Genomic DNA, 72,089 nt, shown 5'->3' with positions numbered 1-72,089 from the left:
CTGAAAGAGTATGATGTCACCTTAATGTATATGTTACTGTTCAAATTTCAAGTAAAACGCAAATCTGTACAAAGGTCCATACAAGCCAAAATACATATAATGTATAAGAACCAAAAAGACACCAGTCCAATGTGAGCAAAAAACCCAAAGCACAGTCAAGCAAAAAATCCCAAAAGAGATGAGGAATCCAAGATATAGGCAGACAAACAAATCAGCAACTTGAATGAATTCAGTAGACGTTGTAAAATCCAAACTTTTTTAATAACAAAAGAGCACTTTCGCAGTCAGACCCACTGCTTCTTCAGACCACGACCATAACACTCATTTAATACTTTATTATGGGCCCTACGGATCTCATGCTCCTTATATCCCCTAAACTTAAAAGCTACTTTAAGCTGTTCCATCTCACACTTAACATCACTATCCTCACAAGTTAAGCATGATTCACACATAGCCTGACCAGTCAAAATATTAGGAAACACATGCTGGGGATGCATAATATCCCTATGCAAATAAGATGGAACATAACATTCCTTTCTATAAAGCTTCGTGCTGAAGACATTACCCTTCCAATAGATAACTATATTGAGATAATTAATTGAGCAAGAGGAGCGATTTGTGGTAAACTGAAGAAACCCACTGCTTAAACTGTCTATGTCCAAAAATTGTCTTAACTCCAACTCATCACCATGCCATGCAACAAAAAGATCATCTACAAACTGACAGTAAAGCCATACATGGTTACCATAGGATGCTGTCATAAACTGTTGCTCCCAATAGACCATGACTAAGTTTGCATACGAGTTGGTGCAGCTCCTCCCCATCGCCACACCAGAAACTTGCCAGTAACATTGTTCATTAAAGAAAAAGATGTCACTCTCAACTACCATTTCTAATAGCATGCATAGTAAGTCAACATGTCTTGATGAAAATTTATTAGAATTAAGGAGCACTTCTTTGACCATGGTAATATCCTCCTGATTAGGGATACATGTGAACAAGGACACAATGTCCAAAGTTACCAAAAAATCAATACCATTCATGTCAATATTATGCATGAAACCATATAAGTAATGCAGGAAATGCTCAGTGTCCCTTAAGACAACTGGAGAATATTCAAGCACCATTCTAAGTTGGGAATCCAAATAGATGGACTCTGGCTCAGTGAGCCAGCCACCACTTGCTACTATTGGTCTAAAACTAGGAAAGTCCGGATTTTTATGAATTTTGGGCAGGCCATGTAGCTGGGGAATGACAGGATGTTTTACTATAAAATAATCATACAAGGATTTGGTAATCAACCCCATACATAAACATTCATTCAAGGTATTCAGGATATCATCCTTAATCTGCATTACAACATTGGCATCTACTGCTTTATAAACCTCATCGTCAGCCAATATAGAACTCATGGTGTCTAAATAAAATGTAGAATACATTACAACTACCAGCCCACCCTTGTCTGTAGGATGGATAACTAGATTACCATTAGATGTCAGGCCATTAAGGGCCTTTTGTTCCATTCTAGTTAAGTTAGACTGATGAACATTCAAATTCTGTTTTCCAAAATTGTCATATATTTCTTTTTCACACAAGTGTAAAAAAACCTCAACACAGTGTGGTAAATTAGGCACAAAGCAACTAGGTTTCTTAAAATAAATACTAAAAGAAGTCAAATGGTCATTAAACATCCATTTGAGTGCAATGTTTCATGTAAACAGCCTTAGTTCAGTAAGGCAGCTACTAATGTCAAGTCTACCTGATGCTATAAAGCCCAGTCCCTTAGTCAGTAACAAATAATCAGTGGGGGAAAGAACATAACTTGAAATGTTCCACACTAACTTGTGTCGTTCAACCCCTGCATCTTTTTCAATGTCCATACCTGTCCTGCGCCCGGAAGATCTTTGCACTTCATTCCACCCCATTGGTGGTACTGCTCGAAGGAGGCCATTCCCTGAGTGCGAAATGGCAAGGGCAGTGTTGGAAAAACCTTCTCTTGGGCATAGGGAGCAATTTTCCATCAAACCACAGCTTCATTAGATTGTGCTGATGGCTTATTCACAACCCCATCTGCCGAGGTCAAGTCCTGTGGAGGTGTAGAATAAACCGAATTTGCTGAACCCAGAGACTGTACATTTCCTGATGTGCTGGGATAGGTCACTATCTCCACTGCTAAATGCTGATTCGCTATATTGCTGGAAGCATTCATTGGATTGGACTGTCCATTTTCAGGACCATCTCGGGTTTTGGGCCATGAAAAAACATTCCGGTTCTTAAAATCAGACAAATCCCTAGCAAGTTTCTTCTTTTTCTGTGAAAGTAACTTTTGTTCATAACTAGAAATTTTGTCTGTGAGCTCATTTAGAAAAACATCAGTATACTCTTCGCCAGCTGCTGCATACAGCTCATTCTGCTGCCATTTTATCTTCTCACAGAGCTCATTTTCACAAGGTTTAAAATAATCAATCAACAGATTTATGTATGCTTTGCTAGTTTCCAAACTGATCCACTGCCAATGAGCCAACAGATCGGGGTAGGTGTTGCCATATGTAGGCATATTTAACACCCTATAACCCTTCGGTACTATCGCCAAATTAAATCAAGCCTCAAAATGATGGCACTGACACTGTAGGTGTTTGAAATGCTAGAAGTCATTCTTTATGTCCCGTTTCAGCTCACTTTCAGCTCACGTACCTTTGAATCAAATTGTTGAACCAGTGCAGCTCCAGCATTAATATCACACAAATCTGCCACCAGCAAAGGATTAGACTGCCCATTAAACAAGTGTTTAAACAACTGTTCAAACCTTTCTCAACGGAACTCAATATGTTCTTTTCCACATAAGATGTTAAAAATGCTTCACCTTCTGCCATGCTCACTAAATGAAAGATACTAAAAAGGCAGCAATCCAATGTGAGCAAAAAACCCAAAGCACAGTCAAGAAAAAAATCCCAAAAGAGGTGAGGAACCCAAGATATAAGCAGAAAAACAAAGTCAGCAACTTGAATGAATTCAGTAGACGTAAAATCCAAACTTCTCTGAAGAAGCAGTGGGTCTCACTGCGAAAGTGCTCACACTCTTGTTATTAAAGAAGTTTGGATTTTACATCTACTGAATTCATTCAAGTTGCTGACTTTGTTTGTCTGCTTATATCTTGGATTCCTCACCTGTGTTGGGATTGTTTTACTTGATAATGTATAAGAATATAAGTAATTCTTAAGACATGCTAAGTGTGGAATCATGGAATATAAGAGGCCTGCAAAACCCAAGAAAGAAAAATCTGGTTATGCACTTAATTTATCAAGCCAATTCAGGGGAATCTTTCTTATAAGAAACCCATATGACAAAAGAACAATGGGAAATAGATAAAAATAAAAAGTAGATACGACAAATCATAGCAGCAGAGGAGAGCACATCATCCAAAGGAACCGCAATAACAATAACAAAAAAAACATTTAAAGGTAAAATACTAAAGCATAATGTGGACCCAAAGAGAAGATAGTGCTACTTTACATGTACACATCCACAATATAAAAAATACTATTATTTCTAAATTTATATGGTCCATGCAAGACCCAATATGCTTTGTATATGAAATATATAACCTACTAATGAAATCTCCTAAACACCTGCTCATAATAGGAGGGGATTGGAATATGACTATTAACCCTGATAAAGATAGAACAAATAAAAACAACATACAATTATCCCAAGTCACCAACATATTATCCGAACTAATAGACAATTTTAACCTAATAGATTTTTTTGAAATGCATATATCAGACAAACTAGTCAGTAAATATATTTACTTTTCACCATGCCATAAATAGTGGTTCAGAATAGATATATTCCTAATCTGTCAAATCATAGCCAATAATGAGAAATTATATACAAATCCGAGCCCAGATCCACCTCTGAGCACTCACAAATTGGTATTACAATAAAAGAAGCAAAATACAAACACTCCACACATACCATATCTAGCTGGTCACTAAATCCTAACCTAATCAGGAAAAAAGAACTTGCACAAGAAATTATAAATACCCTCAATCACCTAAACAATACTATTACAACAACCAAAATACCCTACAATGTTCAATGGGAAGCAACCAAATCTGTAATTAGAGGAATATTAATACAAAACGCATCACTGTATAAAAAGCTAAACAAAGGAAAATAAGTAATATAGAATATAAACTAAAAGAACTAGAGCTAGAACTACAAAAAGAAACAGTCCATTGATCTAGAGAAACAAGTGATAAACTTGCAAAAACAACTGTATGAGCTACAAACACAATACTATTCTATCGTGGAAATAAAACTACTACACAAATATGTGGAGTGAGCTCAAGCCCCATCAAAAATGCAAGCAAGAATCATTATTGCTATAAGTGCCCCCACCAAAATAAAGGAAATAATCCACAAGAATAAAACCCTAAACTCAGACAATGACATTATAAAGGGTATTGAAGACATTTATCAAAGCCTGTATGGTCCACAAATACAAACCCAGGAATCGACATATAAAAAATTTACTAAGGATTTAAAATTTCCACTACTAAATGAACAACAAACCAATAAACTAAAAAAACCTTTAACAGTAGAAGAAATTATAGTAGCTATAGATAAGCTGAAAATGGAAGGCACCAGGATCAGATGGCATTGTGGCAGAATTTTATAAGGATTTTAATCAACAAATCACATCTATACTATTAAGAGTGTATATTTATATAATAGAGTTTGGGATCACTGACCTTTATGTAAATAATTCAAAGACTATTTTTATTGCAAACTCAGATGTCACAAACCCTAATTATTATAGACCTATAGCTCTTATGAACATAGATATAAAAATACTATCAACAACATTAACAAACAGAATTAAGAAAATACTACCTTATATAATATCTTCAGAGCAATTGGGCTTTATGAGCTACAGACAGGTGTGGGATAATACTCTCACAATACACTCCTTAATCCATTTCATAGCTAAGGATAGATGCCCAAGATATGCAATGGCAGTAGACACATCCGAAGCCTTTGATAGAGTGAATCTAAGCTTCCTATTTAAATTACTACAACAGTTTAATATACCACAGGGATATATTAATATGGTTAAGACTCTATATAGAAATGCAACCATGACACTTTTCATAAATAAAAGACAATCTAGACCAATTAAAATCATAAATGGGACTAGACAAGTATACCCACTATCCCCCTATTTGTTTAACATATACATTGGAGCAATACTTTTACAAATAACTCAGAGAACATACCACCACCTCATGCAAATTTCCAAAATCCATATAAAATACACAGCATTTGCTGATAATCTAAATATATATTTTGACCTACCAAACACTGATTTAGGAAAAAATCCTAGACTTTATAGAGAAGTTCTCCAGAGTATTAAACCATGAATTACATACAAATAAATCTATTATCTTCCCAATAAATTCCCTCAATCACAAAGAATTTTACTTTCTGAAGACAAAAATTAAAGTAAACTACTCCCTAAAATACCTGGGCATATTTTTTATTCACTTTCAATTGGACACATTAAATAATCTAAACAAAACATGGGCAAATGTGGTAAATGACATAAATAGATGGAAAAACATTTAAACCATCCTTCCTGTCTAAAGCAGCAATAGTAAAAATGAATATTCTTCCAAAAATTCTATACCAACTAAAGGCCACTATTAATAAAATACCATATACATTTTTTAAGAAAAAGAAAACTCAGCTAACAAAGTTCATCTGGTTTCCTAAAAGTACTACAATAAGCTATTGCAGATTATCACTACCTAAAGAAAAAGGGGGGCTTGGATTACCAGACTTCCATCTATATTATGAGATCATAAGTGCTAGTCATATTACCCAAATATCAAATTATGATCCAACAAACAAAGAATGGCACCCACTGTGGATAAAAAATTATCACCAATACCTACTCTCAACAAGCATAAATCCAAAAACCATTCCCTTTATGAATCATAAAACCCTTAAACCATTAAAAATTCACCTACTAATTAAAAATAAAATTTAAATCTTCCAGAAACTATTAACTTCTCTACAACTCAAAGACACTCTCACATTCCTACAACCAATCCACCTTAACCCAAACATAAAGCTAGCTAATTCTATGTTCAATCTAGATAATAATCCTATAATAAAAAAAACTGCACAATTTGGGATTTCTACCAACTAAAACATTTTTTGATGGACAACATTAGGTTTACTTTAAAAGTAAGTAAGAAATATAATATAATAATTAGGCAAATGCTACTCATAGTGAACTCAATAACCTCCAACTTTAAAATAAGTGATCAGGACATCTCCTTTGCACAACAAATCCTAAAAATGTTAATACTCAAGTCCAAAATGTTATCCAACACTTAGAAACTAATAATAAAAATCAAGTACCAGAACACACTTCTATACGTAAAATACTGGGAAGAAAAGAACAACATTACAACAAAACAAAAAATAACAGCTATAGAACACACCTTGAAATTGACTCCCTTTAAAAAATTAATATACACCCAAATTATGATTTATAATAATGCCTATCGTACACCTGCCCTACTAAATAAAATGAATCCCGCTCACTTACCATACTGTCCATTTTGCCCCACAATAGTAGCAAACCCACTGCATGTTTTTTGGAGCTGCAAAAATGTTTATAAGTTGTGGTGCTCATTAAGATCCAAGCTGGAAAAAAAAGGCTACACAAAGACATCTCTGTCATGGGAAAAAGTAATACTTCATATAATACCAGATAGTCTCACGTTTATAGAAAAACACATCACAATAACACTATGTGGCCTGCTGCAATTTTACATAGCAAAACAAATGGCTGGACAGGTCAAATATTTCATGGGAAGACTTCAAGAACTTAGCCACGGAATACATACCAGCAAGCAAATTAATTACACATATACTACCAGAAATATTGAAAAAACTAATGGATATTTTAACAGAAAGGTAAACTGTAAACAATGAAAGAAACAGGCCTCAGAATGTAATACGAAGGACCATATAATAACTACCCCCCCTTTAGAAGATTTACAAGCTATATCATGTAAAATGCCAAAATGGAGTAATTTGAAACTAACAATAAATCCACAAACAGCATGAAAACAATGAAACGGTACCAAAGCAAAGCAAACACATGCTGTGAAGTAACAGAGTCCAAAAAGGAATGGTGCAACAACTGGATATAAAAAAAACTCGATTTTATTACTTAGCAAAGTTAAGAACTATACTCATTTAGCGCTTTCATCCACATCAAGGTAGACTTCATCAGAATTCAGCAATCATTCAATTACTCACTTATATACTTCATTTTTGGTGCCTTAAAACCCAATTAAATAATTAAAATATTATATTCGATTTAAAGTGAACTAGCACATTATTTACATAGACATCCCAACAGTTAGCTCAAAGCTAACGCTTAAATGTTCTACTAATTTATTTCCTACTTTTAAAAAACATACATTAACAACCTCTGACTACATGAACTACATTATTGTAACATTTTTTGAAACTAATAAAATACGTTATATAAAATATATAATATGTTAAGTGCAAATGTGCAAAGAAGGAAGCATTATACAAAAATATACCAATATTTGCAAGCAATCTAATTGTTCCATGTACATACATCTAAATTCATATTTAAAAAAAGAGTATGTACTGGAAAAAACACTTATTCAAACATAACACACCCTTATTATTGCAAATGCAATATGGGTTTAATAGTAATGGATTCATTTAATCCAGGCTCACTTGCTGCATCTGTCAAAATTTGCCATTTAATTTCTTTTTGTCCTAAAAGTGCCTTGCAATTACCCCCATGTGGTCCAAGCCTAACCTGCACTAAAATAGCAAATTAAAAAAATTTAAAAATTCTCATTTCATTCAGAAGTCTCCATTTTAAAAAAGGAGGTTACACATTTAATCAAACTGTTTACTCAGGCAGAAGCTAAGGGACAATGTACGCAACTGACGCAAAAGGCGTTGAATATGTCAGGAGGAAGTCACTCAGACATGGATTTGCCTAATGGCCAGGGGGTAGGCTTAGGAGTGCCTGCAACCCTGGATACTGTCGTTTTGCAGGGGAGAGCTGATTCTGGCAACAGAGGTAGGCTAACGGATAAGGACTTCACGTTTGATTTTTCACTGTACAATTTGGAGGAAGATTTTTATCGGACAGGGGCAAGACCCAAACGCCCTATGAACATTAAAACTTACTCTACAGCAGTAACAAACACCAATGTAATGGACAAAGGTACTGTAAATCATAGTTTGAGTGCTAGAGTTAATGCCAAATGTAAAACAAGTGTCCTACAACTGGATATTTTTTTTCAGAAAGACTTTCAATTCAATTCTCTGAGGGGAGTTTGCATAATATTTAGAAGGAACTTTAAAATATATGATTTATTTTTTTGGTAAAAAACTAAATGCTATTAAAGGCATTAAACTGGACAATGCTTATCTAAATAAATGTATTTCTTGGAATGTTGTTCCTATGAGATTGCGTTTTTTTAAGGCACCTGTGGGGGTTGTTTTAGATGAACAATCATGTTTAGAGTTTACTTCGCCTTTTAATCAATTTGGTTTTGACTACATGAAACTACTTATTAAAAAGAATGATGAAAGATTATGTAAATTAATGGAAGAAGTAGAAAAGTGGAATAACATTATTGTTAATGATCTGCTGTTCTCACAATGGGAGAAATTGTATATGAAACAGTACAGTTTAGCTGACAAGAAGGCACAAGCTATTTATTCAAAAAAGTGTAAAAAAATAAGGAGGGATGTAGAGCATTATAAGAATAATGTTGTATACCCCTGGACGGGGGAGAAGGGTAAAAAAGTAAAAGAAAACGTACGATATGACACCAATAGGACCCAAATGTTTAATTTTGAAGCATTTCACAAGGGAAATAGTCCACATTTTCAGAACAGATGGAAACAGCACAACATCCAAACTGGAGAACGGATTGGAAGTGAAAAAAAACCAGGCACAATTTGACACAGGGACAATATGGGGATACGAAATGGGGAAAGAAAAAGAGACAGTGGTAGGTTGTGATACCCATATAGATGAGACATCTGAAATCATTATTTCAGTGGGTATAGTTAATAGTATGGATAATTTTAAGATTTACAATCACACAAATTTAGTAGTGGAGAAAGATCATTTTAACTTGCTGTATAAGGGTATGAAATATATCCCCAAAACTAGATTCAATTTAGTTGACTCTACAACAGAGATCAAGTTGTATCTTAGAAAATTAAATTTAGCAATAATGTTTCATAACAAATCTCAGCCATTGGTCAAAGGAGGGCTGAAGAAAAGAAGTACCTATGTACCACCCACCCACCCCAGTATAGCTCTTTACGAAAGATCGGTTACTAGGGAAGTGTACAAATTACAAAATGATATAAAATACACAAAAATGCACAGTAATTTGTCAGAAAAGGAACAATGTATTTTGGAACCGCTTAAAAATCACCATGACATAAGGGTTATGAAACCTGACAAGGGTGGAGGGGTGGTTATATATGACATTTTAGATTATATTACTCAAATGTATGGAATATTACAAGAATCTGGTAATTATGAAACAGTGTCTATTAACAAAATAAATATTAGATACAAACGGATTGATTTGTATTTGGAAGAATTCCTTTTGGACAATCGTATTACCACTGATACATATAATTTCTTAAAGGTTGAATACCCTATTTTAGCCACAATAGTTGGAATACCGAAAGTCCATAAGAATATTAAAAAGCCCCCCTTTTGCCCCATTGTTTCAGGAAGCCACTCCAAAACTTTTCCATTAGGCGTAGCCATAAATAAATGGCTAAAACATATTTATGGTAAAATAATACATTTGATAAAGGACTCATGGGTCTTTTTGGGTAGCCTTACTCCCAGCATATGAAAAGAGGGACTTACATTCATTACCATAGACTTCATTGACTTGTTTTCGTGTATACCCAAAACACAGGGGTTGGAAGGATTTGTAATAGCATAAGAAAATATTCTAATTTGGAATGGGATAATGTCTGTCTAATTATGGAACGTATGGTGATAGTACTTGATCACAATTACATCTTTTTTGAAGGTGAAAACTTCCAACAGACCAGAGGGGTGGCCAGCCTGTGCCCCCATGTTCACTAATTTTGTTATGTTGGAATGGGAGGCCAGTTTAGTGATTACTATAAATACATTCAACATTATTCTAGGTTTTTGGACAATATTTTATCTTATGGGAAGGTCCACAAAATATTATAAAAGAGTTTATGGTCTATATAAACAGCACTAGTACTTACTTAAAATTTACATATTCTAGAAGTACAGATGGTATAGCATATTTGGATATGTTTATTTCTAACACTTCCAATGGATTTAAATCTTGTATTTATAGGAAAAAACACTTTTTCCAACAGTTATTTAGAATATTAAAGTAATCATCCAAGAAAAATGATGAAAAACATTTTTAAAGGGCAGTGTATAAGGGCTGCCAGAATGACATCTACGTATAATGATATGATTGAAGAAATTGAATTTATTAGGTCCCTATTTCGTTCCAGAGGGTACCCTGGTAACATCTTAGATGATGTAAAGGATTATGTTATAAGGGAATGGGGGGAAAATGTCCTCCCATTCTCGGGAGAGAATTAACTGAGAATATAGACATTGAGTTAAGCAGTACTGAGGCACATTACAATAGGGCCTGCATATTGGAATATCCCCCCTATGTGAATAACATAAAACAAATTTTATGTAAAAATTGGAACATATTAATGGCGGATAAGGAAATTAGGAAAATAATAGGGGATACACCAGCATTTGTCTATAAAATGGGTGGTAACATCAAGAGAAATTTAGAGAGGGGTTATACAATAAGAGTAATGAATGAACAGAACAAACATACCAGGTGATGTGGTAGCTGTGGGCAGTGTCATGCCATTTTAGAGGATGAGGGTATAGTCCAGAAAAATGTTTACATAACCAGGATAACCTTTAGGCAAGGGAATTGTAACTCCATGTATATTATATATATGGCTAAATGCATGACCTGCCCCAGCTACTATATAGGTAAAACAGAGAGGTAATTTAAGAAAATAATTTATGATCACACATATAGTATTAAAAGGAAGGACAGTAATAATGCCCTTTATAGACATGTGGACAAATAAGGAGACACTCATTTTTTTAATTTACTATTTTAGAGCAGGTTAGATTTGGACCACGTGGGAGTAATTACAAAGTACTTTTAGGACAAAAAGAAATTAAATGGCAAATTTTGACAGATGTGGCAAGTGAGCCTGGATTAAATGAATCCATTACTATTAAACCCATATTGCAGTTGCAATAATAAGGTTGTGTTATGTTTGAATACTTGTTTTTTCTATTACATATTCTTTTTTTAAATAGGAATTTAGATGTATGTACATGGAACAGTTAGATTGCTTGCAAATATTGGTATATTTTTGTATAATGCTTCCTTCTTTGCACATTTGCACATTTGCACTTAACATAATATATAGTTTATATAATGTATTTTATTAGTTTCTAATGTAGTAATGTAGTTCATGTAGTCAGAGGTTGTTAATGTGTGTTTTTTAAAAGTAGGAAGTAAGTTAGTAGAACATTTAAGCATTAGCTTTGAGCTAACTGTTGGGATGTCTATGTAAACAATGTTGCTAGTTCACTTTAAATTGAATATAATATTTTAATTATTTAATTGTGTTTTAAGGTGCTAAAAATGAAGTATATAAGTGAATAATTGAATGACTGTTGTGTTCTGATGAAGTCTACATTGATGTGGATGAAAGCGCTAAATGGGTATAATTCTTAACTTTGTTAAGTAATAAAATTGTGTTTTTTTTATATCCAGTTGTTGCACCATTCCTTTTTGGACTCTGTTACTTCACAGTGTGTGTTTGCTTTGCTTTGGTACTAATTTGAAACTAAGGTGACAGCATAATGTAAATAGTGTATCTAGTTAAAACGTATTAATATACATGTGCAAATGTAGTAGTAGTTGGTCAGCCTAAATAATGGATATACAATTACAAGGTTTGTACTGTTTTAAAAATAGTAAATCAAGTTACAGTTAGAACTACCAAGTAATGAATATTCAAAGAGATGTATCCTTTCTAGATAACATACTGTTAGTCTTATTTTTTATTTATTTTATTTCCAGTTTGATGACCGGGGAGGTCCACTGGGCTCAAGGAGCCCGTTTTCAGTGGAGGGCCGGGGAGAAAAACTCCAATAATACATAGTACAAGTCCATAATATGAAGTACAATACACAGTAGAAATAGAAACAATAACTTTTGTTTTGATCAATTGTTAACATTGTTGAACACATTCTTATGACCTGTATTGTTTTAAATCAAGTGAAAACAATAAAAGTATATCTGAAAAAAAAGAACAATCCGAAAAAATATTTGCAATGGCTGTTACATTAAACAAACCTTAAGAAAGATATATGTGTGCTAGTTAATATAACTCTTATAAAATTTGTAAATCAATATTTTTATAACAGTACACATATTGTTGAGGAGAACCTTCTCAGAATTATTTTTAAGTTGTACACCATGTTGTCATTTAAGTCATTTTATTGGCATAGGAAATTTTGCTCTAGTAATAGAAGAATATGTTGAGCCTATTCGAATGCAGTGTTACTAAAAGGTAGTAAGGTAACTCAAGTCAAGTCTATTAATACTAAGTCTGCTAGTAGTAATAATTGTTCATTTTGTCTGAACGAAAAAGATTTCCATACCCTATGTGCAATGCTCACTAAATCTTGTAGCTATATCATCAGTCTTCAGAAATTTTTAGTACAGCCCCAACTTGTACGCCATTAGGGCTAGTAGTTTCATTTATAATCTAGTTCACTTCACAATTAGGAGAACATTGGAATATAAACCAGGAGGAGTACAGCAACACACTGCACCAATCTTAAATGCTGCTTTTATTCTGCTTTTTGAGTGTTTTCATTATGTTATCTGTGTTTAATGTTCATAGTAAGATAATTTTTTTTCTGTTTTGCATAGAATTTCTATTACTCCCTCTCTGTTTTTTAATTATGTTTTAACTTTATACACCATTCAGTAGTTAGCTTCTTACCTACTGTAAATTAGACCTCTACTCAATAATTGTGACTATGCTTTAATGGATACTGCTTTAACACCATGACCTTAGTTTTAATTTGGGTTGTAGTACCTTTAGGTGATGAAGTGTGTATTGCTAAATTATAATTCATAATACATAAGAATTTAGATTCATCTCTAGAATCACCAAAGTGGATCATCTGCGCAGCTGTACTATATATTATTGAAACATTCTGGGGAGTGGTGTATACTAATTAGCTCTGTGCTTTCTTGTACAAGTGGCTGTGGTAAAGCATTTGCACAGATGGGTAATTCAAAGATCCACTCAGCTACATAAATCACCGCTGTCAGCCAAGTTCGTTAATTCAGCCAAAGGTTGGTATTCACCTATTACTTTCAATGCGTGAGATTGCGTTAGAGGTAAGTACTAAGAAATTTATCAGACATGTAATGGTGTGGCACGTGTGCAGATGTGTATGTCTGCAAGTGTGAATATATGTAGAGAGATGAATGGCCGTAGATGAGTATGTCTGAGTGTGTGTTTACTTGGGCGGTCACAGTAGGGGGGCTAGTTATGAGATAATTAGGATAGGTGTGTGTGTGTGTGTGTGTGTGTGTGTGTGTGTGTGTGTGTGTGTGTGTGTGTGTGCGTGCGCGTGTGCACACATGTATAGGTATGGTTGAATGGATGATTGTATCCATGTCTATAATTGGGTGAGGGGGAGGGCGGATCTATGGTAAGTCACTGTGTGGTTATGAATGTGCAAATGTGTCTGGATTTGGGGACCTGCCATTCTTCTATACTCCCCTAGACTAATGAACAAAGCCTGCAATATTGGGGTGGAACACTAAACACCAAGAAATTTGAAATATTACCCTAAGTCATTTCAAAAGGTAATAAAAAATGTTTGGCAGCACAAAATACATATGAGAAAAAGTAGATACCAGGGACACTCCTTAATGTTTCCTTGGACACTTACAAAAACTGGTAGAACAACAGGTTTTGCAGCATGAAGGATGTAACATGTACGAAAAGAACACTAGACTCTCCTTGACATTACCTTACATCATTTATAAAGTTAAATGAACAATATGTTTGGAAGGAATAAAAAAGACTTGACTCCTATACCCTTGGCAGAGAAAGCATTTCATTATCAAGTAAGAGATTTAATTCTTTTCACCAACTAATGACTTGTACTGTGATGTATTTTAGGACATTAAGATGATTTTTCAGAAAATACATCAGAGTGTGTGTGTGTGTGTGTGTGTGTGTGTGTGTGTGTGTGTGTGTGTGTGTGTGTGTGTGTGTGTGTGTGTGTGTGTGCGTGTGTGTGTCTTGGAATGAGTGCATGTGTATGAGAATTTAAGAGAGGGGTTACTGTGCATGGGCCACCAGAAGATATGACCACAGGAAAGTTCTGATTAACACTAGTGATAATACCACTTTATGCACAGACATGCAAATTAGCTGATAATGAGGTCTTTCCATATTGCATCTAATGTGTCTTTGAATTCTATTTCCCTCAATCAAGGCTAGCCACCTGGTGGTGTAAACCTTGACTCTAGATGACTGCGACTGTTGAAGAGACACCCCAACCCCATGTGCAAAAATGTGAAAAAGGGGTTATGGATGGATGGAAATAGTCTCTTTTGGACAAAGCGCTTAATCTTATAGGTGTTTTTTTTTTCTGCATTACTTTTGAAACAGTTATCAACTACTTTAACAATTCACCCCTTACAACTCAACATGACTGCAGTCAGAGACAAAGTTTATTTTACAATTATTCCCTCTAGTTTGAAATGTAAACAAACAAATTTAAAGTAAATCAAGGGATGAAAGATAAAAGTTCTTATAACTGTTCCATTTGACTGACTTCTGTTAACATAAAAAATAAATCAGACTTCAGAAACTGAGAACACAAGATATTTTGACTTAATCTAGTTACAGATCTGATCTTCATTGAACAGCTCAGGTACACAATGTATAATCAACCAGAGATTTGCCATTATATTTGTAGGTAATAAAGCTTCCATATAAGTACTCTGCCCACTTTTTGCAGAACCTTTTTAGCAAAAATAATCAGTGTACTTTCTGAGATATTTTAAAAACATGAAAGCAATAAAATACAAATAGAAAAGCAGTTATTTTAATCATTCTCAGGGACATATGATTAAAATAACACTTGTATCAGAAAATGCATACAAAACTGCATTCTAACTAACTCAGAAGCATCATTTTGTTTTATCAGTGGTTATGTTATATTAATATGGAATGTAGTGCATGTGATTCTCTTTGTCACATTGTAGAATTTACTCATTATGTTCATAGAAATGTTAAGCATCCATTTTACAATTACAAGGGACATGCATAGTATAGACTATAGATATCATTGCCAGGAGTAGGGCTGGTAATGCATCACACCTCTTAACTATCCAGATTTTCATAGAATATCCAAGTTTTTTTGCCTCATATTTTTGGTCTGTTTTTGTCTGACAAATCATTAAGGACTGAAGTCAGAAAATAATGACAGACATTTGAGTTGCAGGTTTCAATAACCATCAGAAAATGTATGCTAATGCAAAATCTGTTACTCTATTAACTTTTTAAGTTTGTAAGAGCAATATTTAAAACATGTTCCTATTTTTCTGCCTTTGTCACTCTATTATTTATGGTTTTGCCCAGATTTCGTGCTCTAAGAGGTTGTAAGGTATGTAATGCATCAGCTCTGGGAAGAGAGCCTAACGCTACTAATGCTTTGAGTTTGTTCAAGCATTTGTAACATGCATACACCCATGTGTTCTTTTATTGTTTACTTAGCTCAAAAGGGCTAAATGATCCACTGCCCTTATCACTTAGTCATCAGGAAATGTGTCTTAGAATGCTGATTTTCTGACCAGACACTGTGTGGCATTCATAAGAAATAAAATAGCACAGTTTAACTCATTAATTCTCATTTCATATTTTCCTGATTGTAGGTAGATACATAAGAGAAACAGAGAGAGAGAGAGAGAGAGAGAGAGAGAGATGCATAGATAGAAAGATAGAGAGGTAGATATATTATATAGATAAATAGACAGATAGAGATAGATTAATACATAAATAGTGGCTATGTGCTAAAGACATTTAGTATAGCTTAATATTTGAATATAACAAAGGCAACATGTCAGATTTTTAACTAAAAAATGAAATTCCAAGAGGAAAGGTTCATATACCATATAATTCCTAAGTAATAAAAAACAAAGTATGGTAAGTTTACTTCACTGATTTGTTCACAAAGTTCTCATGTTTCATCACTAGACTCATGCTAAACTAATGACTTGCAGTGAATTTATACATGTTTTAAAAAGTTTTTTTTTTTGCAAGAGAAAAGTCCCACTCCAACCCTCAATGTGTAAGCTTTGTGCTATGTATTTAAAGTATAAATGTACTGCATTTGAAGTCACATAAACTTAGTAAAAGTGTATTTGCACAATCTTTAAGTACTTGAGTGTGTCTCACTGTAACACGCAGACAAGCATTCAGCTGGAAATCCATAAGTTGCCAGGAGCTGAAAACTGCATAAATGAAAGATAATCAGTATCATCATCATCATCATCTTCTTTCAGCTGTTCCCGTTAGGTGTCGCCACAGCGGATCACCTGTTTCCATTTCTTCCTGTCCTCTGCATCTTGCTCTGTCACACCAACCACCTGCATGTCCTCTCTCACCACATCCATAAACCTTATCTTAGGCCTTCCTCTTTTCCTGTTACCTGGCAGCTTCATCCTTAGCACCTTTTTCCCAATATACTCCACATTCCTTCTCAGCACATGCCCAAACCAACGTAATCGTGCCTCTCTGGCTTTGTCTCCATACCTTCCAACCTGGGCTGCCCCTCTAATATACTTATTCCTAATCCTGTCCACCCTCATCACACCCAGTGCAAATCTTAACATCTTTAACTCTGCCACATCCAGCTCAAACTCCTGCCTTTTTGGCAATGCCACTGTCTCCAACCCATATAACATAGCTGGTTTCACTACCCTCTTGTAGACCTTCCCTTTCACTCTTACAGGTACTCGTCAGTCACAAATCACTCCTGACACTGTTCTCCACCCACTCCATCCTGCCTGTACTCTCTTCTTCACCTCTCTTCCACACTCACCATTATCAGTATACACTGCACAATATCTAGAAGGTTACAATAGTGCTAAGTCTTCGTAGAATAAAACATGCAAATGGGATGGGGTGGCTACAAAAAATAAGAAGCAGGGCAGCATAGGAAATCAAATTCAATGACCCTTTCAAATACCTTGCGAGGCTAACCTTGCAGCGCAAGAATTACCATGTATCAGCAGTATTAATGGAAATTTAAAATGAACAATGGTTGTTCACATCTATATACACAACTTAAATTTAGCATTACCCACTGTAATAAGTCTGATTAAAACATTTAAAAGCACTCTGGTAGCAAGTCTATGCTCAGCAATTGAGACATAAAAATATTAAAATACTTCCATGCAATAAGCATTTTCCAAATTTATCTGTAAAATTTAAATTATAAAACTTGTGTAAGCTAAATTATAAGGCCTGTTCTTGACTTCTTCAGACCCCTGTGATCGCTGAAAAAATTCCACTTTGTTTAAAAGTTATGGCATGCATGGACTTGTGGTGTCTGTAAACTTATACTGAGTTCTACTCCCTGATGTTGAATTCACAACTTGCTATTTTCCATGACATATCACTCATTTTTCCAGTTTCTAAGGCTGCACCACCAGTGAGTCTTTGTTTTTGCAATTTGTCCTTTCTCCTTAATGGTTAAAATCTTTGCCTCCCATGCACAAGGTACAAGGTTCGATCCTGACCTCCGACCAATGCCTGTTTGGAGTTTGCATGTTCTCCTTGTGTCTTCATGGCATTTCTCCCATGTCCGAAAAGCATGCTGAGTGTTTCCATCTCAAACTCACAAATGAATGGATCAGTGGGGAGCAGCAGAGACTCAACATGGTGCCCTATGGGAGGAAAAGTTGTACAGAGCAACTGCTTTGGGCATCTACTGTGGTGCACAGTATCCTCAAGATAGGAGAGCACAGATCACAGACTGCACACCGTGGCAGGGGTAGCCACTCGACGATATAAAATATGGCTCTAGGTGATTTGGTCATGTTGACTAATGTTGCCAAAAATGGGCATGAGTAGTGGGTTGAGGACTCGGAATACTCTGACCCATGGCAGGGACCTTGCTAACAATGGGAGGAATATATGTGCCCCTATCTGCCAGTGTGTGACCACCATAAAGCCCAGCAGCCCTGGCTCAATAAGCTACTGGCTGGCTAGTGTCTAGTTGCCCAGCCTGGGTTATCTGTGATAGCTCTGTTGAGCGAAAGCTGGAGGTAAAACCAACCAACCTGCCAAACATGAACTGATAATTGATACGCTTCATGTAGGTTCACTGACAGGATGCAGCTTGGAAGTGGATGACATGATGATACAGAGGAGGCTGGACATCCTATGAGATGGAAGGGCAGCAAAGCCACTTGGCTTGGGATCCAGACTCTACTACTCAGTTGGGGGATAGGCTAGAAATGGTGTAGGAATTGTGGTGAGAGAGACTTCAGAAGGCAGTGAGGGACATCATCAGAATTAATGACAGACTTGTGGCAATCAGACTCCAGTGTAATGATAGGACAGTATTCATAATCTCAGCCGATGGCCCACAGAAGGGCTGTGATAGTGAGGAAAAGAGTGCATTCAGACAGCAGTTGTAGGACCTACTAGTTAAAGCAGGGCAACATGAAATGGTGTTGATAATGGATGACTTGAATGTACATATCAGGACAGACAGAGCTGAATATGAGGACTGTCCTGGTCCACATAAAGAAGGAGAAGCCATTCTAGACTTCTATCTGGCAAATGGCTTGATAGCATCCAACACATGGTTCAGAAAGAGAGACAGTCACAACATCGCTTACAAGAGTAGCCAACATACAACTCAGGTAGACTTCCTCCAAGTAAGGAAAAGGCACTAGGGTAGAATCCATGATTGCAAAGTCATCCCCAGTGAAACAGTCAGCCCACAGCATAAACCACTAGTTGCCACAATCAGCTGAAAGCAGCGGTCAGAGAAGGCTTTAAGGTCAACACATGGAAGGTGACTGGAGAGAAAGTACAGCAGTTCAAAGAATTACACAGGGCTCTAGCACCCCAAGAAGAGGAGGAACTAGGTGGAGTTGAAGAAGAGTGACAGCGCCAAAAAACAGCATGTGTTAGGACTACAGAAAAGATATGTGGCCAAGTATGGAAATAAGGTGCATAAGGAAAGCTGGTGGTGGAATGCAGAAGTCCAGGAAGTCATCAAAAGAAAGAAAGAAGGAGTGCAGGAAGAAATGGGAGACAGAAAAGACTGACCAGGCTAGGAAGGACTACAGGGAGATAGAAAAGACTGACTAGGCTAGGAAGGACTACTGGTTGGCTAATAAAGAAGTTAAGAAAGAAGTTGCAATAGAAAAGAATAGGGCACTGGAGGCACTCTACCAACATCTGGAAAGTGACTCAGTAAGGAGCACAAAAAAACTATATTAGGTTGCAAGGCAAAGACAGAAGGATAAAGAAGATAGTCAGACACCCTTTCTAAGGGATGCCAGCAACAATATGCTCACAGTCCACAGGACATCAAGGCAGGTGGAAGGAGTATTTCCATCAGCTTCTGAATGAAGAAAACCCCACAGAAGCTGTACTGCCCCAGAAACAGCCTACGATGAGAGAAGAAAAGGAGCCCACCTTAGAAGAAGTAAGAACAGCACTAAGGGAAGTGAAGTCAGGGAAAGCAGCAGACTCAGATAAGGTCACAGCAGATATGATAAAGAAGCAGTGTGAGATAGGGGATAAATGGCTTCTGAGGGTACTAATAGCAGTGTGCAGAGAAAGGTACAGTATATCCCAGATGATTGGAGAATAATCATACTTGCGCCAGTGTAGAAGAACAAAGGGGATATCAACAACTGTGGGCAGTACAGAGGCATCAAACTCCTACCACATTGCAGGAAAGTTCTAGAGAGGGTGACTGATAAATAGATATGCAGAGTAGTAGAATGTAAGATGGGAGATGAGCAGTTCAGATTCAGCTCAGGATGCAGCACAATTGACCCAATGTTTGCATTCAGACAGATACTTGAGAAGAAGCTAGAGGTGAGGAGACAGTCCAACTGGGCATTCCTAGACTTGGAGAAAGCATATGATAAGGTCCCAAGAAAGTTTATCTGGGCAGTACTGTGGTGGTTTGAAGTCCCAGAAACATTGGTAGAATTAGGGCAAGCTATGTATAAGGACCCAGTGACTCTAATATGTACAGTGTAAGACCTCACAGGGTACACCATGGTTCAGCTCTGAGCCCACTGCTGTTCATACTTGTAATGGACTACATTAGCAAACAGGTTGGAGGGGAAAGATCAACAAAGATGCTGTATGCAGATGATGTGACAGTACAGGCAGACTCTGAGCTAGAACTTAGAGCATCAGATGTAGTCTATGACAGAAGAATGCCAAAGAAGCTGAAAAGTAAGGTGTACAAAACAGTGGTGCAACCAGTACTACTGCATGGTACAGAAACCTGGACAGTAAAGGCAGGACAGTTGAAGAAGCTAGAGGTGATGGAAATGAAGTTCCTGAGAAAGGTGGTAGGATGGCCACTGTGGGACAGATGAACAAAAGAGGGCATAAGAGCAGAAGCCAAAGTAGCTCCAATTGCAGAAAAGATCAAAGAAAACAGATTGTGGTGGTTCGGGCACGTGTTGAAAAGCAGAAGACAATTTGGTGAGGAAGATTTAGGACAGACATGAAGAAGGTAAGTGGAAGCGAGGACATCCAGCAAAGAGGTGGAAGGATTGTGTGACAGAAGATCTGCGACAGTCAGGCATGAGTGTTGAAGAAGGCAGGAGAGTGGCATCGAATCAAGAGAGTTGGCGACAGTTAACATGATACCGCAAACCCATGTAGAAAAAATGGGAAAAAGGGGGCTGATGATGATGTCCTTTCTCCTGTATTTTTGAGAAATGTAAGGCCATGCAGAGAGAACATTGACCCCTGCAAAAAATAAAAAATAAAAAAATTTAAATAAATAAATGAATGAATGAATTAATTCATGAATGAATGAATGAACTGTTTATTTAATTAAATGAATAAAGTAATGGTAGGGAAGGCCGTGGCATCCTTAGTGATATTAACAGTGGGAATGATTAATGTTTTTCTGTTACAGAGAAAATCTAATTACACATCTTCCTAAATTAAGCATCAGAAATTTACCTGTGCTGGATGGAATGGCCAGCCATGGGTTTACCAGCACCTCCTTCTACCTGTTAACATTCTCCTACTCATGACTGAGGCCAGTTTGGATCATGATGGCTTTCTGGGTGGGGGTTATGTGAGTCCTTATGTTTCAAATGATTACCTTGATTTTCTTATTAAGGTCTGTTGCAATCAACAAATTGCATTTTATATATGCTGTTCAGCCAAGTCCAGGTAATGGCTGAAAATAGTCTGTTAACTAGACTGCCTTGCTGTTGTACAAATATAAATAAATAAATTTCCCTGATTACTACATTTTTAGCATCTGTGTCATTTACTCAGGCATTGTAGATAATCTCACAGAACTGGTTATAAACCTATGACTCTGTCTTGATAGCTAGCTGGCTCACAGAGAGGACCAAGAAGTCAAGAAACAGGGCACTACTTCTACTAAATGGGAGGTCACTCACATGGTCCCTCAGGGCTCAGTGTTGGGTCCACTTATCTTTGGCATCTACATCTCTGAAGTTAAGGCTAATGTCAAGGTCCTCTGGCTGACTATGTTCACAAATGGTTATAACCTAGGTGCAGTCATGGACTCCCCCAATGACACAAATAATCTCCAAGAAGTCCTCACACGGACTACTATCTGGTACCAGAATCACCATTTAAAACTCAATGCCAGGGAGTGCATAATGGTCTGTTTTGGAAAGATGACCACCCCTGCAAACTACTGCATTGATAATGCACCCCTAAATGTAGACCCAGTGGTTAGGGATTTGGGAATATATGCAGACAACCACTCAGCCTTTGGCAAGCATGTGTCTAATGTAGTGAGGAAATAACCTGATGTTATGTATTCCGTAAGCAAGGGTATGGCATACAAGTTCAAAGATGTCATTGTTCCATTGCACTCAAACATCATTAGATCAATCATTGAATACATTTCCCTATTCAGTAGGTATCTGACCAGGCATATGCAACAACTGGAGCATCTACATAGATTCCTCACAAAATATATGTGGTGTATCAAAATGTCCTATCCTGACTGCCTCAAATCTTATCCTTATACTCAGTCTCCTACAGAATTCTAACAGGTGATCTATGTCTGGCCTACAAGGCAATCTCTTATACAGCCTTAATGAACCTGTTGCACATTCACAAAACAAATTGAATCAGGAATACTTGATCTAGGGATCTCAACCTCATCTGTAACATAAATAAGACATGTTATGGGGACAGGTATGTGTCTCAGAGACGACCACTTCTCTGGAACAGGCTTCCACTCATGAGGCAAAGTTCTTTCCTACTCATATTCAAGTGCACCCTAGATCAGTGGATGGAGAAACAAAGAAAAATCCCATAATCGTTCCATCCCAGGCCATTCCCAGCTGTATTTTCTCACTCTCTCACTAGCTTTTTTTTTTTTTAACTAGAATCTGTCCCCACCTCCCATTTTTTTTAAATCAGTCTACCTTGTTTGTATCCAATAATTTAGTGCAATTTGACATCAACTACATCCTGGCTAGTTCAGTAAACCTCAGACCATTGCCAACATCCAGTGACCAGAGATGTGCTGTTTCAGTATTATAATGTCCCCTACTTATAAGAATTTACTAATGTTATATCCACATTGCACACTTATTTAAAACCATCTGTTTGGAAAGTACTGTATCATACAAAGAAAAAAACATCAACTGAATATAATCAAATCTACATATATTGAGCACTTTCATCTCAACTTTATTAGAGAAAGAAAGCAGCACAGTGCTGTAGCAGTCCTTTAAAGAACAATCAAATAACCATGCAACTAAAAGATGCAACAAACTAAATTGTCATGTTTATAAAAAGAATATAGTAAATACAAGCAACAGATGCTACCTTTTGAATCTCATTTGTTAAAAGAACATTAAAATCACATCATTTTATAAGTTAGATGCCCATGTTTTTGACACACAACTGAAATATCTCTGTTTAATCCTGGATATACACGTACATTTAATCTTAATTGCAATAATAATTCTCCATATTCCCCTCGTCACTTTCTTTCTCTCTCTCTCGCTCTCCATACATCAGCTAGACCATGTTCCTTCATACCATCATGCAAAACATTTCCACTTCTTATAAAATTCCACCACCTCGTATAATCTGTCCACATTGGACCTAAGACGGGATTAAAGGCTCCCCTAGAAGACCACTTAACACCCCCATCTCTGCAGTCTGCTAGTTCCTTGAAGAAAACTCTGTAATGGATTTGCATGATCCTGGTTAGACTAAACAAGTTGCTGAAACAACACCCTTCCCTTCCAAGACACATCTCCCTACCACCTACCTCTCATCTTTTGAGCACCATTACTGGCATTTAATACATTTTCCTTCATTAGTATGCTTGTTTGCCATTTACCACCATCTTAGGCACATGTCACACCTAGCAATTTATAGCCCTCATACACATAGTGCTAAAAAAATCCCAGTTCTTTATTGTTAGCGCTTTCGTTCATCCACACTATACAATGAACTTCTTCAGACAAAACTCTACCCAACATTCAATGCCTTACATAAGACACTTAATTAGTTAATAAGTTAATAAGACAATTAACAAGCTTTCTCAAGTTAATCAAACTGTTGGGTGTTATAAGAAATGCCATTACAAATTGAATTAAAATGCTAAAAAGCACAAAGAAATTTAAACATTATAATTCCTTATATAATACAAACAAAATAAAACAAAGCAAGTAAAGATCATACTAAAATGTATGTATTATCACATTGTATATGTAGATAATGCAATGATAAATAAACAGCCTCCACTTCCTATCTAAATGTTAAGCTAAAAGAGTGAATCAACTTTACCCCCTTTTTTCTTTTAGCACTCCCCTGCTGTTCTTTTGTTAATTTATAGCCCTTGTTCTGTGTCTTACTATTTTCACTCAGTGTCAGCTTAAACTCTTGAAGTATTCCCACTCACAAATACACACCCTATGTCACAGAATGAGTGAGTAGCTTTGCTGTTTTATGGGGTTGTTCACTTCTCCCATATTCCAAATCAGTATTCTGAGCCACTTCCAGACTGTCCCCCACCACCCCACTGAAGCTAGACCCACCAAACCCTTGGTTGCATATTTAAGGAGAACTTATACTCCCTGCCTCATTATTGAGTGCTTTGGATCCCCAGTCAGCCATTTAATAACAACATTCAGTTGCATGGTCCCCCTAGCACCTGCCTTGTCATCTCTATCCATAGCTAGTACCACCTTCTATGCATTAAAGTCTGCATCTTCATTACTTTACCCATCTTCTGCATTACCTTGTCCCAGTCCTGCAAAATGACACTGTTACAGTGTTACTTGGAATCTGCGAGCACATTTATAAAACAGTGTCCATTGCATAGGAAAGGTCAATTCACATTCCAATGACAATAAAGGGCAGTGTTAAAAACTGTTGAAATTACAGAAGAAAATTAATTTGTTTCACATGATAGCATGGTAATATTCAATATTCTGCAAACTATTTTGCAGAAGTATATAGACTAAGAAATGCCTGATGTAAAAAATGAATTTATTACAGGAAAAGGCACAAGAAATCCAATTGCCAACATCTGCATCATAATGTTGAAAGGAAGGGAATGTCAGAAAAATGTTATTTCTTTTTACTGACAACTCTGGAGTCTTGACTGTGAGGACCATAACAAACTGTAGGTTCATCTGTTTTGTCTGCTGCGGAATCTGTATGTAGAACAACCATCACCTAGTCCCAAATATAGAATAACTGACTGATCCGAGATTAGGAGGGCTGTATATTATCACCTAGCATATTCAGCTTATATGCTGACTTTATGATGTGAAATACTTGGGGTTAAATGATAAAATTAAAATTTTCAGGAAAAATGCCAGTAAACTCATAAGTGCAGATAACACCTCTCTGATAGCTAAAGGTGATGAAGAGTTGAAGAACACATTGAATGTAAAAGTTGAATGTGCAAACCTGGCTTGTTGTTTAACATCAGCTAATAATACAATACAATTATATATCCATTTCTTTCAATTTTTTGCAAATTGGTGGAAAGAAGTGGAGGCAGAAAAAAACGATTTTATTTTTCTTGCTCAAAGATCTTTTCAGATGGTTATTGCAGACTGAAATTAAAAGACAGTTGCATTTTGGAAGGAAAGTTGTAGCAAATCTGTATATTATGTCGCTAACTAAAGTCCATATAATCAAAGCTATAGTTTTCTTATCAATAACACATGTCTGTCAGTTGGCTATGCATCAGAAAATCAATGCTTTTGAACTGTTTTGTTTGAAAATAATAACTTTCAAGAATTCCATGAACTGCAAGAAGACCAAATAAATCAGCCATAGCTTCCCTTGCAAAATGCAAATTTCTTTGGTAAATACATCTAGACTGTTCAACTGAAGACCTGATAGTGCACCTAAAACTTAAAGCAGAACTTATTAGTAAAAGCACTGCCCAGGATTCAATAAACTCTATGTAGGAATAGCGGAGACTGAAAGCAACTAATAACAGTAAAACAGTGTATGTGGACACTGAAATAGGTAGTAGGACTTGAAATAAATGCAGCAGTGTGTGACAGGTACTGTCACACAACCCTTACATTGTGAAAGTGCCGTACAGCACTTTACAATGCTTTCAGTGTCCACGGACACTGAAAGTAGGATTGTCAATGGGATGTAATGCAGGGAGTTTGTGACAGGAAATGTAACACACACCCTGCATTGTCAAAGTGCCGTATGGCACTTTACAGTACAAGTGTGTCCTCAGACACACAATCAAATATGTAATCCTCTTAGTGCCAAAAATCCAGACAAAGGGCAACAAAATGAGGGGACAAAGGTCCAAAAATTGGAAAATATCTTAAGTACAGTTCTTATACACTTAGAAAATTGATACAGTAACAGGGTTTGTTTTAACATACATTTTCTGAAGGATTAGAAGTCTGAAACTGAAATGTATGCCATTATGTAGTAACTTCAGTCCTGAAATCATCCCATTGATTTGCAGAAAACCCCAACTTTTATGAGGAGCAAAATAAAATATGAGCCAAACATCTGGACAGTCTGTAAATATCTGGACAGTTGAGAGGTATCCACACACCTCAACCTCTTTCACCAAGAAATCTGGATAACGCCATGAAAAAACATGGGACAAAGGTCCCAAAATAGCGCAAATCTAAAACATATTGCACATGCAGACTTAGAAAGTTGATAGAATGGCAGGCAGTGCATTACCAAATATGAATCAGCATTAGTATTAATATATGTTATTAAAGTGGTTATATTATTATTTTTTTCATTATAAGTGAAGTTTAAGCATAGCTGAGCAGGTTTGCGCATCACAGCGCTTTGCTCAGCATTGCTTAAACATCTTATAGGAGCTACATTACAAATGTATAACTAAACTCCTTAATGGTGAGATAGTGTAGTGGTTACAGTACTGGCATTGCATGCAGCAGTTTGCAGTTCAAGTGCCAAGTCAGGCCCTTCATTTTTACATGGGAAAGCATTGTTAATTCTTTTTTCTTAAATGATGTAGTAATTGATATTTGTTAACCAGGGTAGTGTAACTGATCCAAAATTGAAGTGTCAGTGGATATAACATGTGAAATTCCCCATGTAAACACAAGTGCCCCATACATTATAGTCACACCCCAATGTAATGTAATGAAAGCGCATAGGGGACATCATGTAAAGTAAATTATATGTACGTAATATGTCAGTAATGATTAATTAATTAATTTGCAATTCTAAAAATATTTTATAAAATGAAAACTGAACAATGCTTATCAATGCTTAGCTCTGGTTAGCCGGTATGATCATTGCTTAGAAGTCTCATTCTAAGCCATATTCAGCCCAGCTGAGTGGATTTGTACACTGCTAAGCACTGCTCAACATTTTCCCCTTTAAGTACTGCTCAACTCAGCTTAGTGGGTTTGCACACTGCTGAGCTATTCTCAGCATTTTCAAAAATGGTCTAATGACAGCAAAGGGTGGGAATATGGCCTTATTTAAACCACACAGGTGGGAATACAGCCAGAACCTGTTGTAGTTTGATCTCTGCAGCAACTATGTCTGGCATTGGAGAGGAATTGCGCTTTCAAGCACAGTGCTGGGGCATCTTGGAGACCAGGGTTATGGATGGGCTCCTTGTTAAAGACCATGACCACAGACTGCTGCGGGGCCAGTACCAGGGCACACAGTATAAAGCAGAGGCCTGGGACCATCTGGCACATTATCTCCACAGTGCTACTGGAATCACCAGAGCTGGTGAGCAGGTACGGTATCATTATGCTGACCTAAAGCATAGAAAGGTAGTGCTCTTGTCCCAGTGGATTCAAGAAGCTTTAGATGGAGATGCTCCACTAGTGAGTAAGTATCTCACCGATATTGGTTCCAAAATCTAGCCTGAGTATGTGATAGACATGTATGCTTAAAATATTTTTTCCCCTATAGCTGCAGAAGAGAGAGCTAACAATCTTGAGGCCCATGCTGACAGATTGGAGAGGTTGCGATGAGAATCTGGTGAGTACAAGTTTATCTTGCAGAATATAGTGTAATAAATAAGGAGTACATAGTTTGCTGCCAGTAGATATAGTGTGTTCTGAGTGTACTGAATAAATAAAAAAAGTTTGTTAGACCAATAATGATCTACAGGATATACAGTAGTACTAAATGCAGAATATGAACTGTAAGAGAGCACTGTGTCATGCTACTCAAATAACGATTTATACCACAAACTGTTGTGATTAATCAGGTTTGTTGTTGAAGAAATAGAATGTGTAAAACAAGATATAAATGACATATGAAAATGTCTTGCACTAAGATCTGAACCTTGATTAGTAATGTGTAATGAATTACACTGTGTCCCCTGCATTTCCTTGTGTTAACCTTTGCATTTCAGATCAATGTAGTCCTGAATATGGGTATGATGATGCAGGCAAGTATGACAGTATAATAGGTGGGGAGTACAAATATATGATGTCCAAATGTATATGGGTCAGGTATATGACCTAGCAACCTGCTATACTCTGTACAGTTCACACATATTCACATCTACTAGGGGTTAAATGTGTATACCTGCTTTCAAAGGATTAATATACAGTACAAGAACTATCTGTCAGGCATGTATGTTCAACTGTCACTACAGTCTTTGGTGACACTACACTTAGATTACAAAACCAGACTGTCTAACCAAGTGAGTATTAGGCAGAAATCAGTCAAACAAGAGACACCGGCTCCCCAGTAGCTCAGTGTGTTGAGAAATAGAGATGTTATTCATTTTTGCGCGTGCACACACACACACACACACACACGCACACACACGCACACACACACACACACACACACACACACACACACACACACACACACACACACACCACAGTTTGAATCCAGGAGTGGAATTAAGATGTCTGTATATTTACAGACAAGTAATCTTGAATATGTGTACAAATAGTCAGGTAATGTTAACAGATATTTTCTACACAGGTTTTACAGGTAAAGAAATGATTGTAGTAGCTGGTATGATGGGTATACTAATAAACTTTGTGTCCAAATCTTCCAGTGTCCAACCCCATGCCTGCAAAAGACCATGTTCTCTTCCTGATACATGTCTCTCAAGTATCATGGTGTCACGGCTAGTAATCTCTGTTGCCAATAACCTTGGACACATATATGAATCTCATTGAAGAATGCCAGTAGCACGCTTACACAACATCAGTGCAGGCTACACCTTGTTAGTCATATATGTAACTCTGACGTGTACAAGTTCTCCCCAGTCATGTACCCAGAGTATTCTCACTTTGCTGCATACCATTCCAGCATGACAGTTTAACACTTATGTATGTGCTACAGAAGCTATGGGCCACAGGTAGATGTAAATTGAGGGCAGACCTGTAGAGTATTGAGCAGTATTGTTATGAAAAATAGAAGACTATACAGTTGTTAACGGACTTTTCTTCTCTCCCCCCACCCCTTATCTGCATCAATAATTATTATCCATATACTATGGGTATGTTCTTCTCAAAATCTAATTTTGGGACTTGTGTTCTACTATTGTTTATATGCTTAATTGTTTACATATTAACATAACTTGTTCAAATAAAATTGTTGGTGGCCTGTTGCCACACATTTAACTGGCATGCTGTTAAAATCCTTATATGCATGTGTTCTGCTTGCTATGCAAGTGTGTGAATGCCACTGTTCTGGGTTAATTGGAACAACCATGCATGCTGTTATAACTAATTTTTAAATGTTTTTTTCATGACTAACCAATACATTTTGTAAAACCTCAACACCATAGCACACTTGGGAAGGCCGATCCTGGTGGATCTACCTTATCTGGCCATGCCACCAGGCCCCTGCATGTCTGGGACTCATCCCAGAACTGCTCCCTCCACCGGTCTTGCACCACCCTCAGGTGGAACCACCTCAGAGGACAGGGTCGACCCCCCCCGGGTGCGGGCACGGAAAGGAACCGATCACCTACAGGAAGTTCTGAGATATGGTTCGCCATGACATCCACTCACAGTTAGATGTAAACCTGCACCAGATCTAGGGCAGACTGGAGCAGCTCAAGGGGCAGCCTGCTCCTGTTGACCAGCACCCAGCACAGCAACCTTTGGGGCCTTGAAGGTGATATGGTGACTGCCCATAGGTGGGGATCTCAGTTCCACTGTATCAATTTGGGGGCTCATGGGCATCTGATTCTCAACCACCTTCCCCGTCCAAGGTGTTTACCCCACCTCATGTGTCATAATGCCCCATCTGGTGTCTTGTCTGTCTTGTCTGTCTGCGAATGCAGCCTATCCTACCCAACCTACCTCCCCAAACATACCTATAGCCCTCCCCCAACATCCCACTCTCACCTTAAAAAAAGGGCATCTGTCCCACAAAAACATCATTGCCCCATGCATAGCTCTACAGTTTGTCCCTATGTACAGTGATGTAAATCAATATACACTCAAATTACTCTGCAAATGTTAATTGCCAACACCCTTCCTTGTGGGATGGGAGGTTGTAAACTCCAAATTTTCCACATCATTCACTGCTGTTACTGCAGAAGAAATGTAGAGCTATGCTCCTTTCCTACACCTGTCCTGCACATCCCTAGCTGCTTCCCCAGTGTTTTACCCCCTTCTTGCCCCCATTTCACCACTTTCCTATTACCCTTTTTTTTCTTTCCTTTTTGGTTGAAATTAATGTGGGTTTAAGTGGGAATAAGCAGCACTAAGCAAAGCCAAGCAGGAGAAAGAGCCTTTGGCATTGCTTACCGACACACAAACCCGCTTACAATTGCTTAAAACTGCTTTAATCACTCTGTCTCTATCAGCCTCTGTTCTGCCCATCAACAAGCTAATCATCCCTGGCAGTTCCCAAACCCAGGACCCTGTGCACTAGAGTCAGAGCAACGTACCACTATGCCATATGAGCTGTGGGAATCTGTAGTGCTTTTACAAACATATCATGCATTACAGTCATTTAACATAAGGGGAAAACACACACATATCTGGCAAGTCCTAAATCCAGGACCCTGCACACTCCAGTCACAACAGCTACCACTACTCCACATGAGCAGCGAGAATTAGTAATGCTTCAGTAAATATATCATGCAGAATGGTCATCCAACGTTAGGGAAAAACCTGTGGAATTAATGTTTTATATATATATATATATATATATATATATATATATATATATATATATATATATATATATACACTCAACCTCTTAGTGCAAGAAATCTGGACAAAGCCTGACAAACTGGGGGGACAAGGCCAAAAACTAGGGAATATTTTAAATATGGATTTTTTAAGCTCGGAAAGTCGCTAGAGTATCACAGTTTGTTTTAACATATATTTTCTAATAGATTTCATGTCTGAAACACAAATGATTGTCATTACTTAGTGACGTCAATACTCAAATCATCCCAGTGATTTGTCACAAATCCACAACAGTTATGAGGAACAGACCAAAAATATGAGCCACACATCTGGACATTCTTTGAAAATCTGGACAGTTGAGAAGTTGCAGTCATGTAACACAAGGGAAAAAACACTGAGATCTGCCACCTATTTCTGCCGGCACCTTCTGAACTACAGTCTGACCAACACAACACTACTTCAAATCAGATCTGGGGAATTGCTCATGCATTTGCAAATATATCATGCACTACAGGGATGTAACTGTAGGGAAAAACAAACATTGGTGAGAAATTGTCTACCCACAACCATTTGCACCACAATAACAGAAACATACCAGTAAGCCAATTGACCTCTAGAGTATAATAACTGTTTGAACAAGCATATCCTGATTGCCATTCACGCACTACTCATATATATACTGCCCCAAGTCAGTGTACTTGGAATCCTGAGGTGTTAAGGGACATGCCTCAGTCTGCCCCTACAAACATATACAGCTCGTAGACCACCAGTAACTGTAACAACATGCATAGTCAGATAGAAAGGATCTATGACACTCACATCTGTCCCTCTCCCTACTTAGCCCTATACACATTTACACACTGCACTGCTACACAGTCTTGACAGTTTGTTAACAAAGCTTACTTCATGCTTCTTAAGACAAACGTGGCAAACTTCACGACACCCATGCAGACAGACAATAGAGGTACGACTGTTGAATACTACACAAATGCACTTTATAAGCACTTACATGAGTGCATGGATCGTGCTATCCCTAACAGAACCAAGATGCTATCCTCCAGAAAAGGAAGCCAACTGATGGTCCCCTGCCATAAACAAACTCAACAACAGAAGAAAAAAACTGTTGTAAAAAAGAGTAAAATCCCATGATTGGAGGAGCTCCCTGGTCAGCCTCAGTAAGGAGCTGAGATCCCTCATAAAATCATCCAAAGCTAGTTACAAAAACAAAATCACCACTGATTCTAAAGACAACCACAAAGCATTCTATAGCTATATCAAGAATCTCAATGACAACACTCAAATCTGCTCTGAGTTGCAGCACAATGGCACTAAATATACAGAACCAACTGATATTGCCAACATCCTGGCAGATAGGTTCAGTGCTAACTTTACCCACCTAAAGGCACATCTCTATACCAGAAGAATGCAAGGTTTCTGTAATCATGGCTGCATGGGTAAAAAACACACTCTCTGAAGCCAAGAACACAGCATTCATGGGACCTGACAACATCTCAGACTGCATTCTACATGAACTACAGAATGAACTGGCACCCCACCTAAGTACCATGTTCAATCATAGCCTCACCTCAGGCTTTGTATCCACTGAATGGTACACAGCGACCGTTATCCCACTCCACAAAGGGGGAGCCACCATGGACCCCAGGAACTACCGCCCCATTAGCCTGATGAGCCTGTTCTGCAAGGCAATGGAACATATCATCATGGAACTTATAAACAAAGACATTGATAATCTCCAAACTCTAGACCCCACCCAGTTTGGGTTTGTAAAAGGCATATCATGTCTCCTAAACCTGATAGACTTCTTTGAAGCAGTCACCAGTTTGTAGACGAGGGTAAGGTGGTTCACACAGCCTATCTAGATCTTGCCAAGGCTTTCAACACCATCCCCCACTCTGGAATTATAAATAAACTCACTAAACTAAGTATAAATCCCTATGTCACAAGATGGGTTGCCAACTGGCTCACTGACAGAACCCACACTGTGAAAGAAGCAGACTTCAAATCTGACTTCAGACCAGTGACAAGTGGAGTACCACAGGGTTCAGTCCTGGATCCTCTCCTGTTTAGTGTCTACTTCTCTGAAGTGCAGGCTAACACACGTCTTTGGCTAATGAAGTTCACAGATGACCGCAAACTGAGAGGCATAATCAAAACTCCTAATGATGTGGACATCCTACAAAAGGGCCTCACTGAGAGAGATGCCTGGTGCCAAAGCCATGGCCTCAAGCTCAATGCCAAAAAGTGCATCGTCATGCCCATTGGTAAAAACTCTGTACCCATGAACTACTACATAGGCGGTAGTCTACTTAACACTGAAAGTATGACAAGAGACCTCGGAACACAGGTGGACAGTAGTCTCTCCTTTGATAATCACATTGTCACAGTAGTCAGGAAATCCTTCTGTGTGGCACACATCATCACAAAAGGTTTCTCATCCAGGAAAAAAGAGGTCATTGTTCCCCTCTACTCGTCACTCATTAGACCCATTATAGAGTACAACACCCCTTTTGGCATGTACCTCACAAGACATCTACAACATCTGGAAAGGCCAAAGAAATACCTCACAAAGAGGATAACTGGCCTCAAACAGTTGCCCTATGCAGACCGTCTCAAAATACTCCAGCTTTACTCCATTGCATATCGCCTACTCAGAGGCGATCTCTGCCTAACATACAAAGATATATCAAACCCAGAGCTGATGGACATGTTCCACTTAAAGAAATCCCAATCCCTCTGAGCCACATGCTCTAGTGAGCTAAACCTTGTCACCACAATAAGCAGAACATGCTGGAGGGATAGATTCCTGTCCCAGAGACTTCCCATACTCAGGAACAAACTACCTATCTATATCAAATCCAAAAGTAAGTTGCTAAGGCAAGTGAAATCAGACACAAGTATCAGCTGGTAACAAACAATTTAATAAAGCGCTTTTCATGGGTACGTTGTACAGACTTCTTCAGACAAAGATTCAACATAAAAGACCCTTTAAATAGTTAAAAGCTGTTATTCTAAACCAGTCAAATGCAGTGATTGATTAATAGGACACATGAATACTTTTAAAAACATATTAACTACACATGTCCATAGAAAAATATATATATATTTATGTATACACAGACAAATGTGACTCAAAACTACAAACATTACAAGCTCTTCGGAAAAATGTTAATAACTGAGGTTAACAAAAACCTTAGATTTCACATATCCTTAAAACTTTTAAACATTATACATTGCACTACCTTACATAAACCACAAACTAAATTTCAAGTGATCAACCTTGGGGCATGGCTGCTTATCTAAAATTATAACTTAAAGTTATCATTATGATCAAACATTAAATAACTAAACACAATCTAATAGTAGCAAACAGAAAAGCTAACCAGTAATATTCAACTTTTACCTTTTCAAACTGCAATTTCAAAACACTACTGATCAAACACGACTCATTTAGGCCAGGGAATATGCAAGCATTAAGCTTAATTTGCCAATTTAATTCTAGTTCCTCCAGTAATAATGGCATAGGTGCCCCCCTTTTATTAATAGTCACCTGGTCTAATACTAAGAATCTAAAACTATGGTTCATGTATTTGGATAAATGCTTAGCAAGTGCATTATCCGGTTTATTTCTACTTATCGCGTATTGATGCTTATAAACATGCTCACGGAGCCTGCGTTCAGTTTTACCAACATAGAACACAGGACAATCAGTGCATAATTTTACTAGAACTGTGGGTATGTTCAAATGTCAAAATTGTAATTTTTGCAAATACATTTTAGAGACGAATAGGGTCAGTATACAGAACTATCAATGTAACCTAAAATCTAGGTTTAATTGTAATTCTAAAATGGTTGTCTACTTAGCGTTGTGCCAAGGATGTCCTGCATTCTATGTTTTATAGTTTAGACTTGACTCAGTATAGGAGGTACCATTGTGAGGTAGCTCAGAGCAAATCTGGGTTTTGCCGTGGAGATTCTTTACATAACTATAAAAGGCCTTGTGGTTGTCTTTACTATCTGCTGCAATTCTGTTTTCATAGCTAGCTTTAGAGGATTTAATTGCGATCTCAACTTTTTGTTGAGGCTGATAAGGTAGTTTTTGCAGTCTTGGGGCTTTACCTTATTCCCATCAGTTTCCTCCTTCTGTTGTATAGTTTGATTATGGCAGGAGACCACCAGATTGGCTTCCTTTTTTTTGGAGGAGAGTGTCTTGATTCTATTGGGCATGGTGAGATCCATGTATTTGTGTGCATGTTCGTACAGTGCATCGGTGTATGATTTGGTGGTCATGCAACTATTCTCCATTTGCATGGATGCCGTGAAGTTAGCCACCTCTGTTTTTAGGAGCCCAAAGTTAGCTTTGGAGTAGTTTTTCATGGTGGTTACCTTTGCAATGGGGGTGGTGGAGGGAGGCTTGTGGATTCCCAAAGTGATTAGTATGTGGTCAGGGAGGCATTGACTATTGGTGTAGAGCAATGGTCACTCATGTTAGTAAAAACCAGGTCAAGGATGATGCTATGTCTAGTGGGGGTAAGAACAAGCTGGTCCAGGGCCTGAATTCCAGGAAACGTTGGGCAAGTGTATTGGTACATGAGTAGTTTTCCTAGTTAATGGAGGGATAGTTGAAGTAGCTGTGTATTACAGTGTTAGGTTGGACCCTTATATTCTCCAGGGTGCTTAGGAATGTGGAATGTGAGTCTTGGGACATGACTGGGGACCTATACCAGGCTACGATCTGAATCTATGGACTCAGCAACACCTGACTGGACAAAATCCTCTCCCTAAGGTAGACTAAACCTCTGTGGTGGACATCAGCAATACACAAACTCCATAATAGGTGGAAATATTGACTGTACAGGGCCAAGATGGAACAGGTGCCAAATCTGAAGCAATCTCATCTTTGTCTGAACAAACAAATAAGGACACAGGTGAATTAGGGTAACTTTGAGTGCAAATTGGACACATCCACCAAGGCCAATCACAAGGCCTTCTTCATATATGTCTGCAATCTCAGAGGCAACACCCAAATCTGCTCAGTACTGGTGGGCAATAACACCACATACACATACACCATAGATATAGCCAACCTGCTATAAACAGGTTAAGTGAAAACCTCACCCCCCTGTCCTCCCATCAGTAGATGAGGACATGCACAGCACCTGTCTCCCTCCCCTCATCATCAGGGAGTAGGTCCATAATGCCATCTCAAGGGCAACAAACTGATGTCTCCATGGTACCTGATAACATCCCTGGCTGCATCCTACATGAACTCAGGCATGAGATCTCAGCTCCATTACACACTGTAGTCACCCAAAGACTGAGCACCAGTGTTATCCCATCTGCATGAAGGACAGCCACTGTCTCCCCTCTACACAATGGTAGAGCATCCACTGACCCAGCCAGTTATATCTACATCAGCCTAACTAGCATGATCTGCAAGACCATGGAAGGCATTATCAAGGACCTTATAAACAGGGACATCAGCAACCTCAAAATGCTTGAGCCAACACAGTTTGGTATTGTCAATGGGAGATCCGGCCTATTAAACGTGGTTGACAGCTTTGAAGTGGTCAGCAAACACTTAGGCAAGGGGAAGATGGTGCACACTGCCTATCTTCACCTAGCCAAAGCCTCGGATGATAATCCCCAGTCAGCCGTAATACATAAGCCTATACAACTAGGCATCAACCTGTATGTTACCAGATGGGAAGCTAACTGGTTCAATGATAGTACCCACTCAGTCAAAGTAGTGGAAGCCATCCCTAGTAGTAGACCCTTAAAGAGAGGTGTACCTCAAGGGTCTATCTGGGGCCTCTACTGTTTGGGATATAATGTTCTGAGGTGCAAGACAAAACCAGTGATCTGTGGCTGACCAGGTTTACAGATGACTGCAAGCTGGCCACTGTCTTACATCCAGAAGCATTGCTGCAAACCAAATGCCAATGAATGCATCATTATCCCTGTTGTGGTAGATGTAATCCACACTAGTTATGACAGTAATAGCAATGTATTGAGCATGCAATCAGGCATGAGGTGACTTGTGCACAAAGGTTGATAGCAACCTGACCGTTTCCCACCATGTGGCACCATTGTACGGATGGTTGTCTACATGGCCCACTTCACAAATAAGGGTATGTCATCCAGGAACTAGGAGGCCATAGCATCCATGTACTCCTTCCTTATCAGACCCATTGCAGAGTACAATAGCCCATTTGGCATGTACCTTGCCAACCACATGCAGCAATTGCAGAGACTACAGATGTTCCTGACCAGGAAAATCCAGCATCTGCAGCACCTATCCTATGCAGATAGGCTGAAAGCCATGTCACTCTACTCAGTGTCATACACACTGATCATAGGTAAAGTGTGTCTAGCTAACAAGGCCATTCCCAAACCAACCTTGATGGAGTTCATGCATATCCATAAGGCAAACCCCACTGACGCAACCTACACGCAAGGCCCTCATCTGGTCTGTGACATGAATAATACTTGTTGATGGGATAGATCTGTGTCTCAAACAATACACTGTTTGTCAAATACACTCCCTCCCCATGTCCAGCAGAGTACCTCACTAGCCTTCTTTAAGAAGAAACTGGATGACTGCATGGGAAACACAAAAGACACTTCTTGGATCTCACCCATGTACAAGCTGGACAGTGGAAACAGATGCTGACTTTTAAGGGACTTGGGCAAACATTTGGGCTAGGCTTATGAGGACATCTGCACCAATAGCCTAGTATCATCCTATGAACCTATGCATCTAGTACTTTACATTTCCTGTATGTATTGCAGACTATCCTACAATGTTGTCATATATGAATCCCTGTGAGTCTGAATTGTGTAGTTACTGCATTGATAGAGTATTCTCTTGTTTCTTTATTAGTTATGATTACATATCATTATGCCTTGTCATTGTGTCTGGTCTGTATAGCACTAAGTCAGCTCTTAGAGTACTTGCATATGCACATGGTGAAACTGTATAGCTCACTCCAATAGCCTTGGTCTTGGTCATAATTACCATTTTGCTAATAGGCTCATCACACAGTAGGATTTGTCTCCCTTTGTTGAGAGTCATACAGTAGCTGTTACAGAGATGGATTGTGTCAGTCAGAAGTACTATAACGTATGGGCTGAAGGGCCCATAGGTAGCAAAGTTGTGCTAGACTTTAACAGGAATGTGCGTGTGTGTGTGTGTGTGTGTGTGTGTGTGTGTGTGTGTGTGTGTGTGTGTGTGTGTGTGTGTGTGTGTGTGTGTGTGTCTGTGTGTTTGTGTGTGTCTGTGTGTGATTAAAAACTAAAATAGCAAAGTGTGTGTGTCAGCTACTTGGCTAGGGACCCAAAGTACTGGTTGGACAGAGAGGGTGACAGATGTTTTGGATTGACCACTCTGCTGAGATGTTAACCTTATAGGTGTGCCAGTGTGGAGTGTTATTCAGTTGTGGAGAGAGAGGGAGAAATGATCCCCACAGTGACTGTGACCTCTGTGTGCTCTGAAGGGTAATTGTACTTTAACGTGCATGTACTTGTCATCCTGTCATTGTGTACATCTCTCACTGGTGGTAGTGGTGAGTATTTAGGCTCCCTGATGATTGGTCCAGTGCAGGGGTGACACACTGACAGTATGTGTTGGTGGATACAGGTGCCATATCACATCATGTACTGTCATTGAGCCCCTCTCAGTCTGACAATGTCATACAGGGTTATTTCACAGACTGTCCTGGTCCCCTTGACCATTCCTGACATACTCTGCCTAGGTGAGTCTGTACTCCACACCTGTATCTGATTGCCTCACACCTATGGCTAACATACCTGGTGACCCCTGCAGCAGGACACCAAGTTATAGGTAGTAGTAGTGGGTGGATGCTGGCACTGAGTCAGCAGTAGTGTGTACATACTGACTATACAATGTAAGGGAATAGATACAGTACCAGATACTCAGGTACCATCACTGTGCTCCAAGGGGTCTGGTGCACCAGAGTCACATTCCCCAGACTATGTGGGCAAACATTAGGTAGTGTTCAACTGGTGTGCAGAAAAACATTTGTCTGGCAGTGGGGTCTACATCTCTCATGCACATGTATGCATTCCACAAACATCTGGGTGCTGAAGATGTCAGAAACCTATGAGAAGGTCGCCCTACAACGCATATGCACTGATCTCAATTATTGAGTAGCTCAGATGTTCCTGAAATGTCCACATGTACCTGTAGGAACACTCAACTATTTGTAGTATGTATGCTTAAACACATGGTACCGTAATGCTGCCCATAGGGGACAACCAGCAGTCGATGGCACTGATATGTGTGGACACATAACAAAGCAGTTTGTCACAGCAGACAGGCCACTTATGGTATTCCACATATCATACCAGGTTACTAGGATGTGGGCCCTGAGCAGCCATATACCTAGGCCACATGTTAGCCCATGTGTATGCAAGGCAGCAGCTGAGGTGCCCATCCAACAGGGACACAGGTGGTATCCCAAGGGTGTATGTGTAGTTAACCATCCAGTTGACCATGTTACACCTGCAAATCTGCCTGATGTGGACAGGGTGCCCATTCCCCCACAGGGTGAATGTGTGTTACACACTTCCAAGCTGCCATCAAAGCCAGTCCAGGTCAGTCACCAGGCGTGTGTGTGTGTGTGTGTGTGTGTGTGTGTGTGTGTGTGTGTGTGTGTGTGTGTGTGTGTGTGTGTGTGTGTGTGTGTGTGTGTGTGTGTGTGTGTGTGTGTGTATGTTAACAGAGTGGAGCATGACCTGTGCTCATGCAGTAGTCTGAGCAATGTGGAGTGTGTGAGTGTCTGGCATGCCAGAGTGACGTAACTCTTGAAGGGTATGTATGACACTGGGGAGAGGGTTGGCCTCATAGCCTATAGGTTTATGATAGATGTCTGGTATGTCCTGGTAGAGAACTTCTGTGATGTCCCCAGCTTCTGCTTGTGCCATCTGCTGTGAATGATGAATGGAGGATTATGCACATTAATGGTCCTCAACGGGGGGAACGTGAAACATCAGGATCAGGAGTGCAATGCATACTGTAATGCCAGTATGGTGAGACTACCCACACACATGCTATGCTGATAGATGGCAGGGGTATGATGTGGGTGTTAGCAGTGGATATTGCTAGCAAACATGGATGCCCAGGATCTGTACATAACAGTGGCCAATGTATGAGGCTCTGTGATGTGTTTCCCTGCTCATGTCTTTCAGGTGGAATGTCTCGACAGTGGCACCAACCATTTTTAGATGCTGAAACTGCAGCAATTGTAGATGCCATAAGACTATATTACACAGTCATGTTTGGGGGGGGGCAGACAGCATCTGCAACAGCAGACCACCCTGTGGTCATACCTGGTAGCCACTGTGAACAATCTGGTCCAGCATGGCCAAACCTATACATAGGTCAGGCACAGGGCCACTGACCTAATTCACCATGTGGTAGGGTCCTGCTATGCAACCCCCACTTATACCAACAGAGTAGTTCCTTGCCAACCTTGGAGCAGCCACTGCACCCCAGGAAACCATACAATCCTATGCAGTGAAAGTGGGTGGCACACAGTCAATAGACGAGGTGCATCCAGGTCACTTCAATACTGTATCATTCATACTGGCATCCTTGGAGTATCTGGACACAAATATCAGGTCAAACTGTATTTGTGGGTAGGAATTTGTTATGCTCACAAGTGCACATCTATTGTGAATGACAGCAAATTGTGTAGTATCAGACCTTGTACTATACATGTTCATAAATGCATCATTTATCCTGTGCCAATGTCTCTTACAACTACATAGGTTCCTCTGGTCTGGTTGGAGAACAGCTGACAGAAGCCGATAAGTATGAAAGTGTCTTGTTGTGGTTCACTAATACCCTAGTCATGTTAAGGGCATGCATTTTTCCATGCACACAACTGTTACTCTTAGCCATATTGCAATATGTGCAAGTTCATTTCTGGTGGGGTTAACTGCAGTGCATCACGGTGGTCATCACAGGAGCCTATTCGCAGGAGTTGTAACATATTGACACATATGTTTCTGTCTGTGTTGCCACTATGCTATGCAGGGGTACATCAATATTGTGTACACGGGTGCAGTGTGTCTTAGGTGAAGGTCCATCACATACTACCACTCCACACATAACTAAGAGGTGTATATTAGTAGCAACATTAAGTGGACATAGCTGCACTGCATGTTGTTGAGGGTCTGTCCAGAGTGTGTCTGTTGTGGTCGGATTGTGTGTTATGCATGTCATCATTCAGAACTTGTGTGGTCTGTATAATGCCTTTGCGTCACCGTACCTGTATGTGCCTGTGTGCATACATGTGTGCGTGTGTGTGTGTGTGTGTGTGTGTGTGTGTGTGTGTGTGTGTGTGTGTGTGTGTGTGTGTGTGTGTGTGTGTGTGTGTGTGTGTGTGTGTCTGTGTGTGTGTGTGTGTGTGTGTGCATATATATATATCAGCAAACATTATAGTGCAGGTATTAATTTACATATGTTGTCTTCCCCTCACAGGTGAACATGGGGGTTGGAGTCTCTCCCCCTCACAACCTGATGTCAGTGTCTTAGTGGACTCTGATGATGTTGGTGGTCATAGTGAGGCAAAGCTAGGGTTGTCAGGGGCTGAATCTGTGCCATTGGTTGGCATCCCACTTTCACCCGCAATGTCTCCGCACACAGTCAGTATGCCCCCACATACTCAGTCCCCAGCAGCCACAGATAATGGACAGTTGGAGGGTAGTTGCATGGAACAGGCTAGTGTGGTGACTATGGCAAGTGTGAGCATAGACACTAGCCATAGCCAGAGAGCAGGTGAGGTCCCACACACACAGATGGACAGTGGTGCTCGATGGAGGACTGCTGCCTATAAGGCCTGTCACAAGTGTCATAGCAGGTGTCACCAGATGCATGTTTCAGTCCATCACTGAGGCCCAGGAATGTTCTGAACGCAACACCAGATAGATGTTCAGGGTCATGAATGCAACACTTCCCGCCATGCATGACAACCTCCATGACCTCGGTGATGCCATACATTATTATGCTGATGTCATGGATAGACAGTGGGGTGAGACATCTTTATTGCTTGACCATGCAATGTCTCTGCTTGAGCATGTGGTGGGAGTAGGGCGTCGGCCACATGGACCTAGCTCAGCAACAAGATCAGCTGAGAGTCCACATGGCCATGCACATTCACATTCCCATAGTGGCAGTATCACCAGCTCTACCAAAGGGAGGGTGCTGTCCACACCACAATAGAGCAGGCCATGGGCATGTGGTCCTGGCCAGTCCTGTCAGGGACATGAATCCAGCAGACAGAAGTAACCATTGGGAAGTAGTACTGCATCTGGCCTTGGGCCTGTTGGTGCAACTCCTCTGCATGGCACAGTTGAACACCACCCCTCCAGACACACACACACACACACACACACACACACACACACACACACACACACACACAATGTCAACTGTACGGTCCAGCCTAGGCCACTGGCAAACCCACACCACACCCTGTGCATGTGATGATACCTGTGCCACATCCCTGTTCTCCATACCATCGATGCAGGGGCATGCTAATATGGGTTTGATGCACAGGCTGAATATAGAACCATGTAGTAATGTAATGTTGTGTAAGGTGCTCTCTGCTTGCAATTTCAATGTGTACACATTGAAGCATATGTACCTTTTTAGCCATGATGCATTATTGCTGTTAGTACTGCTGCCTCACTGTAGTTCGCATACTGTATTCTGTTTGTGTTCCAGGTGTATGTGTGTTTGCTGGCTCTGGGCCTGCTGAGATTACCAACGATGTGTCTGGCAGAGTGGAAACACAGTGACCTTTTAATAGCCAAGGTACAGCTATATATGTAATGTTTACCAGGTGTGTATGCATACAACAGTGTGTGAGCGACAATGGAGGCGGACAGTGTGACCTTGCATACATACCCCTTGGCACTGCCAGCTAGTCTTCATACATGTCACCTGGGTGTTTAGTACCACAGGCTCATACATACAGATGAGGTTACTTGAGTACTGGTACTAGGTCTCTCACAAGTCCAGCCATTGCTTTAACCCCAGCAGATTCACCTATCTGCACCTGCTGCCCCTGTCATTTCTTTCCCATCCACTCAACCTTGATGTAGTTGATGAGGGTATGCATGGTACTTTGTTTGACAGGTTTGGTCAGTGTATTCCTGACACAGGTCAGCCTCTGTTAGCTTAACCTGACAATCACCAGCATGTGTGTCTGCTATCTTATATGCACGTCTGGCCACTTGTGATGGCAGTGCACACAGAGTCATAGTATTGTACATGAGACAGCTGTTGAAGGGCTGAGCGCAACCTCTGCCTGCCCAGTTTTACAAATGATAGTGCTAGATACATAATACAAACACCTCAGTGTTAATGTCATGTTGCAGTGTCTGCCACTACTATTCAAGTGGGTGACAATTGCAGAGGCTGGTAGGATTGCCAGTGGTGAGTTCAGAGGCCCTTAACATGTTAGAGCCATCTGAAACATACACACACACACTGCTGCATGGGGACATGCATTGAAACATACATGCACACAGAGTTGACATTTCTCATATTAGATGATCTACTTATCTATTTATGCACAATACACAGTGATATGACTATTTATTTATTTTATTTAATTATTTATTTAATTTTAATTTGTTAACTGGGAAAGTCAACTGGATACAGGTCCATTTTCAGCAGAGGCAGGGGAGAAAAGCTCCAAATGTACAATAACAAGTGTAAATGCAGTGAAATAATTACAGTGAGTTATCACAAAACTGAAATTTGTTTAACGATATATACACACAGGTACATGTTTTTCTCATATATACACACAGCAAAGGTTGAAAGCAAGTAGCCGAGAAAGAAATAGTTAAAGATTTCATCTATAAAAGGAAAACACATATATTAAAGGTGGCTATCATACATGGCGTAGTGTTATCTTTAACCCCGGGATTCATGAAGCCCTGCGCAAGGATGGCGGTAGGCTTGCGCCGACAGTGCGGCGTGAAGATGGCGCAGTAGCGCCAAATGCATATTAATGAAGGCATGTTGCCACCACAGCCACGTGCATAGGAAAGGAACGCGAGTGCATAGGGCATGTCGAAGTGCCTCACGGAGGCATGGAAATGGCAGCTGTCGACGTGCAACCTAAAATGCTTGCATATAACAAGTTGTAAGATAGTAATCACATCTGTCAGTGTCCGTGGATACTGAAACATATGCAAAGCATGCAAGAAAGTTCCTGTGAACACAAAGTGAAGAAGCAAACACAAATGCACGGTAGGGAATAACGGGTCCCTATCCTGCGAACAAATGACATGGAAGACCGTGTGGCCGTAGTCCAATGCAGTGTAGATAGCTATACCAAGTGGAAGTGAAACGCATCATATGTTAGCAAGCTGCCAGTAGGTACGTGCAGCCCAATGGTGAGGGTCACCAGCTGACCCATAATGTGAGGGAGGCTACACAGCTGGGCAGATGTGTCCATAACAAAATACACAATAAATGCAGATATCTAGCGACCGTATGTCCGAATCATATCCCACAAGGCATGTAATAGTCACATACAAAAGGTATGTCTTTATTTCACATACCAAATGTGATAGGAAATAGAATAAGCATGTAAACGAAACAGAAGGAGCATATAAATAGCTACAACAGTAAGGAAACATGTAGGCTGAAAGGAACAGTATTATCCGTACCGTCGACTGTGGGGACGTGTTGTCCAGTACAGTCGGATATGTGTATGGAATATATCCCATCCTGGACATAGGAAAACGTGGCATCCTACCAATGAGTAGAACAGGCTGCCAAATTCCGGAAATCAGCAGTACAAGCTGAACTTGTCAGGATGTGTCACAGTTGAACGGGTAGTACTCGGGTATACCAACCATGTAATGAAAGTTAAGTATGGGCGTGTACCTATGTGCGTGAGGTATAGCATGTGGAAAGCAAACATGGCAGGGTAGTCCACACAACCATACAGGTACCTGACACATGTAGGGTATTCAATTTGTTACTCTGACTGTGTCATGCGCCAACAACCAAAGCAGTGATGTATGGGGTGTGAGGAATCTGTGTGTGTGGGGGGATTGGTAATGGTACAATCCTCCAAGGCGATACTGTGTCGTATGCAGAATAGGTGAACCGGAGGTGTATGAGGGAGCAGCGGGTGAAGCTGAAAGAAACACAAACACATGTATAAACAGCTGCAATACAAGCAGACAGGACATACTGTAGAACACAATCCCACAAACATATGAATATTGAAATGTGCGAGACAAATGCATAGACATGTCACCAGCACATACCCACAAATTGGTCCTGATGGAACTGGCCATAACAAATGCAACACACCTGGATAAATAATGGACTACCCAGCATCCCCTCCACATCACGCAACCCACTCCTGTACCTGAACGTCCACCAAATCCAGCCATACTTGGCTTACTGGTTTGGTGCATACACAGCTACACATAGTGACCAGTACGCATATGTAGTAGGTAATGTCACCCTAGGCAGATGCAGGATTGCACACTATGTATCCCTTGCATGTAAAACCCCCAGCACATTTTTGTAACACCAAAAAGATGTTCGTTATTTCTCTTGTTGTGGATCAGTCCAATTTTTCGATATCCCTCATGGGATAAGTAACCTGTGTAAACATTAGAATGGAAGAAACGAAGTCCAGTCCAGTAGATATCTGCACACAAGTTGGAATGTGCATTAGAGGTGCACGACACAGTCCAGCCCTAATTGGTCATGCATACCCTACTACCCAGGATCAAACACCTGCCCGTGATGCACGTGTCCCGAAACGAATAAGCGGGAGAATATATTGCACACATTCGCATAGTGGCACATGGTATAAGGGTGATGAAGGCACTGACGTAAACAGGATACCCCTGATCCACTGTGTGAGGGACAATTAATGTGTGTGTAGGTGTGACCTGACCAACAATGGTACAATGCCAAATGTCTTGTGACCGTAGGGAATAACTATGCACCATACTGCATGTAACCGTTGCCTAAAGCGGTCATGTCAGGATAGAATAAACGTAATTCGTACAAGAAACAGGCAAACAACAAAAGTGCCAAAGGTATAAGACTTACAACTCAGAAACAAATGACTGTTCTAAACCTGCAGTGACTGTGGCTATATGTTGGCCCAAACAATCTGGTGTCCGCAGTAGGGTTGTCATCTGTCCCGCTTTGCGAAGGATAGTCCATCGTTGGACAGTTGTGTCCTGACAAAAGACATTTCAAATGGCAAATGTCCTGGGATTGTAGGACATAAGTATGGCCCATATGTTATGTAATAGTAGCAGAAAATAATTATTTCAGTATCTACAATACCTAAATGTTACAAAAAAGCAAATAAACCACTACAACAATAAGCTTTTATGTAGGCAAATAAGTAAAGTTATATCCATTGTACTGACCGTGGGAATGTGTCAGCTTGTAAAACCTGGTGTGTTCCGAAAATGTCCCATCTTGGCCATGTGAAAAGGTGCCAACCCTAGTCACCGGAATACAGCACAACCCGTACATATGACAATGTCAATGATACCAATGGTCAGAGCATTCACACAATAACTGGCCAGACCCTTAAAAACCCACAAAGTCAGTGCCCTTTGGGGGAAAGGTGTTGAATGAGAATGACTACTCACAACAATGAAGAGTACTATACGCATTTAACTGCAGACAATTAGTAGTATTACGAATCTGTCAACATGTTCCAAGTTAATAGTACTAATATGGTAGAAGTGTCCGTGATTGTCCCTGAGTTGTCATAGCCTTGTCCCTGTCACTGTAGACATGAGTCCCCGTGTATCAGAGAGGTCCATACACAGAAGTACACCAACCAACTGTCCCAGCTGTTGACTAGACTATTGCATACCTGTAGTGATTTCATAACAGATGTCCAGAATAATATTCATTGTATGTATAAATGAATGAAAGAGTCAAATGAGAAGGGAAACCCCACCCCCCCAACCAGCATTATGTAGTGGAACCACTCCCCACCCTAAATTATGTAGCACCAACCCAATAATGTGGTCAGAGGTGCCCAAACACCTGTGTCTGTAAACACAGGTAGAATGTGAAACTCTGGACTAACTCTGTCCATGTGCTATGTCTGATCTTTGAACACCACCAGGGTAGTGCTAGTCACCAGTCAGCTGAGCCTAAACCCGGACCAGCACATGAAAACCCTGACAATCAAACACGCGTATGTGCGAGGACTATAAGCGTAGGGGTTATGAATATCCTTGGAGTGAGTAGACTCGCAGCACGGGTCCAGAGCAGTAGGAAACAGGGAATGCCCTAATTGTAGTACTGCGGTTTTCCCAGAAGGAGAATGGATGCCTGCTGTGTAAGGGAAGTGGTGAGGCGTATGTCAGAGTAGCTATGAACCATGGGTATACATATAAATGAGCCAGAACACCAATAGTGTACTGGTTACAGCATCTGGCCAACGTAAAGGCATTCCCGGTGCAAGTACGACTATAGCACATATTAATTGTGTAATGAATGCCTCTGTGCCATAAAGCCAACAGTTATACATGTAAAGGTGACCGTGTTCGCATGGGTCCGTTTACCGGATTCCATCAAAGTTGTACTGTCATAAGGAATAAGGCACATGTAATCCTAAAGACGTGCCTGTAAACATATGTAACTCAGAATAAGTAGATGCAAGTGGGCCTGCGCGGGTGTACACAGCTATTAGCATAGCAAATGTATGTTGTCTTCTACAGCTGTAACTTTCATATATATATATATATATATATATATATATATATATATATATAGATGTGTGTATAAAGAAATATCCACAGACATAGCCGAAATATGCAATTATATAGCTACATATCTATCTGTCTACACACACACACACACACACACACACACACACATATATATATATATATATATATATATATATATATATATATACACACACACACACACACATATAAATATATATATATATATATATATATATATATATATATATATAGGTATGTTAGGAACGCTGAAAGATGAAGGCAAACCTAAGGGTTGTGAAGGGAATCCAGAGCAAGGTAGGAATTATGAAGTGCTCACAGCGTATGTCACATAAAGCTGCACAAGTGTGGGTAGAGCACCGCTCTAAACACCAGAGGCAGGGCTATACCAGTGGCCATAACATCGCTGAAGTGCTACATCAACATTGTAAACAGATGGAATGTAGGACAAGTTGCGACCACCTACACTTGTAACCAGTAAATTGTTTGTAAGCCATAACACCAGGAAAGGCACGTATGTGCAAATATGAATGGGTGGTGAGCCTCTGAATACATGAGGTGGTACAAAATGTGTGTAGGGCCCCAACACTCATGAGAGGGCAATGTGTAAAGGTGTGTCATGGCTGCGATATCAGGTGTATAATGTCTGTCATGCGGGGAAACTCAACATGGGTGTGCAGGAGAAACCATGGATATGCGAGTATGGACACAGGAGTGATAGGGTATGTTGCGCCGGGTGCAATGGAGCGGCCCGTGGAGGTCAGCTAGTACTAGGGTTACCACCTTTTCAAATGCTCAAAGTGGGACATTTACTGTAGAAATGTCAGATTAGCAGGACAAAACATACCCATGACCAGTACAAATGATAGAACTTCACCTTTCTGCCAAAATAAAAGCTTATTCGTGTAGCATTTGAGTTGCTTATGCTATTTCATATAAAATTTAGGTGTTTCAGAGAAAAAATAACTGTCTTATGAAACTATGAAAGAAAACTTAGGAAATATTTTCATTCAATAATCTCAGGACATCTGCCATTTTTTCAGTTTTTTCACAGGACACAACTGCCCAAAGAGGGACTGTCCCTCACAAAGTGGGACAGGTGGTAACCCTAGCTAGTATGTAGTTGCGATTCCCAGATAGAGCATTGTTTGCATGGAGACATGCGTGAATGGGCGTATCGTTGTCGGACATTGTGCGTCAGGTCTGGCAGCATGGCACATAAAACCTATACACCACCAATGAGCAGAATGGAGTCCTGCTGTGACAACCCCAAACTGGGAAAAGCAGAAAGACACAACTACATGAAGACAACAATTTGTCGATGTACATTTACAGTAACACAAACACACATCCTATCAACAGTAATAATATGAATGTGTACAGAAACAAACACAGTAGCCAGAATAATAGGCTGCGCATATGAGGAATAGGTCAAATGACACTATCACAACCCAGCTAACAGTGGCACCCCAGACATGAAAATCCTGCGACATCTGTCCGCTGCATAACGTGCAATATACTGAGCACAAGTTCACCGGAGTGAAGTGTCGGTGTCAGAATGACTAAGGCAATATTATGCTGCTGAAGCAGGGATAAAACCAATACGCATGTGTAAGTGTCCATGTCTAGGAAATGTATAGTTTAATGGACACACAGATGTATATATAGATAAAAACGTATATATACACACATAGCTATAATAATTTACATACACATATATATCCATACGGATATATATATATATATATATATATGTATATGTGTATACACACACACACACAAGGATATACTATGGATATATATAGATAGATATATATACACAAACAACAGGTAGTGATATATACACATACACACAAAACAAACTATATGTCAGTGTAGATATACACATTCACATAAATAGGTTACTTCACAGCAATTAGGGGTAACATATTTACAGCCCTGGTATTTGTGACTGGGAGGTCCAATAAAGAAACGTTGTACCCCCCACATTGTCCAGCTAGGCCGGGCAGACATACAGACAGGCAATACAGATCAATACACTGCCGCTGTCCAAAACAACGGTAGAAAAGGACCAGTGGGAGAGTTCTGCAAGGTTTACACTTTAAACATGCATAACAGTGTCCCTTGCGGGACCCCAAAAGGTCAGGTATGAAAGAATCTGCCAACATTAATACGAGCAGGATGTAGGTGTACATGGAACAGTAGGTTGTGCCAGTGTGATAATACATGGGTTGACAAACTTCTTTTACTTCAGAAAATGTGTATTAATTCATATGCTCTGATTCTGTCAATGTATCAAGTTAATAGCATTAATATTTTAAAAGTGTCCCTGATTATCCCTGTTTGTTCCTGTCTTGTCCCTGATTCTGTTGAAATTTGTCCCCAATTGGTTGAGAGGTCTGGGCCTGTGAGTGGGAATGGAGCTATATAGTGTGTGTAGTGGTGTCAGACATCAATTTGTTGTATCAGTAACAGCTACATGTAATAGGAAACAGTATTATCAGTTATAATGCTACATGAATAACCTTAACGTATGCAAACCATGGAGGTCATCTGTGTACTACTGGCTGTGACTCAGACCTCTCAACCAATTGGGGAAAAATTTCAAAAGAATCACGGATAAGTCAAGAAAACACAAGGACAATCAGGGACACATTTAAAATATTAGAGCTATTAACTGGAAACATTGACAGAATCAGAGCAGATGAATTAATACACATTTTTTGAAGTTAAAGAAGCTTGTAACTCTTACTTATTGTCATTATTCATTAAGTGTAATTCACCACCTTTCCTCCAAACATCACTAGTTTTAAGAGGGACAGAGTTAAAATATGATCCAAAATCAGGGACAGCCCTGAAAATCAGGGACAGTTAAGAGGTATGCTGTGGGTATGTGTTGCCTCAACACATGTGATAGCTCTACATATAGGGTCTATTGGGCCGCCACCAGTCTGAACGGCCAAAGTGGAACCTGGTCTGTAGAACTGTCAGATGTACCATGGCAGAACATACTTCCAGCCATGCATAGTACAGAAATATACATATCGGAGCAAATCAAAGCATAGTCTAGCAGCAGTATAGTTGCTTATGGTACTACATATGACATATCGACATGTCAGGTATACAAGACCTGTAACAAGCAACCAGTACAGACACCTACAACATGAGAAGGTCCCCTAATCAGGACAGTTGCAATGGCTAGAGTATTGTCCATGCCACTCAACTGTCCCTGAATGTCAGGTACGTCCCTGAGTTTGACTGAAAGTCTAACTGTGTCCCTCTTAATCCCTCCTAAATGTAGTGGCTGTTGAAGGAAAGGTGGTGAATTACACTTACTGACTAATGACAATAAGTAAGAGTTATATACAACTGTTATGTCAGAATATGTGTATTATGTCATATGCTCTGATTCTGTCAATGTGTCAAGTTAATAGCACTACTTTTGTAAATGTGTCCCTGTTTTTCATGACTTGTCCCTGATTCTGCAGAAATGTGTCCCCGATTGGTGGAGAGTTCTGGTATTGTCACATGTGATGTGTGATGAGGGACTGTCCCATGCAAAGTGGTAAAGGTGTCACTCCTACAGTCTCCCGTCATGCAATCTAAAAGGTAGTCAACGTGCAGTTGGTATGCAGTAGCATGACTCGGCAGACAGCTGCGTTAACAAACTCAAGTCACATGTCAGCATTGCAGAGTATCGGTTCCCATGTATCAGGCAGATGGGAGCATATCGTATGAGGAACATGCATATAATATGATTACGTCACTCAGTCCATACAGTCGAATGGCTGCCGTCGCAAAATGGTTACACATACCTGATACTGTAGTGATGTAGTCCAATGTAATACGCATCACAAGGGATCACACACACCCAACGTGAGTGACAAATGTAAGCGGAAATGTCGGAGAGTGAGCGGCTGTAAGCGAGTTTGTCTACCAGTATGCCAGTAGTGCCCTGTCAAAGAAATGTGTAGTGTAAACATGTATAAGGTGTTGTGACCAGAGGTCAGCAGTGCTTAACACTGTGCAAACCCACGCACAACAGCTCCCACCTGCTGGACTGTGCCTTACCCGGATTGTATCCAAAGGTGTTGGCCTGTCCACAAACAAATAACCGCCCTATACACATGATGGTAGACGTACCCTGCGCACATAGCTCATGTGAATGAACAATAGACCATGGCATATGTACAGACAGTAGACTACAAACACCATACAGCGCAGACATCCAACAGTATAGCAATGTACTGGCAGATATGTCCGGACCACTGGTGTGTGCATGCCTGGCCGACCTGCATTTCAGTGTGTGAGCATGCCCAGTATGACTGTTGCGCATGTTGTAGACTGACAATACCATCATGTGTGTGAGCATGCAAAGTATGGTCAACTGTATTGCATGTGTCACATGCCCAGATAGTTATTACTGTGTTGCTGACCCCTCCCTTCTACACAGACAGGTGACATGCTGTGTCTGCTGGGTAGCTAATGGTCATGTGGCATTGACAGTTGCTACATGTCTGTATAGCGTGGGGGGACATGCAACCACAGTCCTACACAGCACCGTGGGTGGTGCACATGACTCTCACATGTGTAGGTGTGACAGGGGGCACAGCCAACAGTTGTACACATCTGCCGCTACTGTACTGGTCTGCTGGGTACTCCATGTCAGTGTGTGGACCTACCTAAATTGCTGGTTGGAGGGATACCAGGGTACGTCAGTTCCCAGTATTAATTACCAGCACAGTGGTTTTGGACGTCCTATTTCACATCTTGCATCAAACAGCCTGGCCTGCTGTCGTCTGTGTGTGTCATACAGGGTTGGGGTCACTCATTGGGCATATCCATAGGCCATCGTATATCATTTGTCTGTATTGATCCACATCTGTCCAGCTGCATGGAATGTGGGTGGGCTGTATGGACACACATGATGGTCAGCCCATAATCTGCAGTGGGTAGGACACGCTGTGTACTACAGGCTACCATTGTGACCCCCGTATGTGCTACAGAGTTCACGGTGCCACTATGGATGTGCCTGCTGCCCTAACATTTGGCCACCACAGTCACTTGGATGCTCACATACATACCAGAGCAATGGGTAAGTACACATTCTAATACAACTACCACTTGTTAGATCAATAGACATACCCTGGTTGTGTTATGGACTTGAGGATGGTGCTGGAGTGCTGCCTATGTCAGATGCACACAGTGCCCCTCCCATACATGGCCGAGCACAGGTACTGTCATGTTTGGCATCCATTGTACTGTATGCAGGTCAGTGAGGGGAAATTCCTGGGTACCTACTGTGTCAGTGCATATGCCGTGTGCTGCCTCTTTGCCAAGGGCAGGTCATACTGTGCCCAGGCTGTTGCCGACTGTGCCCTACACAGGTAGTTCCTTCACAAAGTGACACTGTGCCTGTACAGGCCTTGGCAGTGGTGTTGGGCTGTGTGGCCCTGCCCCATGCTGTTTCTGCTGCAAATGTGCAGGTTAACATTGTGTAGCATAGCAAATAACATAACACCATGTAAGCATGTAGCTTGTGAATACTGCAGAGCCCCTACAGATGTGTCCTGATACCAGAACTGTGAACCGAGCATCCCAAACACATGCACATGTATATGTCTTGCCTGTGCATCCGCCTCAGTATGGTGTGAGTGTTCAGGTGTGTGTGCATTGCTGATGGGTGTTATAAGCCACTACACCAGTGTTTACCTAGCATCCCCCACTTGGAGGCTGTAGGGGATGTCCACATAGGCATTGGTGTGCTACAGCTGTGTCAGACGCCATATATTGGACACATCACAGCTTCCAGGGCAGACAGCACACACATTCAATCTCATGCCCTGGCCATCACATAGGGCCTAGTTGTTGGAGGGTAAGCCCCTGCACTGACAGTAGGCCCTACCTGCTCCCCGGGTGCTGCTACTTGTGCAGGCTATAGCACCCAGTACCCCAGGGTACTCATCCATGTGGTGGAACAGATTCATATTGCTGGTCCACTAAAAACATATGTGGAGGACCTGTATGTGCTCACTAGCATGTGTTGACATGGCATCTGTGAAGTGGTGCAATACTCTGGATGCAGATGCCTGTGAGATACCCATGATATCCCCAGTTGTGCTGTGTGAGGTACCTGTGGCTAGTACACATAGGACAACAGATCCCATGGTATGCACTGTGATGCATTTCCCTCAGCCTGTGTGATGTGTTAGGCACAGGTCAACAAGCTGTTGTAGGTGGTCTCTGTCCACCCCATAGTGCTCCAACATCTCCAGCCCATGTAGACCCTGGTAAGTCACCCTCGGTCAATAAAGTCTTAAGTCACCCCAGTAAGGGTTGTTCGGCAGCATACACATCCGCACTGCCCCAGCCCCATGCACATGTTGGTATATGTTGCCTGCTGCAGTCCGTGTCATTTGGTTGGACTGTGTCGTGAAATGTCCCTGCAGGTATACACCAGTGGTGTAGAGTGTGGATGAAACATGTGTGTATGCTGCTTGCGTGCATTAGTGTACTGTTCATGTGTGGGCTGGCCATGTCATCAGCTGATTGTGCTGATCAACACCTGTTTGTGCCTTATCACACTACAGCAATACACAGTTACAGAACACGCTACCGAGATTACTGAACAGAGTACTCCCAGAGGCATACTTCTAGGTGGGTGACATCATCCGCAAAGGCAAAGACGCCGATGGGGAATGTATATGGTGTGAGACATCTAAAAGCATTACTCTGTCCCCAGGCAGCTGGAAACACACACACACACACAGGCACACAACTGGCAGGGCTGGGAGTCAAACATACACCTTACTACCTTATCACACTACAGCATTACGCAGTTACAGAATGCACTACCAAGATTACTGAACACAGCACTCCCAGAGGCATACTTCTAGGTGGGTGACATCATCCGCAAAGGCAGAAACGCCGATAGGGAATGTATGTGGTGTGAGCCATCTAAAAGCATTACTCTGTCCCCAGGCAGCTGGAAACACACACGAGCACACACACACACACACACACACACACACACACACACACACACACACACACACACACACACACGCACACACGCACACACACGCACACACACACACACACACGCACACACACACGCACACACACACACACACCTGGCAGGGTTGGTGGTCGAACATACACCTAACTACCTTATCACACTACAGCATTACGTAGTTACAGAACGCGCTACCAAGATTACTGAACACAGCACTCCCAGCGGCATACTTCTAGGTGGGTGACATCATCCGCAAAGGCAGAGATGCTGATAGGGAATGTATAGAGAGTGAGCAGTCTGCAAGCATATTACTGTCCAAATGTAGACATAGACACACACACATATCAGTGGTGTGATCGGGGCAACTGAGTATCTACGGAGCACTACAACAACACTACATGGATACGGGTTGTGCCACAGACAGTACACCCTTCAAGACAGTCAACCAGTGTGTTCAATGTAGGCATCCATCGTGAAGTTGTAAATGGACATATGTTGCCTGGATGACCACCATCACTATACAGGATGTCAATGGCCATGCCCATACACAGAGGCACATCACTGACACAAGGTGTCACTGGGCATGCCCACATGCTTAGTATCACACGTCTGTTTGGAATGTACTGTGTGTCCATCTACACAACGGCGTACTGGGCATGCTCACACACTTAGCAGTTGCAAAGGGCCGTCTTGCATGCACACGGATTCTAAACACAGAAGGGCGCAGTTTTGAATGTACTGTGTGTCCATCTACACAATGGTGTACTGGGCATGCTCACACACTCAGCAGTTGCAAAGGGGTGTCTTGCATGCACACGGATTCTAAACACAGAAGGGCACGGTTTGGCGTCTTGCATGCACACGGATTCTAAACACAGAAGGGCGCAGTTTTGAATGTACTGTGTGTCCATCTACACAATGGTGTACTGGGCATGCTCACACACTTAGTCGCAAAGGGCCGTCTTGCGTGCACACAGATTATAAACATGGAAGGGCACAGTTGTGACGTCCCCTTACAAAGGGCCCCCCAAAAGTACCCGGGACACACTGGATGTAGTTGATGAGGGTATGCATGGTACGTTGTTTGACAGGTTTGGCCAGTGTATTCCTGACACAGGTCAGCCTGTGTTAGCTTAACTTGACAATCACCAGCATGTGTGTCTGCTATCTTATATGCAAGTCTGGCCACTTGTGCTGGCAGTGCACACAGAGTCATAGTCTTGTACATGAGGCAGCTGTTGAAGGGCTGAGCGCAAACTCTGCCTGCCCAGTTTTACAAATGATAGTGCTAGATACATAATACAAACACCTCAGTGTTAATGTCATGTTGCAGTGTCTGCCACTACTATTCAAGTGGGTGACAATTGCAGAGGCTGGTAGGATTGCCAGTGGTGAGTTCAGAGGCCCTTAACATGTTAGAGCCATCTGAAGCATACACACACACTGCTGCATGGGGACATGCATTGAAACATACATGCACACAGAGTTGACATTTCTCATATTAGATGATCTACTTATCTATTTATGCACAATACACAGTGATATGACTATTTATTTATTTTATTTATTTATTTATTTTATTTTAATTTGTTAACCGGGAAAGTCAACTGGATACAGGTCCATTTTCAGCAGAGGCAGGGGAGAAATGCTCCAAATGTACAATAACAAGTGTAAATACAGTGAAATAATTACAGTGAGTTATCACAAAACTGAAATTTGTTTAACGATATATATACACACAGGTACATGTTTTTCTCATATACACACAACAAATGTTGAAAGCAAGTAGCCGAGAAAGAAATAGTTAAAGATTTCATCTATAAAAGGAAAACACATATATTAAAGGTGGCTATCATACATGGTGTAGTGTTATCTTTAACCCCGGGATTCATGAAGCCCAGCGCTAGGATGGCAGTAGGCTTGCGCCGACAGTGCGGTGTGAAGATGGCGCAGTAGCGCCAAATGCATATTAATGAAGGCATGTTGCCACCACAGCCACGTGCACAGGAAAGGAGCGCGAGTGCATAGGGCATGTCGAAGTGCCTCACAGAGGCGTGGAAATGGCAGCTGTCGACATGCAACCTAAAATGCTTGCATATAACAAGTTGTAAGATAGTAATCACATCTGTCAGTGTCCGTGGATACTGAAACATATGCAAAGCATGCAAGAAAGTTCCTGTGAACACAAAGTGAAGAAGCAAACACAAATGCACGGTAGGGAATAACGGGTCCCTATCCTGCGAACAAATGACATGGAAGACCGTGTGGCCATAGTCCAATGCAGTGTAGATAGCTATACCAAGTGGAAGTGAAACGCATCATATGTTAGCGTGCCGCCAGTAGGTACGTCCAGCCCAATGGTGAGGGTCACCAGCTGACCCATAATATGAGAGAGGCTACACAGCTGGGCAGATGTGTCCATAACAAAATACACGATAAATGTAGATATCTAGTGACTGTATGTCCAAATCATATCCCACAAGGCATATAATAGTCACACACAAAAGGTATGTCTGTATTTCACATACCAAATGTGATAGGAAATAGAATAAGCATGTAAACGAAACAGAAGGAGCATATAAATAGCTACAACAGTAAGGAAACATGTAGGCTGAAAGGAACAGTATTATCCGCATCGGCCAACTGTGGGGACGTGTTGTCCAGTACAGTCGGATATGTGTATGGAATATATCCCATCCTGGACATAGGAAAATGTGGCATCCTACCAATGAGTAGAACAGGCTGCCGAATTCTGGAAATCAGCAGTACAAGCCGAACTTGTCAGGAAGTGTCACAGATGAACGGGTACTACTCGGGTATACCAACCATGTAATGAAAGTTAAGTATGGGCGTGTACCTATGTGCGTGAGGTAGAGCATGTGGAAAGCAAACATGGCAGGGTAGTCCACACAACCATACAGGTACCTGACACATGTAGGGTATTCAATTTATTACTCTGGCTGTGTCATGCGCCAACAACCAAAGCAGTGATGTATGGGGTGTGAGGAATCTGTGTGTGTGTGGGGGGAGTGGTAATGGTACAATCCTCCAAGGCGATACTGTGTCGTATGCAGAATAGGTGAACCAGAGGTGTATGAGGGAGCAGCGGGTGAAGCTGAAAGAAACACAAACACATGTATAAACAGCTGCAATACAAGCAGACAGGACATACTGTAGAACACAATTCCACAAACATATGAATATTGAAATGTGCGAGACAAATGCATAGACATGTCACCGGCACATACCCACAGATTGGTCCTGATGGAACTGGCCATAACAAATGCAACACACCTGGATACATAATGGACTACCCAGCATCCCCTCCACATCACACAACCCGCTCCTGTACCTGAACGTCCACCAAATCCAGCCATACTTGGCCTACTGGTTTGGTGCAGACACAGCTACACATAGTGACCAGTACGCATATGTAGTAGGTAGTGTCACCCTAGGCAGTTGCAGGATTGCACACTATGTATCCCTTGCATGTAAAACCCCCAGCACATTTTTGTAACGCCAAAAAGATGTTCGTTATTTCTCTTGTTGTGGATCGGTCCAATTTTTGGATATCCCTCATGGGATACGTAACCTGTGTAAACATTAGAATGGAAGAAACGAAGTCCAGTCCAGTAGATATCTGGACACAAGTTGGAATGTGCATTAGAGGTGCACGACACAGTCCAGCCCTAATTGGTCATGCATACCCTACTACCCAGGATCAAACACCTGCCCGTGATGCACGTGTCCCGAAACGAATAAGCGGGAGAATATATTGAACACATTCGCATAGTGGCACATGGTATAAGGGTGATGAAGGCACTGACTTAAACAGGATACCCCTGATCCACTGTGTGAGGGACAATTAATGTGTGTGTAGGTGTGACCTGACCAACAATGGTACAATGCCAAATGTCTTGTGACCGTAGGGAATAACTATGCACCATACTGCATGTAACAGTTGCCTAAAGTGGTCATGTCAGGATAGAATAAACGTAATTCATACAAGAAACAGGCAAACAACAAAAGTGCCAAAGGTATAAGGCTTACAGCTAGGAAACAAATGACTTTTCTAAACCTGCAGTGACCGTGGCTATATGTTGGCCCAAACAATCTGGTGTCCGCAGTAGGGTTGTCATCTGTCCCGCTTTGCGAGGGATAGTCCATTGTTGGACAGTTGTGTCCTGACAAAAGACATTTCAAATGGCAAATGTCCTGGGATTGTAGGACATAAGTATGGCCATATGTTATGTAATAGCAGCAGAAAATAATTATTGCAGTATCTACAATACCTAAATGTTACAAAAAAGCAAATAAACCACTACAACAATAAGCTTTTATGTAGGCAATTAAGTAAAGTTATATCCATTGTACTGACCATGGGTATGTGTCAACTTGTAAAACCTGGTGTGTTCCGAAAATGTCCCATCTTGGCCATGTGAAAAGGTGCCAACCCTAGTCACCGGAATACAGCACAACCCGTACATATGACAGTGTCAACGATACCAATGGTCAGAGCATTTGCACAATAACTGGCCAGACCCTTAAAAACTCAAAAAGTCAGTGCCCTTTGGGGGAAAAGTGTTGAATGAGAATGACTACTCACAACAATGAAGAGTACTATACGCATTTAACTGCAGACAATTAGTAGTATTACGAATCTGTCAACATGTTCCAAGTTAATAGTACTAATATGGTAGAAGTGTCCATGATTGTCCCTGAGTTGTCATAGCCTTGTCCCTGTCCCTGTAGACACGAGTCCCCGAGTATCAAAGAGGTCCATACACAGAAGTACACGAAACCAACTGTCCCAGCTGTTGACTAGACTATTGTATACCTGTAGTGATTTCATAACAGATGTCCAGAATAATATTCATTGTATTTATAAATGAATGAAATAGTCAAATGAGAAGGGAAACCACCCCCCCCAACCTGCATTATGTAGTGGAACCACTCCCCACCCTAAATTATGTAGCACCAACACAATAATGTGGTCAGAGGTGCCCAAACACCTGTGTCTATAAACACAGGTAGAATGTGAAACTCTGGACTAACTCTGTCCATGTGCTACGTCTGATCTTTGAACACCACCAGGGTAGTGCTAGTCACCAGTTGGCTGAGCCTAAACCCGGACCAGCACATGAAAACCCTGACAATCAAACACGCATATGTGCGAGGACTATAAGCGTAGGGGTTATGAATATCCTTGGAGTGAGTAGACTCACAGCACGGGTCCAGAGCAGTAGGAAACAGGGAATGCCCTAATTGTAGTACTGCGGTTTTCCCAGCAGGAGAATGGATGCCTGCTGTGTAAGGGAAGCGGTGAGGCATATGTCAGAGTAGCTATGAACCACAGGTATACATATAAATGAGCTAGACCACCAATAGTGTACTGGTTACAGCATCTGCCCAATGTAAAGGCATTCCCGGTGCAAGTACGACTATAGCACATATTAATTGTGTAATGAATGCCTCTGTGCCGTAAAGCCAACAGTTATACATGTAAAGGTGACCGCGTTCGCATGGGTCCGTTAACCGGATTCCATCAAAGTTGTACTGTCATAAGGAATAAGGCACATGTAATCCTAAATACATGCCTGTAAACATATGTAACTCAGAATAAGTAGATGCAAGTGGGCCTGCGTGGGTGTACACAGCTATTAGCATTGCAAATGTATGTTGTCTTCTACAGCTGTAACTTTCATATATATATATATAAATATATATGTATATATATATATATATATATATATATATATATATATATATATATATAGTTAGATAGATGTGTGTATAGAGAAATATCCACAGACATAACCGAAATATGCAATTATATAGCTACATATCTATCTATATACACACACACGCACACATACATATATATATATATATATATATATATATATATATATACACACACACACACACACATATAAATATATATATATATATATATATATATATATATATATATATATATATACATATATATATAGATAGGTATGTTAGGAACGCTGAAAGACGAAAGCAAACCTAAGGGTTGTGAAGGGAATCCAGAGCAAGGTAGGAATTATGAAGTGCTCACAGCGTATGTCACATAAAGCTGCACAAGTGTGGGTAGAGCACCGCTCTAAACACCAGAGACAGGGCTATACCAGTGGCCATAACATTGTTGAAGTGCTACGTCAACATTGTAAACAGATGGAATGTAGGACATGTTGCGACCACCTATACTTGTAACCAGTAAATTGTTTGTAAGCCATAACACCAGGAAAGGCACGTATGTGCAAATATGAATGGATGGTGAGCCTGTGGATACACGAGGTGGTACAAAATGTGTGTAGGCCCCCAACACTCATGAGAGGGCAATATGTAAAGGTGTGTCATGGCTGCGATATCAGGTGTATAATGTCTGTCATGCGGGGAAACTCAACACGGGTGTGCAGGAGAAACCATGGATATGCGAGTATGGACACAGGAGTGATAGGGTATGTTGGGCCGGGTGCAATGGAGCGGCCCGTGGAGGTCAGCTAGTACTAGGGTTACCACCTTTTCAAATGCTCAAAGTGGGACATTTACTGTAGAAATGCCAGATTAGCAGGACAAAACATACCCATGACCAGTACAAATGATAGAACTTCACCTTTCTGCCAAAATAAAAGCTTATTTATGTAGCATTTGAGTTGCTTATGCTATTTCATATAACATTTAGATGTTTCAGAGAAAAAATAACTGTCTTATGAAACTATGAAAGAAAACTTATGAAATATTTTCGTACAATAATCTCAGGACATCTGCCATTTTTTCAGTTTTTTCACAGGACACAACTGCCCAAAGAGGGACTGTCCCTCACAAAGTGGGACAGGTGGTAACCCTAGCTAGTACATAGTTGTGATTCCCAGATACAGCATTGTTTGCATGGAGACATGCTTGAATGGGCGTATCGTTGTCGGACATTGTGCGTCAGGTCTGGCAGCACGGCACATAAAACCTACACGCCACCAATGAGTGGAATGGAGTTCTGCTGTGACAACCCCAAACTGGGAAAAGCAGAAAGACACAACTATATGAAGACAACAATTTGTCGACGTACAGTTACAGTAACACAAAAACACATCCTATCAACAGTAATAATATGAATGTGTACAGAAACAAACACAGTAGCTGGAATAATAGGCTGCGCATACGAGGAATAGGTCGAATGACACTATTACAACCCAGCTAACAGTGGCACCCTAGACATGAAAAACCTGCAACATCTGTCCGCTGCATAACGTGCAATATACTGAGCACAAGTTCACTGGAGTGAAGTGTCGGTGTCAGAATGACTAAGGCAATATTATGCTGTTGAAGCAGGGATAAAACCAATACACATGTGTAAGTGTCCATGTCTGGGAAATGTATAGGTTAATGGACACACAGATGTATATATAGATAAAAATGTATATATACACACATTGCTATAATAATTTACATACACATATATATCCGTACGGACATAGATAGATATATATATATGTGTATACACACACACACAAGGATATACTATGGATATATATAGATAGATATATATACACAAACAACAGGTAGTGATATATACACATACACACAAAACAAACTATATGTCAGTGTAGATATACACATTCACCTAAATAGGTTACTTCACAGCAATTAGGGGTAACATATTTACAGCCCCGGCATTTGTGACTGGGAGGTCCAATAAAGAAATGTTGTACCCCCCACATCGCCCAGCTAGGTCGGACAGACATACAGACAGGCAATACAGATCAATACACTGCCGCTGTCTAAAACAACGGTAGGAAAGGACCAGTGGGAGAGTTCTGCAAGGTTTACACTTTAAACATGGATAACAGTGTCCCTTGCGGGACCCCAAAAAGTCAGGTATGAAAGAATCTGCCAACATTAATATGAGCAGGATGTAGGTGTACATGGAACAGTAGGTTGTGCCAGTGTGATAATACATGGGTTGACAAAACGTACGACATGTGTCCCGAGATGGGGAGAGTGGGCAATGTGTTGGGGTGTGCCCATACCCTTGCTGCACTCACAGTAAGTGTTTGTCATGACTGCTGTAGAGGGGTGCCAGGTAGGTGGACCATGGGTATGCATTAATGGGCTTAAGTGTATAGCTGCTGGTTGGCAGAGATGTAGTAGGCTCACCCAGTGGAAGTCATTAATATTCCTATGTGGGCATAGCATACGCCTACACCTCCCAAACCTGAAGAGCACATCTACCGGATAGTTTGTAAATCATCGGGGAATACATAGAGACCTACACAGTGCCATGTACCTTTGTAGCATGGACATCCATAGTTATGTATCAGAATGTAACAAAGTTCAAAGAAACACTGCCAGAACTACTGATATTAGGTGAACAGGTGGCGGAATACAGGTAATGACATATGATAACATGTATGAGTCGTAAGCAGCATGTACCTCGACAAAAGTGAATGAATACATATGTTCTGTGACTGTGAATGTGACTGGTTAATAGAACCAATCATCTAAATGTGTCCTGCAGGGTGTTATGCATTGTTCCTGATATGGTGTTCAGTCACAACCATTGGTATGTGAGTTCTGCTACTGACGGAAAGTGCATAAGTTGCTGACCACTTCAGGTAGAAGACAGCATAATAGAAGAGGTTAAACACCTGTACGCCTGCGAGGGACACACCCATCTGGGCAGTTGTGTCTTGCAAAATGACAGTTATGGCACATGGCCTGTGCATACCTCTCAACTGTCCCTGATTTCCACGGACGTCCCTGATTTTGACCCACATTTTAACTCTGTCCCGCTTAATCCCTCCTAAAACTAGTGACTTTTGGAGGAAAGGTGGTGAATTACACATAATGAATAATGACAATAATTAAGAGTTACAAACTTCTTTTACTTCAGAAAATGTGTATTAATTCATATGCTCTGATTCTGTCAATGTATCAAGTTAATAGCACTAATATTTTAAAAGTTTCCCTGATTGTCCCTGTTTGTTCCTGACTTGTCCCTGATTCTGTTGAAATTTGTCCCCAATTGGTTGAGAGGTCTGGACCTGTGAGCGGGAATGGAGGCTATATAGTGTGTGTAGTGGTGTCAGACATCAATTTGTTGTATCAGTAACAGCTACATGTAATAGGAAACAGTATTATCAGTTATAATGCTACATGAAAAACCTTAACGTATGCAAACCGTGGAGGTCATCTGTGTACTACTGGCTGTGACTCAGACCTCTCAACCAATTGGGGAAAAATTTCAAAAGAATCACGGATAAGTCAAGAAAACACAAGGACAATCAGGGACACATTTAAAATATTAGAGCTATTAACTGGAAACATTGACAGAATCTGAGCAGGTGAATTAATACAGATTTTCTGAAGTTAAAGAAGTTTGTAACTCTTACTTATTGTCATTATTCATTAAGTGTAATTCACCACCTTTCCTCCAAACATCACTAGTTTTAGGAGGGATTAAGAGGGACAGAGTTAAAATATGATCCAAAATCAGGGACGGCCCTGAAAATCAGGGACAGTTGAGAGGTATGCTGTGGGTATGTGTTGCCTCAACACATGTGATAGCTCTAAATATAGGGTCTATTGGGCTGCCACCAGTCTGAACGGCCAAAGTGGAACCTGATCTGTAGAACTGTCAGATGTACCAGGGCAGAACATACTTACAGCCATGCATAATACTGAAATATACATATCGGTGCAAATCAAAGCATAGTCTAGCAGCAGTATAGTTGCTTATGCTACTACATATGACATATCGACATGTCAGGTATACAAGACCTGTAACAAGCAACCAGTACAGACACCTACAACATGAGAAGGTCCCCTAATCAGGACAGTTGCAATGGCTAGAGATTTGTCCATGCCACTCAACTGTCCCTGAATGTCAGGTACGTCCCTGAGTTTGACTGAAAGTCTAACTGTGTCTCTCTTAATCCCTCCTAAATGTAGTGGCTGTTGAAGGAAAGGTGGTGAATTACACTTACTGACTAATGACAATAAGTAAGAGTTATATACAACAGTTATGTCAGAATATGTGTATTATGTCATATGCTCTGATTCTGTCAATGTGTCAGGTTAATAGCACTACTTTTGTAAATGTGTCCCTGTTTTTCATGACTTGTCCCTGATTCTGCAGAAATGTGTCCCTGATTGGTGGAGAGTTCTGGTATTGTCACATGTGATGTGTGATGAGGGACTGTCCCATGCAAAGTGGTAAAGGTGTCACTCCTACAGTCTCCGGTCGTGCAATCTGAAAGGTGGTCAACGTGCAGTTGGTATGCAGTAGCATGACTCGGCAGACAGCTGCGTTAACAAACTCAAGTCACATGTCAGCATTGCAGAGTATCGGTTCCCATGTATCAGGCAGATGGGGGCATATCATATGAGGAACATGCATATAATATGATTACGTCACTGAGTCCGTACAGTCGAATGGCTGCCGTCACAAAATGGTTACACATACCTGATACTGTAGTCATGTAGTCCGATGTAATACGCATCACCAGGGATCACACACACCCAGCGTGAGTGACAAATGTAAGCGGAAATGTTGGAGAGCGAGCGGCTGTAAGCGTGTTTGTCTACCAGTATGCCAGTAGTGCCCTGTCAAAGAAATGTGGAGTGTAAACATGTATAAGGTGCTGTGACCAGAGGTCATCAGTGCTTAACACTGTGCAAACCCATGCACAACAGCTCCCATCTGCTGGACTGTGCCTTACCCAGTTTGTATCCAATGGTGTTGGCCTGTCTGCAAACAAAGAACTGCCCTATACACATGATGGTAGACGTACCCTGTGCACATAGCTCATGTGAATGAACAATAGACCATGGCATATGTACAGATAATAGACCACAAACACCATACAGTGCAGACATCCAACAGTATAGCAATGTACTGGCAGATATGTCCGGACCACTGGTGTGTGCATGCCTGGCCGACCTGTATTTCAGTGTGTGAGCATGCCCAGTATGACTGTTGCTCATGTTGTAGACTGACAATACCGTCATGTGTGTGAGCATGCAAAGTATGGACAACTGTATTGCATGTGTCACATGTCCAGATAGTTAGTACTTTGTTGCTGTCCCCTCCCTTCTACACAGACAGGTGACATGCTGTGTCTGCAGGGTAGCTAATGGTCATGTGGCATTGACAGTTGCTACATGTCTGTATAGCGTGGGGGGACATGCAACCACAGTCCTACACAGCACCGTGGGTGGTGCACATGACTCTCACATGTGTAGGTGTGACAGGGGGCACAGCCAACAGTTGTACACATCTGCCGCTACTGTACTGGTCTGCCGGGTACTCCATGTCAGTGTGTGGACCTACCTAAATTGCTGGTTGGAGGGATACCAGGGTATGTCAGTTCCCAGTATTAATTACCACTACAGTGGTTTTGGATGTCCTATTACACATCTTGCATCAAACAGCCTGGCCTGCTGTCATCTGTGTGTGTCATACGGGGTTGGGGTCAGTCATCGGGCATATCCATAGGCCATCGTATATCATTTGTCTGTATTGATCCACATCTGTCCAGCTGCATGGAATGTGTGTGGGCTGTATGGACACACATGATGGTCAGCCCATAATCTGCAGTGGGTAGGACACCCTGTGTACTACAGGCTACCATTGTGACCCCTGTATGTGCTACAGAGGTCACAGTGCCACTATGGATGTGCCTGCTGCCCTAACATTTGGCCACCACAGTCACTTGGATGCTCACATACATACCAGAGCAATGGGTAAGTACACATTCTAATACAACCACCACTTGTTAGATCAATAGACATACCCTGGTTGTGTTATGGACTTGAGGATGGTGCTGGAGTGCTGCCTATGTCAGATGCACACAGTGCACCTCCCATACATGGCCGAGCACAGGTACTGTCATGTTTGGCATCCATTGTACTGTATGCAGGTCAGTGAGGGGAAATCCGTGGGTACCTACTGTGTCAGTGCATATGCCGTTTGTTGCCTCTTTGCCAAGGGCAGGTCATACTGTGCCCGGGCTGTCGCCGACTGTGCCCTACACAGGTAGTTCCTTCACAAAGTCACACTGTGCCTGTACAGGCCTTGGCAGTGGTGTTGGGCTGTGTGGCCCTGGCCCATGCTGTTTCTGCTGCAAATGTGCAGGTTAACATTGTGTAGCATAGCAAATAACATAACACCATGTATGCATGTAGCTTGTGAATACTGCAGAGCCCCTACAGATGTGTCCGGATACCAGAACTGTGAACCGAGCATCCCAAACACATGCACATGTATATGTCTTGCCTGTGCATCTGCCTCAGTATGGTGTGAGTGTTCAGGTGTGTGTGCATTGCTGATGGGTGTTATAAGCCACTACACCAGTGTTTACCTAGCATCCCCCACTGGGAGGCTGTAGGGGATGTCCACATAGGCATTGGTGTGCTACAGCTGTGTCAGACGCCATATATTGGACACATCACAGCTTCCAGGGCAGACAGCACACACATTCAATCTCATGCCCTGGCCATCGCATAGGGCCTAGCTGTTGGAGGGTATGCCCCCTGCACTGACTGTTGGCCCTACCCTGCTCCCTGGGTGCTGCTACGTGTGCAGGCTATAGCACCCAGTACCCCAGGGTACTCATCCATGTGGTGGAACAGATTCATATTGCTGGTCCACTAATCACATATGTGGAGGACCTGTATGTGCTCTCTAGCATGTGTTGACATGGCATCTGTGAAGTGGTGCAATACTCTGGATGCAGATGCCTGTGAGATACCCATGATATCCCCAGTTGTGCTGTGTGAGGTACCTGTGGCTAGTACACCTAGGACAACACATCCCATGGTATGCACTGTGATGCGTTCCCCTCAGCCTGTGTGATGTGTTAGGCACAGGTCAACAAGCTGTTGTAGGTGGTCTCTGTCCACCCCATAGTGCTCCAAAATCCCCAGCCCATGTAGACCCTGGTAAGTCACCCTCGGTCAATAAAGTCTTAAGTCACCCCAGTAAGGGTTGTTCGGCAGCATACACATCCGCACTGCCCCAGCCCCATGCATATGTTGGTATATGTTGCCTGCTGCAGTCCGTGTCATTTGGTTGGACTGTGTCGTGAAATCTCCCTGTAGGTATACACCAGTGGTGTAGAGTGTGGATGAAACATGTGTGTATGCTGCTTGCTCGCATTAGTGTACTGTTCATGTGCGGGCTGGCCATGTCATCAGCTGATTGTGCTGATCAACACCTGTTTGTGCCTTATCACACTACAGCAATACACAGTTACAGAACACGCTACCGAGATTACTGAACACAGCATTCCCAGAGGCATACTTCTAGGTGGGTGACATCATCCGCAAAGGTAAAGACGCCGATAGGGAATGTATATGGTGTGAGCCATCTAAAAGCATTACTCTGTCCCCAGGCAGCTGGAAACACACACACACACACACACACAGGCACACACCTGGCAGGGCTGGGAGTCAAACATACACCTAACTACCTTATCACACTACAGCATTACGCAGTTACAGAATGCACTACCGAGATTACTGAACACAGCACTCCCAGAGGCATACTTCTAGGTGGGTGACATCATCCTCAAAGGCAGAGACGCCGATAGGGAATGTATGTGGTGTGAGCCATCTAAAAGCATTACTCTGTCCCCAGGCAGCTGGAAACACACACACACACACACACACACACACACACACACACACACACACACACACATAGACACACACACACACACACACACACACACACACACACACACACACACACACACACACACACACACACACACACACACACACACACCTGGCAGGGCTGGGAGTCGAACATACACCTAACTACCTTATCACACTACAGCATTACGCAGTTACAGAACGCGCTACCGAGATTTCTGAACACAGCACTCCCAGAGGCATACTTCTAGGTGGGTGGCATCATCCACAAAGGCAGAGACGCTGATAGGGAATGTAAAGAGAGTGAGCAGTCTGCAAGCATATTACTGTCCCAATGTAGACATAGACACACACATGGCAGTGGTGTGATCGGGGCAACTGAATATCTACAGAGCACTACGACAACAACACTACATGGATACGGGATGCACCACAGACAGTACACCCTTCAAGACAGTCAACCAGTGTGTTCAATGTAGGCATCCATCGTGACATTGTAAATGGACATCTGTTGCCTGGATGACCACCATCACTATACAGGATGTCAATGGCCATGCCCATACACAGAGGCACATCACCGACACAAGGTGTCACTGCCCACATGCTTAGTATCACACGTCCATTTGGAATGTACTGTGTGTCCATTTACACAACGGCGTACTGGGCATGCTCACACACTTAGCAGTTGCAAAGGGCCGTCTTGCATGCACACGGATTCTAAACACAGAAGGGCGCAGTTTGGAATGTACTGTGTGTCCATCTATACAACGGCGTACTGGGCATGCTCACACACTTAGCAGTTGCAAAGGGCCATCTTGCATGCACATGGATTCTAAACACAGAAGGGCGTGGTTTGGTGTCTTGCATGCACACGGATTCTAAACACAGAAGGGCACAGTTTTGAATGTACTGTGTGTACATCTACACAATGGTGTACTGGGCATGCTCACACACACAGCAGTTGCAAAGGGGCATCTTGCATGCACACGGAATCTAAACACAGAAGGGCACAGTTTGGTGTCTTGCATGCACACGGATTCTAAACACAGAAGGGCACAGTTTGGAATGTACTGTGTGTCCATCTACACAATGGTGTACTGGGCATGCTCACACACTTAGTTGCAAAGGGCCGTCTTGCGTGCACACAGATTCTAAACATGGAAGGGCACAGTATGGTGTTACTGTCCCCAAGTACATGAAGGTCACTCACATGTACTGACCAGTACACACTCAGGAGTCATCACAGATGTCTCAGGTGCAGATCACAGAGGTACACACCGCAGTCTACAATGTAGCCCTCCGACATCACCATGTCGTTGGACCAGCAATACACAGCCATACATTACCACAACACTGTGTGACTCATGACCAGTGGACTGTACATAGGTCTATAGCAACTGTGCAGACTACACATGTACTGGCAGGGTTCCATCATGTATTATGCATTGCAATGATACAACTGTAATAACCAGGTCAGCTCTACACATACCAGGGGCCCTGGGTCTTACACAGCTGTGACAGATGACTGTTGCTGTACACCCAAGAACACACATGTTTGAATATGACATACATGTAATCGCAGTGGATATGTGCATGGACCACACACACAACACATATGTACATAGCATAGCTTTTGCTGTCCTCCGTGCAGACAAGTGGCTACAGCAATCACACACATGCAAATGGAAGGTGGGTCCATGGCTGTTGAATGCTAACAGTACATAAGATAGCAATGTTGACCGAGGACACATTCCCTCTGTACTAGTTACCCATGACACCCATCATATCATGCAACAGTCCATGTGTTATGTATGTCATCACACATGTCCACCAATTGCAATGCATACAAACATGGCTACATGACAGGCATGTACAACCAACACACATGTACAACTTGTAGTGCACATGCAGCTACCATGCATGTGCAGTAGCTGATGTATGTAACTCATCTGTGCCTAACTACAAAATGCAGCTGCAATACAGCCCCATCATTGACACCTGTATATGGTGACATACTGACAGTATGGTAGGATGTACATCAGGTATGGATGGATGTGTACATAAAGTGGTGATCCACCTGTGCAGATGGATGTTTGCCGAGGATGGCTCACAGGTGTGTCACACACCATCCTACTATTACATGTGCAAACAGTACGCTATGTTACTGTTACTTGACGGTGAAGACTTAAAACCTACACAGCGGTCAGGTGTTACTGACTGTATGTCACTTGACACCTGTAACACTTACATCCTCCCATGTGCATATAGTAGTACAATTGCCGGATGTAGCGTTGGTACACATAATGCGGCCAATACTGCTGCATGTCTGTCAGACGTATCATCATATAGCAGGTGTATCATTTACAGTGCTGCCATGTGTGTTTGCTTGTGTGACCATATATGCCACATATGGTGGGGAATACATCCCAATTGTTACACACCCCTGTACACTGTTGTAGAGATCTGTACATACTGCAGTGTGGAAAGCATGACATAGGCAGGGGTGGTGTGTGTATCACACACATCATCTATCCGTATGTGTATGACATTTGTGGTCTCCACAGTGTGTGTGTGTGTGTGTGTGTGTGTGTGTGTGTGTGTGTGTGTGTGTATATATGTATGGCTGTCTGGTGCATGGAGTGAGGGTGTATGCTACCATACAGAACACACAGGATCCCTAACCCCTCATGGTGATGCAGTCTGCTACCCTGTTGATGCCATCGCACTGGCTACCTGTACATGTTCTTACTCTGTGTCACATCATGTGCGTGCAAAGTACTGTGAGAGTGATGACCACATAGGCAGGGGTCCTCATCTCAACACTATGGAGTGTGCGTTATAGTGTTGTTGACCCCGTGAGTGTGGGCATGTTCCTGTAATGTGACAGGGTAATACTGCTACACAGTGAGACCTCATGCTATCAAGTGGACTCTAATGTTATTATCGGCCAGACCACTGTGTACAACCCCTGCACCATGTCAACATGCCTGTGATGTGACTTGGTATGGATGTCATGTCCCTAGCCACTGTAGCCTATTAAACTTCCCACATGCTTCTGGATCAGTATATGTGTGGACATCTGTGGTATGTTAGCCTTTCCAGCAGTCAGGTTGAGGCTACGTATAGCATGCTGATATTGCCATACATGCCTGTGAGTACTCCACAGTTACACATGGGAGACTGCAAACACTGCTACCTGTAGGCACATGCAAGTAGACCATAAGGAGGGAACCAGGGCATCATTACCAACATGCTGTTACTGTTGTTACCGAGACACATACTGTGAACATATAACAATGCCTGCTAAACCTGCACTACATGGTATGTCTTGTGCGTGTTAACAGTACACAACTAATGTAATATACACTTCTCTCAATATTCTGTTCACCCTGTGCATCAGACCATTTGAGCATGTCCCTGCACCGATGATGTGGATGACAGGGATGCGGCACAGGCTTCATCATATGCACAGGGTGATAATGTTTGCCAGG

Source organism: Protopterus annectens, chromosome 4.part0 (genome assembly GCF_019279795.1).
Source record: "Protopterus annectens isolate FY-2018-M chromosome 4.part0, PAN1.0, whole genome shotgun sequence".
Lineage (NCBI taxonomy): Eukaryota > Metazoa > Chordata > Ceratodontiformes > Protopteridae > Protopterus > Protopterus annectens.
Note: the sequence above shows the minus strand (reverse complement) of the source record.